Source organism: Vulpes lagopus, chromosome 16 (assembly GCF_018345385.1).
Source record: "Vulpes lagopus strain Blue_001 chromosome 16, ASM1834538v1, whole genome shotgun sequence".
NCBI lineage: Eukaryota > Metazoa > Chordata > Mammalia > Carnivora > Canidae > Vulpes > Vulpes lagopus.
The window spans coordinates 58228512-58300600 of NC_054839.1; the positions used below are offsets into that span (position 1 = coordinate 58228512).

The following is a 72089-nucleotide window of genomic DNA, read 5'->3' on the forward strand; positions in this document are numbered from 1 at the left end:
CTCAAGGAAGCAGGTGGAGTGGCACTGCTGGAAGTTAAATCATCTGGCACTGCAGCGACAATGTAAAACAGGATATCAATTTTTAGAGCTTCTCACTACCCTGAGCCACCAGCCATGACCCCTCTATAATCCATGGGGATCCCTGGGTGGCTCAGAGGTTTAGCGCCTGCCTTCGGCCCAGGGCACAATCCTGCAGTCCCGGGATCGAGTCCCATGTTGGGCTCCCGGTATGGAGCCTGCTTCTCCCTCTGCCTGTGTCTCTGCCTCTCTATCATGAATAAATAAATAAAATCTTAAAAAAAAAAAAAAAAAGACGGGGGACCAGGCCAAGTGCTGTACCATAAAAATGACATTTGTCTGCTGTGCCATCAATGCCCAGTCAAGCTACTGAGCTCAGTACACAGTACAGTTACACCGGAACAAGCATCGAGGGGAGACTCTAAACCATAGGGGTGAACAGCAAGAAAAGAGGCATAAGAGGCACCAAAGGTCGGGGATGCCGGGTTGGCCGGGAGAGGAGTCCGAGTCAGCTCCCTCTGTGTTCAACGGTCTCGAGGCTGAATGCTTCGTACTGACTTAGGGTATCGAACCCGTGAGAACCAACAGCCTGGGCGTGAATTCTACGCTTGTTAACAAGTTGGCTCATAATGAAAAGGCTCTCACCAGCTGAAAAAAATGGACCACGTCAGGGACACCTGGTGGCTCAGCAGTTGAGTGCCTGCCTTCGGCTCTGGTCATGGTCCTGGGGTCCTGGAATTGAGTCCCACATCGGGCTCCCTGTATGGAGGCCACTTCTCCCTCTGCCTGTATCTCCGCCTCTCACGAATAAATAAATAAAATCCTTAAAAAAAAAAAAAATGGACCATGGCAGCTGAGTCACACACTTCATAAGAAAGCCGTGACCCAATTTGTTGAAACTGCTCAGTGCTGGTTTTCACAAACTGACTCCCAAACACAGAGGGACAAGGAGAACCCGAAGAAAGGCCCCTCCAGACTGGTAGGTGGCCGTCCCCAGAAGCCAGGGAACTTACGAGGCTCGTCTTCGGCAGCCGAGACACAAGTAGATGTCCACGCCCGTCTGCCTGCAAGGACCTTGAGAGTTTGCACAGAGGCCTGCCCTGGGTTCAGTCCCAGCCTGCTGTTCGGGTGGTCTGAACCACACCTGGCTCTCTCAGGGCGGCCTCCTTGAAAATGGCTCCAGCTGTGAGAACGGTGGGCGGACAGAGGGTACCTTCCAAGGAGGGGATCAGGTGAGGAGCCTCTGATGGCCTGGCTCTAGAGGTCAGCCAGTGGTCACGTGCTCCCATCAGCCCCACCAGCAGTGAGAGGAAAGATCAGATAAAGAGACTCAGATCTTTGCCTTCTGAGTTCACAAGAGTTATGGTGTGCCGGACACGAAGTAAATCATCACTCTAACCAACATTCCCGTTTCTTCCCTATCGGCCCACACTGTCTTATACGCCTGACACCAAATATTATAATTTATTTTTCCTCTAGTAGAATCGGAATCAGCAGAAACAGGAAAATTTGGTTGTTTTTTTGTTTTGTTTTGTTTTTGTTTTCTTTTTCCCCCACTAAAACACAGGGATAAGTCGGATAGCAGCGCTTCACATGTTACACCCTCTGTTAGGGTGTCGGAGGTTTCCCGCCTCCTACTCCAGGTAAAGTTAAATGAAGAGTGTCCCTCTTCATTTCCATTTCTACCCAACAACGGACAAGACGTTGGTGTGTGATAGAGACGGCACTCCCAAACTGGTGGGGAATAGGGGAAATAGCAAGTAATGTTTGGGAAACGGGGCAGCCATTGACAGAGAACAAAACTCTGCATTCGTAACTCAAGCTCAGAACTCATGCCAAAATGAAGCCCTTCAAAGTGTATCATGGAAACCAGATCATATTAAAAATTATGTGTGTGAAGGATAAGTACTTGATGATTCCACTTACAGGAAGCATCTCACAGAAGCAAAGCCATAGAGACAGAGGTTAGGATGGTGGTTGCCGGCGCCTGGGGGAGGGGAAAATGAGGAGTTGCTATTCCACGGGTGTAAAGTCTCAGTGAGGCAAGGTGGGTAGGTTCTAGCCATCGCCGTAGCGGGCCGTGCCTATCGTAAACGATACGGTACGTGCACTTCAAAATGTGTGAAGAGGCTAGACCTCATGTCAAGTGAAAACTTACAATTTTTTTAAGAAAACATATGATAAAATACACAACATGTAATAGATAAATGGCTGATCTCAAATATGCGAAAAGGTCTTCAATATCAATAGGATTGAAGTCAACAGAAAAACAGTCCAAAAGAACGTTGAAACGGAAGTGACACACACGCACTCCTCGGCAAATGACCAGCAAACAGGTGAAAGCCTCATCAGCGCAGCACTAACCAGGGGAGATAGAGGCCTTCTGCCCGTTGGAATTAGCAACGCGCTGTTGTCAAGGGCGTGGAAGAACTGTTACCCGCTGTGAGTGGGAGACTCACCAGGACAGACTTGCTGCCAAGCGGTTCAGTGACTGCCATGAAAATGCTTAGTAGGCGTCCACACAGCTAATCCACTGCAGGTTTTTATCCGGAGGAGAATTTAGGCACCGGGGCGCCCACCCCTTTTGTTTAGAGTGTTTAAATGTAGGAAGCAAATGTCAATAATGTAAGACCAGGTACGTAAAACAGTGTACATACATACATTCGCTTGTGTGCACAGGTGTTAGAAATGAGGCAGACCTCTACTGGACACGATGGAGAGATGCCTGAGGGCTTAGAAGAAAAGCACGTTATCTGGAATTTGACCTTATTTATGTAAAAGCCTGTTCATATATCTGTGCCCATCTGCTCACATGTAGAGAAGACCAGAAGAATATTTACCAAACTGTTAACAGCTGTTATCTCTGGGTTCTGGGGCTGCCACTGAGTCTTCCTTGTCTCTGTACTTCCTGTACCAAGGAGGTTTTTATGTTTTTACAACGGGTATGTATCATTTTCCTTGAAACAAAGGTCTCTTTTTCTAAAAACGAGGCTAGTTTCATCAGACACATATATCAGAAACAGAATAAAAAGATGCTTTTCTGCTTTTAGGACTGACCATAGGACTAATCCTGAACCACTCAAGGTTTGCCGTTCGTTTCCTTATTATGAAATATCTGTCCTGTCACCTGGAACGGCAGGACTGCAAGGTCTCGACCAGTCTCGGTCGTCAACTCCTACCAAAGACACTGACGACGTTAGTGTGCAGATTAGCAGCATACAAACGAGACGTGAGGCTCAGGCCACCCCCGGCCCTCTCCCTTCATACCCCAATTTGCTCAACTGATTTTCTGTGTTAGCACCCGCTGGAGTCCGGGGCACACAGCAGTCTGTGGCTTTTCTGCGTGATGGCGATTGCTTCACAAATTTACCAAGCTGTGAGGACCATCGTATTGACCCACAAACTATTCAATGCCGAGCCTCCCTGCACTAGATGTTTGTTTACATCCTACTTCCAATTTGTAGTGTTTGCATCCTCCCAACTGGACGTGACAGAGCTTTCCTCGGTCCCACTCAAAGTATAATCTGTGGACTGATGCTGATCTGATCGACAAACAGCTCACAAATCTGCAAGAGATGAGCAGGTATTTAAGAGTAAGCATTTCAAAACTTGGATAGCAATCTGAAGTTCTATGCTGTTAAATAAAAATAAATAAAAGCATCGAGGGGCTCCTCTTTTATGTGCTTTTCTTTAAAAAACAAAATTTCATTTCTTGTTATTGTTTTGATTGCATTTTCTAAAAGAATCAGTCCATGACAGATTAGAAAATTTTAAATTTCTAAGAAACAGCCCTTCGCCTCAGTTTGAGAGAAATTGACTTTTATGACTAATATACAAAAGCAAGGATACGTTAGTATGGTAAGTTTCCTGTTGCTGCTAGAGCAAATTACCACCAACTTAGCAGCCGAGAACAACACAAGTATTATCTCACAGTTCTGTAGATGAGAAGTCCAGATAGGCTTGCCTGGTTTCTCGGCTCAGGGTCTCACAAAACCAAAATCAAGGTGTCAGCCGGCTATGCTGTCATAAGGAGGCTCCGCAAAGGAGCCACTTATAAATGCATCCAATTGTAGCAAAATCCAGTTCCTTCTGGCTGTAGGACTGAGATCTCCGTTTCCTTGTTGCTGGTCAGCTGAGGGCTGCCCCCAGTTACAGGCTTCTCTGTGGTCCTTGCACACAGACTTCTCTACATCTCAGAAGCAGCAATGGGATATCGAATTCTCATGTTGAAATCTCTCAGCCTCCCCTTTGGCCACCTCTCTCTCACCTCCAGCCAGAGAACGTTCTCTTCTTTTAACGATTCATGTGATTAGATTGGGCCTTGCTATAGGCTGAATATTGGTCCCTTCAAAACTCCTACATTGAAACCTAATGCCCATATAGATAATGTCAGGAGGTGGGGCCTTTGGGAGACGCTTAGATCAAGAGGGGGGAGCCCTCACAAAGGGAATTAGTGCTCTTCTAGGAGACCCCATAAAGCACCGTAGCTCCTCCAACCATGTGAGGACACAGAACACATCGCAGGCTCTCACCATACACTGAACCTGCCAGTGCCTTAAGATCTTAGGCGTTCCCAGCCTCCAGAACCGTGAGAAACAAATTTCTGTTGCTCATAAGCCACCCAGCCTGTGGTATTTTGTTGTAGAAGCCCAAACAGACCAAAACAGGCCTATGGGCATAACCCAGGATAATCTCCCTGTTTTACGGTTCACAGAGCCTTAACCACATCTGCAAAGCCCCTTAGCCACATAATGTGACATGTGCACAGTGTCCAAGGAGTAGGTGTGGATATCTGGAAGGAGCCACCATCCTGCCTAACGGACAGGGTCAGGTGAGTCCTCACACATTTGCTGGTTCACGTAGGAAACCTAAAGGCAAACACCAAAGGAATGAAAACACGTAATGACGGAACCACAGAGGAGGTGATGCGGAGGGTAAATCAAACTCCTTTAGGAAGTAACTAACTGGATCCTGGTAGGGTCGTCCCTTCCAGTGTCATGTTCCAGGATGGCTGCTGACTGACAAATTTGCTGCTGTGACCGCACAGCCAATGAGAATGTCAGGCGAAGGAAGGCAAAGTGGGGGTGGCACGCGTGGCCGGGCTCCCTCCTCACTAACCATGAAGGGAAGCCAATACACGGGAAAACAACAGCGTACACACAAGATTGGAGGAAATCAAAGACAGAAAGAAGCTGCTTACTTGGAGAGAAGCAAATGTTGTTCATAGTCTGACCACCTTGTGAGGTCAGGCCACGAATTACAAAGGAGCTCCCGTTTCCCCAACGTGGACAGAGAAGCTGACAGAGCTACGTTTTTGAAAAAGAGAACGAAGACCACCATAGCGTCAATCCCGAGGCCAGACAGGGGACAAAATCCTGGCCCCCGAGGACACCGCGGCTTTACAATCCCGAGCCCCTCTGCGTTGGCACAGCCCTCCCTCCTCGGGCCTCCCTCCAGCTGCCACTTTGGATGCCAGCTTTTAAATAATTATTATTTTATCCCTTCACTTTCACCTCTTCATTTTAAATCACGCTTTAGACGATAACTGATTTGCCAACCTTTTGCCTTTCCTCACTTTATAGTGCAAACCTCTAAATCTTATTTCGACTTTTTTACTACCACGCAATAAATCACACGAATCTGAAAATTGATTTTTTCCACCGGTCTTATCTCACCCCCTTACGTTTCAAGAGGACCAAAGAGCATGACTGTAATTAGAGCACCTGCACCACAGCCTAACATTTATGCCCATAATCTTAAAATTTCTTTTTTAAAAAATTGTATTTATTTGAGAGAGTGAACGAGAGAGAGAGAGAGCACACAAGCCAGGGAAAAGGCAGAGGCAGAGGGAGAAGCAGATTCCCCACTGAGCCTGATGCGGGGCAGCTCCCTCCCAGGACCCAGGATCATGACCTGAGCCGAAGGCAGACACTTAACCAACTGAGCCACCCAGGCACCCCTTAAAATTTCTTTAAATAGAATTCTTTGCCAGACAGAAACAGCTCACCAAGATATTTTTAAAATATTAAAAGATTCAATGTCTTGCTGGGTTGCTGTGGCTACACAACCTGTCCCCCTGCCTTCCTTTCTTCCTTTTTTCTTTTCTTTCTTTCTCTCTTCCCTCCCTTTGTTTTGTTTTTACATCTTCCCCTTAGCGTGTGGGTTTCTAAAATCCCACCTACTACAAAGTATGAATATCAGGGTTGGTGTCCTGGGCTCTACGAGCTGATATCATAGCCGAAATTGGTTATATTCTATGCTGAACGTGGAGTCGTTCAGATGGATTTACTCAACTGTAGAATTCAAATGTGAAAGTAGGTTTTTTCACAGGAAGCAGGTAGGGCTGTCAGGACAGAAGTATCAAGCCTGCAAAAAAAGAATACTCAAGGGGTTGCAAGATGACAGGAGAGTAGGGGACCTCGTTTCATCTTCTCCCTTGAATTTAGCTAGACAACTATCAAATCATTCTGAACACCCATGAGTTCAACCTGAGATGTAAGAAAAGAGTATCTGGAACTCTACAAGTGGAAAAGCAACCACTTTTTGCAAAGTAGGAGGTGTGGAAAGTGATTCTGGGGGGATATATCTACAGACAAATGGCAGGGGGTGGGGGGAAACCTTCCGTAAGCCGGCACTGGAACGTGATAGAGCCCTGGAGGGCAAAATCAGAACCCTTAGAAATCTGCTCCAGTGACAGATACCCCTGCCTATAAGGTGCTCAGGTGGTGACATGGAGCAGAATTCTAGGTGGGACAGTGTGGTCTCAGCAACCCTGCAGTTACAGACAGAACGGGGGTGCCTGAGCCAGTAGAGTCTCCAAGCACTGGAGCAGGGAAATTGGTTATGGTCACCAGCCCAAGAGGGGGCGCTCAGGTCATTTGGCCATAAAGAGTGAGCCAAGTGCCCGTCAAGTGACTGCTCTCCATGTGGGGACCCTGCAGTGGACGGGAACGCAGGGTCCCTTCACCTTCCCCTGGGAGGGCAGAGCAGGTGTGCCCATGGCCAGACAACAGCCCTCAGTGCCAGAGCCCTGCAAAAGAAAGGAAAGCAGTGATCCTCACCTTCCCCTGGAAGGGCAGAGTGGGGGTGTCCATGGTGAGGCCACCAACCTCAGAGCCAGGACCCTACAAAGTGCAGGAGCACGGGCCCCTCCGCCATCCCCCAGGAAGTTAGGTGTGGGCGCACACCACAGGAGTCTACGTTTGGCACACTCAGAGTGACGACCATTTATCCCTGAAGGTTTGCTGAAGAAAGGGGACTGTGATCTTTCGGCTCTGGGGCTGGAGATCCCGGCAGGGCCACCTTTATTTTGATCCTCTAAAGAGGTGCACAAAATGTTCAGGGAACAAAAGCCACACAGAGCAACCAAAGTAAGCCCGTCCCTGGTGAGTGGTGGTGCAACCCCACCCAGGCACAGACGCCTAAGAATCTGCACAGCAGTCCCCTGCCCCAGAAGACCAACTAGAACAGGTGCACGGCAAGGTTAGGACCAGGTAAGACTGTAAAACTCCAGGGCTAGGGGAAAATAGTATACAGAATTCTAAGGTTTTTTTCATGATTCATTTATCTTTGTTTAAAATTTTCCATTTCCTTTTTTTCTTCTTTCCCTTTTCAACTAGTTTGTTATTTTATCAACTCTTTAAGTCTTCTTTTAACTTTCATTTTTACATTTACATTTTATAGATATATTCTTAATTTTTGGCTTCCTTTCACTCTATTCAATTTTATTTTTGTATATATACATAAGTTTTGCTTTTTTTTTAGTTTTGGGATTTAGTGTCTTCTAACACACATACCAAAATACACTCAGGACCAAGTGGATAGCCCTGTTTTATATATCCTGTGAAATCATATTCTCTCCTTTTATTCTTTTATTTCTCTCCCCCCTTTTTTTCTTTCCATATTTTTTGCTTTTTCTTTTCTCTTTCTTTTCTTTTCCTTCCTCGGTTTCTGACCTCTTCAAATATATCTAATGTGTATTTTGCTTGGGTTGTGGTTCATATTTTTGATAATGTACACTAATTCATCCATTCTTCTCTGGGCAAAATGACTGTAGAAGGAGGAATTCAGAACAAAACAAAGAACCAGAGGTAATAATCTCTGCCACAGATCTAATTGCTATGGGTATAAAGAAAATATTGAAGATGGAAATCAGGATAACAAATTATCAAGTTACTAGCTGGGCTTGAAAAAATCATAGAAGACACAAGAGAATCTCTTAGGGGAGAAATGAGATCTAATCAGGTCGAAATTAAAAATGCTCTGAGATGCAGTCTAACCTGGATGCTGTAACAACTAGGGTAAATTAAGCAGAAGAGAGAGTAAATGACATAGAAGACAAGTTGATGGAATGGAAGGAAGCTGAGGAAAGGAGAGAAAAACAACTAATGGACCATAAAGGAAGCTTCAAGAAATCAGTGATGCCATAAAATGAAATTATATCAGAATCATTGGGGTCCCCGAGAGAGAGGGGAGCCCAGAAAGCATATTTGAGCAAATTATAATTGATAACTTCCCTTATCTGGGGAAAAAAACAGGCATTCATGTCCAAGAGGTAGAGAGGACCCCCCTCAAAATCAATAAAATAGATCAACATAAAAGAGTGAAGGTTGCAAATTTCAGAGATAAAGAGAAAATCCTGAAAGCAGCTCCAGACAAGAGGTTCTTAACCTGTAAGAGTAGAATGTTTGACTGGCATCAGACTGCTCCAGAGAGACCTGGCAGGCCAGAAATGGCCGGCATGATATACTCAGGGTACAAAATGATAAAAACATGCAGCCAAGAACATTTTATCCAGCAAGGCTGTCATTCAGAATGGAAGGAGAGATAAAGAGGTTCCAGGAAACAAAAACTGAAAGAATACATGACCACTAAACCACCTCTGCAAGAAATATTAAGGTGGATCTTATAAGCAAAGAAAGGCCCAGAAGAAACAGAGACCATCTACAAAAACAGGAACTTTACAGGTAATTCAATGGCACTAAAGTCATATCTTTCAATATTTACTCTGAATGTAAATGGGCTAAATTCTCTAATCAAAAGACACAGAGAGTATCAGGTTGGATAAAAAAGCAAGACCCATCCATATGCTGTCCAAAAGAGAGTCATTTTAGACCTAAAGACACCTCCAAACTGAAGGTGAGGGGATGGAGAATGATTTATCATGCTAATGGACCTCAAAAGAAAGCTGGGGTAGCAATCCCCGTATCAGACAAATTGGATTTTAAATCAAAGACTGTAGTAAGAGATGAAGAGGGACACTATATCCTACCTAAAGGGTCTATCCAACAAGAAAATCTAACAATTATAAATATTTATGCTCCTAATTTGGGAGCAGCCAATTATATCAATCAATTAATAACAAAATTAAAGGAACACATTGATAATAATACAATAATAGTAGGGGACGCCAACAACCCACTTACAGCAATGGACAGATCATCAAAGTAGAAGATGAACAAGGAAAGAAGGGCTTTGAATAACACAATGGACCAGATGGACTTCATATATTCACATTCTATCCTAAAGCAATAGAATACACATTCTTCTCGAGTGCACATGGAATTTTCTCCAGAATAGATCACATACTGGGACACAAATCAGGTCTCAATCCATACTAAAAGGTTGGGATTATTTCCTGCATATTTTCAGACCACCTGCTTTGAAACTTGATCTCAATCACAAGAGGAAATTTGGAAGGACCTCAAACATTTGGAGGATAAAGAGTATCCTACTAAAGAATGAATAGGTCAACTGGGAAATTAAAGAATAAAAAAAAATCCATGGAAACAAATGAAAATGGTAACACAGCTGTTCAAAACATTGGGTATACAGCAAAGGCAGTCCTAAGAGGGAGATACACTGCAGTACAAGTCTCCCTCAAAAACTTAGGAAAAACTCAAATACAAAAGCTAACCTTACACCTAAACGATCCAGAGAAAGAACAGCAAATAAAGCCTAAACCCAGTAGGAGAAGAAAAATTTTTTAAAATTAGAGCAGAAATCAATGAAATAGAGACCAGATCGGAACACATTAACAAAACTATAAGCTGGGTCTTTGAATGAATTAATAAGATCAATAAACCCCTAGTCAGACTTATCAAAAAGAAGAAAGGACCCAAATTAGTAAAATTATGAATGATTTCAACCCCAAGTTGCAAGAATCATCAGCAACTGGTAACATGGCAAGATATAAAATCAATGCACAGAAGTCTATTACATTTCTATAGACTAACAATGAGGCAGAAGAAAGAGAAATTAAGGAATCGATCCCATTTACAACTACACCAAATACCAGAAGATACCTAGAAATAAACCTAACCAAAGAGGTAAAGATCCATAATATAAAAACTACAGAACACTTATGAAAGAAATTAAGGAAGATGCATAAGGATGGAAAAAGACATGCTCATGGCCTGGAAGAATAAATATTATTCAAATGTCTATGCGGCCACCCAGGGCAATTTACACATTCAATGCAACTCCTATCAAAATACCAACATTTTTCACAGAGCTGGAACAAATAATCCTAAAATTTGTATGGAACCAGAAAAGACCCTGAATAGTCAAAGGAATGTTGAAAAAGAAAACCAAAGCTGGTGGAATCACAATGCCAGACTTCAAGCTGTATTACAAAGCTGTGATCAAGACAGTATTGGCACAAAAATAGACAAACAGATCAATGGAACAGAATAGAGAACCCAGAAATGGGTCCTCAACTCTATGGTCAACTCATCTTCAACAAAGCAGGAAAGAATATCAAATGGAAAAAAGACAGTCTCTTCAATAAATGGTGCTGGGGAAATGGAGCAGCCACATGCAGAATGAAACTGGACCTTTTTCTTATACCATACACAAAGTTGAACTCAAAATGGATGAAAGACCTAAATGTAAGGAATCCATCAAAATCCTAGAGAAGAACACATGCAACAACCTCTTCAACCTCGGCCACAGGAACTTCTTATTAGACATGTCTCCAAAGGCAAGGGAAACCAAAGCAATAATAAACTATTGGGACTTCATCAAGACAAAAAGCTTCTGCACAGCAAAGGAAACAGTTAACAAAACTAAAAGGCAGCCTATGGAATGGGAGATGATATTTGCAAATGATACAGCAGAAAAAGGGCTAGTGTCCAAGATACATAAAGAACCTACAAGCTCAACATCCAAAAAACAAAGAATCCAGGCAAGAAATAGCCAGAAGACATGAACAGACATTTCTCCAAAGAAGACATACACATGGCCAACAAGCACATGAAAAAATGCTCCGCATCACTTGCCATCAGGGAAATACACATCAAAACCACAATGAGATACCACCTCACACCAGTGAGAATGGGGAAAATTAAGACAGGACACAAATGTTGGTGATGATGCAGAGAAAGGGGAACCCTCTTGCACTGTTGGTGGGAATGCAAGCTGGTGCAGCCACTGTGGAAAACAGTATGGAAGTTCCTCAAGAAGTTAAAAAGAGAGCTACCCTATAACCCAGCCATTGCACTACTGGGGATTTACCCCAAAGATACAGATGTAGTGATCTGAAGGGGCACCTGTCCCGCAATGTTCATAGCAGCAACGACCACAATAGACAACCTGGGGAAAAAGCCGAGATGTCTATTGACAGATGAATGGATAAAGAAGATGTGGTCCATATATACAATGGAATATTAGCTATCAGGAAGGAGGAATACTTACCATTTACATTGATGTGGACAGAACTGGAGAGTACTATGCTGAGCGAAATAAGTTAAACAGAGAAAGACAATTATACGATCTCATTCACATGTGGACTATAAGAAACAATGCAGAAAATCGTAGGAGAGGGAGGGAAAACTGCAGGGGAAGCAATCAGAAAGGGAGACAAACCATGAGAGACTCTTAACTCTAGGAAACAAACTGAGGGCTCTGAGAGGGGAGGTGGGTAGGACAACTCGGTGATCAGCATTAAGGAGGGCATGTGATGTGATGAGCACTGGGTGTTAAACACCACTGATAAATTACTGAACACTACATCTGAAACTAAATGATGTACTATATGTTGGCTAATTGAATTTAAATCAAAAGTTTAAAAAAAGAATACTCAAGGGTGAATGGATGCTTAGGGGCTGCAGTGGGAGGGTGTCTAAGCAGCTACTAGGCGGTTGTTTCCACTCTATATTCTCTACAGAACTCCCACTTCCTCCCCATGGCTACACCACCATCACACTTACCAAGTTGTTACATCATTTCAATTCCACTAAATATTTCTTGGTCCATATGTTTCTTGACTTCTTAGCTGTGTTTGACACCACTGATCACTCTATCCTTGAAACATTCTTTCCTTGCCTTCACTGATAAATGTTCCTGTAGTTTTCCTGGGCCCACGGCTGAAGCCATAGCACTCACCTTCTCAGGGCTGCAGGCATCAGAAGTCTTCCCAGCTCCCACTCTCCCTACTACCTCAGTCTTAGCAGTTAACTAATCTCTGAGTTAATTCAGCATCCAGTTTGCTCTTTCAGCTTCCCAACATGTGTTGTGATAGTTTGAAAATATGTCAACAAATTCTTTGATACTTCTCCCTTTGAGAATGGAGCTGAATTCCCTTCCTCTTGTGGCCTGGACTTGGTGACTCATGTCTAACACAGAGTGTGGCAGAAAGGACAAAGAACAAAGAAATGAGAACACAAAAGGCAATGTCGCTTTGCTCTTGTCCCCTTGGATCACTGGCTCTGGGGGAAGCCAGCTACCATGTCACAAGGATATTCAAGCAGCCCTGCTGACAGGCCCACATCAAGAGAAACTGAGGCGCTTGGCCAACAGCCATGTGAGAAAGGCATCTTGGAAGTAGGTCCTCTAGCCCTAATCAAGTCATCAAATAACTGCAGTACCAAAACCACCATCTACCTAAACTGCTTCCAAATTTCTGACCCACAGAAACTATGAGATAACAAATGTTGTTTGAAAAGCACCTAGTTTTAGGGTATTCTATTACGCAAGAACAGGTAACTGAAACACTAGTATTACCAACAGCCTTTATCATATCCTCTCCCAAATACCAAGCATTATTTTAAATTCCTGAGTAGACCCCAACTAATACAAAATGCCAGTCTTTTCTGAGTTCATCATTGGCTGACATTCTTTAGAATTTTTATTATTAATTGAAAGCCAAAGGCTTGGACAATTTTCAATGATTTAATGGCTCTAATTTAGTCTTTTAATATACAAACAGGAAGGGCAGACTGACAGATAATGATATATGTATAGTTGGTTTAAATATATATTGTATATATTCTCTTTATATGATGTCTCTTCCTCTTTCTCCCTCCCCCTCCACCACCTGCTGTCCTATGTCTCTATCTCCCTTTCCCCACCAAATAATTCTAGTCAGGATGAGAAAGGAGCTAAAGAAACTGAGATACAATGAAATTTAAAAACTGGTCTAAATTCATATAAGTAGTGGAGCCAAGATTCAAACCAGACAACTTTCAAATTCTGTGCTCATCACTATGCTATCCGATGTCTCCTAGAATATATATCTGAACACATGTTAAAAACATCAAAACAGGTAAAAGTTCTCATATTAGCCATTACGGTTACATAGTCTACCATGTGGCTGGTATTTCTTTCCATGATATTAACACTGTTAACAGTTAAATATCAACTGTTCTAAGCAGTGAAAGAAAGATTAATACACACACACACACACACACACACAAAGGGACACAAAGGAAAACATCTTTTTAAAGAAGGTACCAGATGGTACACAGATAAATATCAGAATTCAAAGGAAATATCCGTAGGTAGTTCCACAGTATGTAATGTCATGCCCCAATACATGATCTACAACTCAGGTCCTTGAAGATATTTAGCGCAAAGATGGACACATCACCATCTACTGTGCTTACTTAGAAAAGAAAAAAAGAAAAAACATTAATCCAAGTCACATTGGGAGATTTTTATTAACTTAAATTGACATCGTTAATTTTGTCTGCCAAGTCCTTAGTGAATATACCTTTATTTGATACAAACCTACTGGTTCTTATCAACACCACAGGATCATGAAGACTTACAGTAATCAGTGTTTTATAATGATTAAAACAATGTTCAAATAACAAGTTACTTCACTGACATACTTAAAAGAATATTCTGGGGAGTGTTTGAAAGCTCTGTTTATAAATAGTAATTGATATACTTAGGTATTTGGTGTTGAAGATAAACACTTCTTATATAAAACATTGTTTTAATACATTGCTCTACTAATGAGCCTAGTTATTAGATATAATATATTTCTAACACTAAAGAATAAAGCTTTATCTTCATATTTATTTTATTCATAGGACTCTTATCAATGAAGAATGTTGAAACTAACAGTAAACTGGCATATTGCAAATGACATTCTATAGAAGTGAAAAAGAAAGCTGCAACAAAACAAACTAGATCACTGCATTACACATTCTTTATACAAACAGCCCACTCTGAACAGTAGAATTAAATGCAGACCAAATGCTTTTAAGTTTTTGTGCCTAGCTGGCAATTACAATCTCCACACACTAAAGAGAAAAGGAACAATAATAATAAAGAACACAGTATTTTTAACGATTATAGCACATTTAACACCTCCAGCCATCCATTGGGTTCTCAGATCAGATTGGCAACTGAAATTTCACATCCACCTGGGCTTGCTTGGCTAAGTTCACTATTTCAGAGAGCTTTACAACCTGAAAGGAAAAAACAAAGCAGCTTTCTCTCTTATTTCCACAAAACCATAAAATCAGAACTACTAGTAAATGTGAAATTAATGCATGTTCAATCTTTTTCACTTAAAACATCTGGGCTAGTCTTACATGGTTATATTCCACTTCACACTCTCATAAGCATGTCCCACTCTTGAAGGATAGTCAAATCTGACATACTTCATAACTCATGCCCCAGTTCAACACCTTCTGATTTCGTATATATCGAAATATATATATATACATATATATACACACATATGTATATACCTCTTTTTTTATTGCCTAAATTTTATCTATTTTAAAGGCAGAAACAGTGTCTTAGTTGGACATCACATAATACAAAGCACATCTAATTAAAAGTGTTCAAATAATACGTATACAATCTTAACTTGCAATATCGGGATAGGAGCTTAGGTCCAGGAGTTAGTATTTCGCTTTCTGTCAAGCTGAATTCCAATGCTGTCTCTACAGTCTGTCTGAGAATAGCCAGCTGGTACCATACAAAATATCAAAATTAAACATGTCTAAAACCAAACACAGATTCAGCCTCCCTCCTGCTGAAGAGAGCAGCAGAGGGTTTCAGTTAGGCCCCCTGGGTTCAAATCCCACTCTGATGTTTATGACATATGACCTTGATGAATAAGTTCATTTATTCAGCCTCTGTTTCCACATCTATAAAAACAGAAATTATATAACCAAATTCATAACAAGATAAAACCAGAAAAAAAAGCTTAGCATTGCATGCACAATAAATAAGTGGCAGCAGTTGCTACTATCATTATCACACTATTAATACTGTCATAACTTCCATAATCTCATAATCAGTAGAAAAACACTGCAGTCACAACTTAAACCAACTGTTCACTTTTATCTTTCATGGTCTGTTTGATCAAGATTTGATTGATTCTTCTACTTTTTTCCCCATGTCCACAAAGCTCTCTGAAACACTTTTGCTTTAGCGTTCCCTTGCTCAAAATTTTAAACTCAGGATTGAGTATAAATCTCTCTAATACTAAAGTGTAGTTTTTATTTACTAGTAAATACTTTCCCAAAGTATGTCCCAAAGAAGGACGTTAGGACCCCATTATTTTTACGAAATGACTTCACGCTAACTCAGCAAGTCTCAAAAGCTTATTGCTGATTAAACCATATAGCCCCAGAGTATTCCATGAAATGTCTATAAACAAAGGTAGGAAAGAATCAAAAGTTCTCATTTAAAAATACCTGTATGTCTACTATGGTGTGTGGTCCAAGACAGATTATTAAGTAAAAGCAATGAGATAAAATATCTTACCATCATACAATGTGAGAAAGCAGAGCTATAATATAGATGTATACACATACATTAAATATTTCCTTATCATTTTTAAAAAGTAGAAGGATAGACTAAAAACTTCTTTAAAAAGCTGGTCATGTGTGGAAGAAATCGGAATAAGTAGAAAAGTTAGTTTCTCTGCATATACCTTGCTTTAGTTTTGACTTTGGAACCATGTAATATTTATATAAAACAAAACTTCCTTTAAAAATAAATAAATAAGGGGTGCCTTGGTTAAGCGTCTGCATTCAGCAAGGTCCTGATCTCAGGGTTCTGGGGATGAGCCTCACGTCAGGCTCCATGCTCATCAGGGAATCTGCATGCCCTTCTGTTACTCCCCACTCATGCTCGCTCTCTCTCAATAAAATCTTCTTAAAAAATAAAAATAAATAAATGAAACTAACTTAGATTCTAAAATGAATCAGCTAATATTGCTAATACTGAGTATTTCTACTAAATATTAGGAGCACTGAGCACCTTATACTTGTATCTCCATCTTACACACTTTGCAAATTTGTGTCCTTAGATTAACATAGCCTTTTTACCATTTTAGCAGCTTCATCCAAGTCATCACAAGCAAGAATTTTAAGTCCACTGTCTGTTATCAGTGCCTTGGCATCATCAACTCTTGTACCTGGAAATGATTTAGGCAAATATAAAGATGTTTTAAATATATACACAAAATCATTTAAAATGTTGGTCACAGTGTGAAATTTCAACATAGAAGTAACTTCCCATTATTTAATATAAATGTTTCTAAAACCAAAGAAAGTACTGTAGAAGTCTGGAATTACCTCATGAAATATCTTGCCTTACCATGTCACTGGTAACTCAGGCAGGTCAGAATTCAAGACAAAGCACAACAAATAAATAACATACTAAATTATACCACGCAAAATGATAAACAATTTTGCCCCAACGTGAGAAAATTTTTGTGAACTCACACTTTAAAAATTTCTATTATATAACATTTTCATTTAAAAGATACAGCTATTTGAAAACTGTATTTTAAATGAACTAACTCCTTGGAATTATGAACTTTTAAACAATCAGAGTTCACAGACAAGTCCAAGACATCTTTTACACTCACCTTGTAACCGTACCACAATAGGTATTTTAATTTCCAAATCTTTTACTGCCATAACTATACCCTGTGCAATAACATCACACCGCATGATTCCTCCAAAAATGTTGACCAGAATAGCCAGTACCTGTGAATAAAATGGTTTTCGTAGATTAAAATTTAAAAGCAAGGAGTATATGACCTTCCTTCTCAAGAAAATACTAGTGTCTGTACTTTATGGTACAAGTTAATTCCATGGTACTATTTTCAGGCCTGACCATCACATCCTCTGCAGCTCTTTTAGAGAGACTTATTCTCTAAAATCAGAACTTATTCTCCCCAACTTGGGTGATTTCAACACCTGGCTCATAGTCTCTTCTCTCCTGTCCCATATGAACAGGATTCCCTGGGGATTCCATTTACGTGTTTCCTATGAAACATCGCCGTTCACCAACATGACTGCCCCAGATCATGATAAAAGATAACATCACATGCAAGATCTCCAATTTAATGTTCTTCTTCATTTATCCCCATCAGCTCAACCAAATCCTCACACAAAGCAGAACCTCAGAATCACTCAGCTTCTCTTGAATACCCACTCCTAGCTTCACTTGACATCTAAACTTCAGGCCTGTTTGGATCAGCATTCTTACATCACTGATAGTCTGAATCACCGTCCTTCTATCACTTACACCCCCCAAAAAGTGTCTTAGTTTACTCACCTACAACAGAGCTTCCAACTAGTGAAATACAAATGGGTTACAGACATACCAAGATACTGTTCCCCTCTACTCTTAGGGCAGCTAGGAAGGTTCTGGGACAGCTAGCACCTCTGCACCACTGGCCTCCGACTACAGGCAACCTTCTCCATCTACCTTCATCTACTGGCCTCCGACTACAGGCAACCTTCTCCATCTATCTACTCTTCTACCTTTTCTGTGAATGATCTGACATTAAAAAGGTTGAAACACACCAAACTATACTATTCATTCCTTATTCTTACAAATATTATTTCTAGATCTTTAAAAAAATTAAGAAATAGACTAGATCTCATAGTGACCTTGACACCTTCCTCTCTTCTTCCCTCCCACTGCATTCCGGATAGCTTCAATATGTACCACAGACATCATCTAACACTCCAGCCTTAAAATTACTGGATCACTACCATGTTACTTTTACTTCCAGTTCATTTCAAATAATGACACCAAGGCTAAATCCTTGATGACCACAATGAAGGTTTCTAGAATACTGAGTGTATAAATCCCACTCTCTGCTTAACCTCCTCTCCTTTTGTCTGTAACACCTCTCACTTTTAACTCCATCAAACCCAGTCTTTTCCTCTTAAAAGCCTCTAGTCTCTCAACCTTGTTCTAATCTCCAAGACTCTCAGCTCTCAGCAGATCTGGCTTTCTTCACTACAGGGCCTGGAACCTGTGGCTGAGCACAAGGATACTGCTACCTGCATGCTTAATTTCCCCATATCCATTCCTCTCAAGACCAGTCTGCCTCTGCCATTCCTTCAAATAATGCACACTTGGATGATGCCAGCCGATCAGTTTACTCATCCAAGGAAAACAATCCTTCCTTTAACGATCTGCCTCATACCTCTCACTTTCTTCATAAGACTCCTATCTGACTTCAAGCTCTAATTTTTAGCATGAGATCGATCTTCCTTTCTCCTATGATACCTCAAGGAAGGAGTTAACCTCCTCTCTAAAACTAATCTCACCACCTCATTACTGTATTGTATCTCCTCCAAGTCTTCACTCCTAAAATCCCTTCTCTCTCCAACTACAAACAGCTCATATTCTTGGTCTTCTAAACAAACAAGCAAGGAAATACACACTAAACAGCTCTCCTCAACCCTACCTCCATTCAACTGCTAATTCTAGGTCCTCCTGTGCCTTCAGAAAAAGTACCCTAGGGGCACCCGGGTGGCTCAGTTACCTGCCTCTGGCTCAGGTCAAGATCCCTGGGTCCTGGGATTTAGCCAAGCATCAGGCTCCACACTCCAGAGAATCTGCTTCTCCCTCTCCCTCTGCCCCTCCTCCCTGCTCATGCTCTCTTCTCTCTCTCATATTAATAAATAAAACTGAAAAGAAGAAGAAGAAAGAAGAAAAGAAAAGAAAAGAAAAGAAAAGAAAAGAAAAGAAAGAAAAGAAAGAAAAGAGAAAGAAAAGAAAAGAAAAGAAAAGAAAAGAGAAAGAAAAGAAAAGAAAAGAAAAGAAAAGAAAAGAAAAGAAAAGAAAAGAAAAGAACCCTGAAAGGGTAATCCCTCCTGGATGTCTCCACTGCCTCAATTCCTGATGACAGTTCAAGCCACTACAAGCTGGTCTCTGCCCCCTTCTTCCCTACTCTTGGTAGGGTTCCCAATCATTATTTCAGTCCTTACTCTACATGATCACTCCTATAGATGGACACTGCTGCCCATCCCTTACTTCTCAAAACTCTCCACCTTGGCCTTAGATGTCATCGCTCTCTCTGGATCTGCACCTGTCAATTTGTTCTTTTATTGTGTCTTCCTCCTCTATTCAATCCTTCAGAAACCCATTCTTGGTTTTCTCATCTCACTCACATGGATCATCTTACCAACTCCTAACACTTCAACTTTTCTCAAAGCACCAAGGACTCTCATATATATACAACTATTATAGGAAGTACAGTAACCTTATAATCGCCTGCTAGATACAGTCACCACAATCAAACTTAACACATTCATTCAGAAATATCCATTTCTCTACTTTCCCTCTGACTGTACAAAAAGCATCACCACCCAATGATTCTCCCCAACCAAAAGTCCTAATGTTAATCTAACAAACCCTTCTCCATGGCCCTCCAACAAAAAAGGGAAAAAATGAATTTAATGATTCTGTCTCAGAAATGCCTCTAAATTAGGGTTCTTTGCTTTTTTCTTACTGACACTACTTTTGTCAGACCTCTTCATATTTTTTAATAAGCAGGTGTAATAACCAAATTATCTCTCCTGGCAGTGTCTCCCTACTCTCCATTGCATCCTCTACTAGCAGAGTTACCTTCTCTTAAAAAATGTAAAAGAATAAACAAAAAAGTAGGGGACATATTTACATATATGCCATGTATGGACTAGGGTAAGGGAGTTAAAATCCAAATGTCCTAACTACAGATACAGAGATCTTTACAATGTGGTCTCCATTTGACAACATTAATCATTCATTCCAATAATGCTGTATTCTCACACATAAGCATCTTACTATTCCATAAACATAATCGTCTTTTTTGAACTCTATATGCCTTTGTATATTTTCTTCCTCTTGCTTAATTTATTCAATTTCTCAAGACAACTCAAGGGATCATTCATGCAGTGAAGGGCTGCCTGATTCTACTAGTTACCAGCTCTGACTTCTGTTCTTCCACAGCACTATACTCAGTTTATCACCCCAGTCAGACTATAAATGCCTTGAGCAAAGTAACCATGTATTCTCAAATCCAAGTACAGTGTCCAACACACGGAGACATAATAAGTATACAGCTACTTCAATGCTATCCACATTGTCTCCCTGGATTCCGGGCCTGTTTCCAATTCTAATGCCCTTCCTGTCAGTCCACAATACTGGAACTCTTCATTGCTATTCTCCACTCTTGTACCTAGACTTAAAAGTCATACTTAAAAAAATAATTAGAATTCTAGTTCCTTAGTAAGTACTCAACAGTTAAATAATTAGTAATTATTTATATAAATATATATAAGTATGAAAAAACTCTTTTATACTCTTTTAGAGTTTATGCCAAAAGAAGCTATAAAAATATAATTCCAATAAGACTTATTTTTGAATGGTTATTAAAAAAGGAAAATAAAGCACTTTTATTTCTCATTTCAGTTCAATGCTTTGTGTAAAGTAAATATGGCAAATGATTCTAGGGTCTAGAGATAATTCTCTAGGTGCAGAGAGTGGTAAAATAGATTTTTTTTTTTAAGATTTTATTTATTTATTCATGAGAGACACAGAGAGAGAGGCAGAGACACAGGCAGGGAGAAGCAGGCTCCCTGTGGGAAGCCCCATGCAAGACTCAATCCCAGAACCCCAGGATCACGACCTGAGCCAAAGGCAGAGACTCAACCGCTGAGCTACCCGGGCATCCCTAAAATAGATTTTTTAAAAACAATTCTAGAGTCTAACACCATAAGTAAAAATGTACATTGTCAGCATCATCAATGGTAAATACTTATTAATGACCTCTGCATGCACTGAATACTATGCCAGCCATGGGAAGAGGCAAAAGAAAGGAAAAGAAGAAAAGAAAAGAAAAGAAAGAAAAGAAAAGAAAAGAAAAGAAAAGAAAGAAAAGAAAAGAAAAGAAAAGAAAAGAAAAGAAAAGAAAGAAAGGAAAGGAAAGGAAAGGAAAGGAAAGGAAAGGAAAGGAAAGGAAAGGAAAGGAAAGGAAAAGGAAAAGGAAAAGGAAAAGGAAAAGGAAAAGGAAAAGAAAAGAAAAGAAAAGAAAAGAAAAGAAAAGAAAAAGAAAAGAAAAAGAAAACAAAAGAAAGAACAGAAAGAAACGATCTTTACCAATGAGCAATTCTCAGTTCTAAATTCAGTAAAACTGGTTCCACAGAAGCCACTATCCTTTTTTTCCTTAAGTCTTACAAAACCCACAATGGCCACATAGTAGATACACTTCTTTAAAAAAATGATTGAAAAAATAAATAAAAATAAAAATAAAAAATGATTAATAATCTGTATATCTTTTGGATCATGATGTTTCAAATCCCTTGTATTCTGATAATTACATATAAAATCATAGTTCTAATTTATGGCCTATCAATATGTGAAAGATTTATGCAAACATTAAAATGAGTGTTTTAGAAGAACACCTCAGTGAATGCAAAAAGTGTTTCAAGATATGCTAGCCAAAAAACTCAAAATATGTGATTCTGAAAGATTAAATATTTATGGATGGGAATTGTATCTTATGCCATATCTTTATGGCATGTGAATTATATCTTAATAAGTTTGTTTCTATAAAGATATATATGCAAACAGAAGGAGAGAGAGAAAGACAGGGAATGTGTGTATGAATGTGTGTGTGTGTGTGTGTGAAATATACAAGCATTAATAAGTTAAAAAAAATGATCAATAGTAACAAAAATTCTCTCTGGATAGACTTAAAGGTAATTTTAATTCTCTTCCTTGTAGCTTTATAGATTTTCCAGATTTCTGGGCTCTTGTGATCAAGTAACATCTCCAGCAGTTTTCCACAGGAATGGCTCCCATTCCTGATCACTACCATTTACAGTATTACCTAATACCATCTAATATATTTTCATCTTGTTTTCTAAATTACTGTGAGAAATTTTATCCTTTTTTCTAGTTAATTTTTATTGCATTGATTTCAGCAACTTTTTCCAAACTAATTAGGTCTTTTGAATTTTAATGCTCTACTACTGTAATGACCACATCTACTAATCAAGTAAGTTGCTTCTCATCATTCAAATTCTAAAACATAAGCTCTGCCCTTACCTTTTTATCTGAAGTGATAAGTTTAAATGCTTCTGTTACTTGATGGACTGTGGCACCACCACCAACATCAAGAAAGTTTGCTGGAGTCCCTCCATGAAGCTTTATTATATCCATTGTGGCCATAGCCAAACCAGCACCATTTACTGTCAAGAGGGAAAATGATTTATATAAACAACAAACACGAAGAAAATAAATTAAGCTCAGCCAATCCAAATTTAATATAACAACACAGGGTACCTAGACAGCCTATATTTCCATCAAGGCCAATGTAGTTGAGATTTGCCTTAGCTGCACCTTTCTCCCTTTCATCTTCTTGGGTCCAGTCCTGTAAGTCAAAGATTTTCTTCTGGCGATAAGCTGAATTAGAATCAAAATTGATCTTTGCATCCATGCACAGCACTTTGAAGGAAAAAAAAGAAAGTGATCTTAATTTCAAAACAGACACAATAAACAATCCAATAATCAAATGTTCTTAATTTAGGGGAAAAAGGTTTTGTTACTTATTGAAAGTATTTCAATTTATGCTCACAAATTTTTATGTATCCAAATTGTTATTAAAAAAAATATTTAGGAATTAAAACTGTTCCATCAAAGCTACTAGTTCTACGTCCATCCTAGGCAGATAACAGATAAAAGAGGGGAAAAAAAAAAAAACTTCAAAAACACTTCAAATTTGTTTTAAAATTACCAAAAAATAACCAGCCATGCACCTAGCTAACCCCTTCACTTGCACCCTGGACCCCACTGCCTCTTCTTACCTACTTAACGACATTGTTCCAACAATTCTATCTTTTCTGCATTATCAACTGGCCCCTTTTCTATTGGCTAAATCCCAACAATTTGCCAAAATGCTGTTATTTCTCTCATCTTAAAAAAGAAAGAAAAAAATATTTTGCCACTTCTTCCCCCTTACTCTTCTCTTCATATACAGCAAAAATTCCTGAATGAATGGTCCATTTAAACCAGGGGCCGGGATCCCTGGGTGGCGCAGCGGTTTGGCGCCTGCCTTTGGCCCAGGGCGTGATCCTGGAGACCCGGGATCGAATCCCACATCAGGCTCCCGGTGCATGGAGCCTGCTTCTCCCTCCGCCTGTGTCTCTGCCTCTCTCTCTCTCTCTCTCTCTCTGTGACTATCATAAATAAAAAAATAAAATAAAATAAAATAAACCAGGGGCCAGATTCAGCCTATGCCTTTTTTGTATTGCCTGTGAGCTAAGAACAGGTTTCACATTTTTATGTATTTTGAGTGGGTCGTGAAGAAGAAAGAAGGGAAAAAGTAGGAAGAGAAGAACAGGGATATGAAGAAAAGAAGCAGGAACTAAGACCATATGTAGCCCACAAAACCTAAAATATTTATATATGCCAACTTCTTTGCCTAAACTCATTGTACAAATTTTTTCTCCCACTATCCCCCCTAAATCCACTCTCATCAGGTTTTAACCCCAGCATTCTACCTAAATGGCTAATATGAAGGTCATCTCTCCCAACTTCATCTTTCAGAGCATTATCTCTTCTTCATTCCAATATAACTGCAACATTCTCCTTGCTGTCCCTGATAAAAGGCTGAAAGAACTGAGCAATTTCCGCCTCAACACAAGCTGCTCAACACAAGAGACAGAATTTGAAGTCCAGTTAACTACTAATAACAAAAATCAACACTCTTTCTGAGAAACACAATTCCATCTCTCCCCAAATATCCAGTGCACAACTAAAAAATCACTAGATGGGTGAAAGAAAAACAGGAAAATATGACCACCCATATAGAGAAAAAGCATCAAGAAAAACCAAACCCAACACAACCCAGATTTGGAACCAGAGGACTCTGAAAGTTGTTTTAGGGCAGCCTCGGTGGCGCAGCGGTTTAGCACCGCCTGCAACCCGGGGTGTGATCCTGGAGACCCGGGATCGAGTTCCACGTCAGGCTTCCTGCATGGAGCCTGTTTCTCCCTGCCTGTGTCTCTGCCTCTCTCTCTCTGTGTCTCATGAATAAATAAACAAAATCTTAAAAAAAATCTATTTTACCACTCTCTGAATAGAGAATTATCTCTAGACCCTAGAACCATTTGCCATATTTATTTTACACAAAGCATTGAACTGAAATGAAGAAATAAATAAATAAATCTTTAAAAAAAATGAAAGTTGTTTTAAATATATTTAAGAATTTAAATATATTTAAGGATTTAAATATATTTAAGGAAAATATGGCCATAATAAAAGACAAAATAGGTAACTTTGAGGAAATAAAACTATGAAAGGAGCCAAATGGAAAATCTAGAACTAAAAGGTATAATACGTAAAGTGAAAAATTCAATAGATATGCTTATGCTTAACAACATATTTGCTGGAGATGGATCAATGAATCAATGAATCAATGAATCTGGAAGCTACCCAATCTGAAAAAAACAGTGACCTGTTAGACAGCATGAAGTTATCTAACATGTGACAGTGGAAAGAGAATGGGCCAGGAGAAAATATTTTAAGTGATGAGAAAAGATATGCCAAGCTAGACTTCTGTGTCCAATAAAAATATTCTTCAAATCATGTAAACAAATTTTCAAACAATAAAGACTTTATCAAATTAGTAAGAAAAACTATCCATGTTTCCTTTGAGTACTATAATAGGCTGAATAACAGCCACCCAAAGATACACAGATCCTAACACATAAGAACCTGTGAATGTTACCTTAAAATGTTCAGAGATGTAATTAAAATAAAGATCTTGGAAGGAGATTATCCTGGGTTATCTCAAAGGGCCCTAAGTTACATCACAAGTATCTTTATAAAAGACAAGCAGAGGGTGATTAGATACACACAGAAGAGAAAGAGGCAATGTGACCAGAGAGGCAGAGACTAGAATGAGATGGCCACAGATCACAAAATGCTGCAAGAAGTTACAAAAGGCAAGGAATGAAGGCTCCTTAGAACCTCTAGAGGGAGCACCTTGAACCTGTGTGACACTCATTTTGGATTTCTGGCTTCTAAAGCTCTGAGAGTAAGTATCTGTTATTTTAAGCCACCTAGTTTGTAGTAATTTGTTACAGAAACCACAGGAAACTAACACGGTTACCAAAGGACATCAACAGAAAATGTGCAGTCTATGGAGGAAAATGTCTGCCCAATAAATGTGAAAATTTCACATCACAAATAATCAAAGAGGGCAGCCTGGGTGGCTCAGTGGTTTAGCACTGCCTTCGGCCTGGGCCATGATCCTGGGGACCTGGGATCAAGTCCCATGTCAGGCTCCCTGCATGGAGCCTGTTTCTCCCTCTGCCTGTGTCTCTGCCTCTCTGTCTCTGTCTCTCATGAATAAATAAATAAAATCTTTAAAAATAATAATAATAATAATCAAAGAATTGAAAAAATAAGACACCATTTCCTGGTTATCACTGAAAGAGTTTAAACCCAATATAAAACTCACTTCTAACACAAGTAGGCAATAAAATGGACACTCTGTATGTTAGAACAAATTTTCCAGACAACAATCTGGCAAAATACATCTCAAAATGTTATTATCTGACCCAATAATCAAACATATGTTACAATATTATTCCTCTTTGACCCAAAAATTCTACCTCTAAGAATCTACATGAAAGATAATCAAGACTTCAGAGATTTACATACAAATAATATGCAGGCTTCTAAAAATTGAAAAATATTTAACATCAAAAGATTCTATTATGTAGTTTTAAATTTAAAAAGGGAAAAATACAAACTGAATAGACAATATGATCTCAATTACAGAACTGACTGAAATGAACTACTAAAATATTACAATGGTGTTAGGTAATGAGGTTATAGGAGTTTTTTCCAACCTACCTATAGTTCTTGGTGCAAATTTCTAAAATAAATATACAATGCCGTTAATTAGAAACAAAAAATCCTTCTAATATATAGAAATGCGGGACGCCTGGGTGGCTCATCGGTTGAGCCTCTGCCCTCAGCTCAGGGCGTGATCCCGGGATCTTAGGATTGAGTCCCACATCAGGCTCTTTGCGTGGAGCCTGCTTCTCCCTCTGCCTATGTCTCTGCCTCGCACTCTGTGTCTCTCATGAATAAATAAAATACTTTTAAAATGTATACATATAGAAATGCCTACAAAGAAAAGAGAAACTAAATATAAAGGGAAAAAATGGTTTTTAAGAAAATAAAGACATTCTCTTAGCAAGAGAATATAGCTGCAGGATTTCACAGAGGAAAATAATTCAGGAATCTTGCTTTCAATGTTAGCATTACATAAGGGGGAAAAAAGAAATACCTGTTTTATACAAATAATTCTTCCTCACTGAACACTGCATTCTTAAAATATGTCTTTACTCTTTCTAAAAATTTTAATTTTTCAGTTTTATAAACTACCCATATGATCACAAGAGTACTCATTCGTTATATAACCATATAAATGACCAACCAAAAATCAATTTCTATAATAAAGAATATAACTAATCAGAAGTATAAAAATGAAAGGTGATCTACAAATGCTTAAGAGTAAAATGTCCAAAGGGACTTGAAACCAAATCCAATAAATTACAGTAATAAAAGTAGTTAATACAAGTTATCAAGAAAAATCTAGGCTGCAATAATGCAACTTAGATTTTTAAAATAACTGTGCATGGAAGGTGTGATAATTAAGAATCTTTAAACACATGCAAAAGAAAAGAAAAGCTAATCTTACCTCTCCAGTGGATAAAAATATAAAAGGACTCAACTATCAGAGTCAACCTTTTACATAATAAAGATTCATGATGACTTTAAAGTCTGAAACTTGTGAGACACTCAGATGGCTAATTCCCAAAACTATAGCCATTTACTCACTACCACACTGGATACTCTCTAATCAGCGCTGCCCAAAAGAATCTCTGCAATGATGGCAATATTCTATATGTGTGCTGTCTAATGTGGTAACTGCATGCAGCTACTGAGCAGTTGAAATGTAACTAGTTCGACTGCAGAATATTTTAATCACATATCATTTTAACTAATTTTAATTGCTCCATGGGGCTATAGCCCCTATATTCTACAGTGAAGCTTTTATCACCCTATGTGTATAAAAATATATATTTAATGTGTCTGTTTTAATAGGCATCTTTAATACTTGTTCACATTCATTCTACTTATAGTAAATAAGTTTCTACATTGGAATGAGCTCACTCCCTTATGAATTCAACTTCCTTAGTGAAACATATGATTGACAGATAAATACATCATCAATATTTGATTTAAAAAGATACCTTACCAGTTCCATCTGAATCTTCTACCATTGGATTTATTTCTACCATAGTTGCATCATATTTCAGGAAAAGGTTGTAAAGCTTGACCATATTTTCTGCTGCAGAGTCCACAATATTAGATGGAAATCCCATCTTCTGTGCAAGCTGAAATCAATTTGTCTCTTTATTGTAGGTATGTTACATATAACCAATCAACACTAAATACTTGTAAATATAAAAACTTACAGTTTATCATTAAAATGATAAGCATGAATCATTTGTAGTCAAACATGAATGACTGAAATAGCAACTACTATTACTAAACGGTTACACAGAACTTTTCCTAAAGATGTTCTATTTAAGAGAGCACGTGCACACGTGTGCACAAGTGGAGGGGAGGGGCAGAGGCAGAGGAAGAAGCAGATTTGCTGGTAAGCAGGGAGCCTGACGTGGGGCTCAATCTCGGAACCCCGAGATCAGGACCAGAGACAAACCAAACTCAACCAACTGGGCCATTCAAGTGCCCCTACGCAAAACTTTTTATTCAAAATTCTCACATGGTAAGTAGTATGCCCATTTTACAAATGAGAGGTCAAGTGACCCGCCATTTGCCTAGATTCCAGTTCCAATGCTTATTCCATACTGCCTCTAGCCTTATGGCAATCTAAGGCTAAGAAGAGGCTTATATTTTATTAAAACAACGTATAAAAGGTGGACTGATAATCACCATGGTCCAAATGATAGCAAAATTACTAAGTCACCCAATTTTGTGTTTTATGTAATTTATGAAGAGTATCTACCAAGCAGTGAGGACCGGTATAACTGCATTAATTCAAAAACCTACTGAATACCTAATACAAGCAAAGACCAAAAGATATATATACTTAAGCTTCCAATCTAATAGAAGCGTTTAGTCTTGAGCAGATTCCTAGCTAGATATACTTGAAGAGATCTTTTTTTTAATTACATATCCCAAGGTCCCAACACAGCAGTTCTAGTTCACGAAGTTCTACAGTGGAACAAGCCAAGCCATCCATAATTTTTGAAGTTGCATAAGCAATTCTGAACCACGGGTACGAGAAGCTACATGTCTATATGTTTATTCTAACTGCTGTCACTGCTCAAAAACCCTATGGAGGAGGTTTTACTCTTTTCCAACTGCTCTATCTAAGGCTGCAATACATTTGAATTTCAATTACAGAAAATCATAAATTCTTTAAGGGTGAATATGATTTTTATAAAAAGTCAAATACCGCCAATAAAAACCTAAGAAATATCATTTTCAGTTAAGACTTATTTCAAATAAAGAGTAAGAAATAAATGAGAAATTATAAATAATATATTATTTCATTAAGAAAGATTTTCACTAGGTCATAATCCACCATTTAGATCTAAACATGTGAGAATTACAATAGAATGCTGATCAACCCAAAATGACATTAATTTGTTGAATGCTGTGCTAGGTAACTATTTCTATTCATCACTCAAAAATCTTAGGGGCACGTGGGTGCCTCAGTGGTTGAGTGTCTGCCTTTGCTCAGGGCATGATCCCAGGGTCCCAGGACCAAGTCCCACATCAGGCTCCCCACAGGGAGCCTGCTTTGCTTCTCCCTCTGTGTCTCTATCATGAATAAATAAATTTAAAAAAAAAAAAGCTATAACCTTAGTAGATTATGTCTTCAAGTATTCTTGTAAATCAAGTATTCTTTCTTATCTAAATTTAACTATCCAGTCATCATTCTTACATAATTACCTAATGAATCAAATCTCTGTCCCCTTTAAAGATTTATACCATTCTCTTGCCTAAATGACATTACCAAAGTAATTTCTCTATCTCCTTTAAACCTCTGTGCCGGTCAAAAATTCCTGCTCTACTGTACTTCAATATCCTAAGTTTATTTTGACATAGTTTCCACTAATAGATGCTAATTTCTTTCAAACTTTAATATTGAAACTTTTCTTTTAAAATTGGTCACTTATTTTTCATATCCAAACTAAACAACTTAATTCAATAGCAGTTTTACCAACCTTCCCAAACAACTCTCACAGGCCATGATATTAAACTTTACGGTTGTTTTTTAATTTTTTTGGGGGGGGGAGAGTAGGGTGGGTGGATAGAGAAAGGAGGAAGAAGCACACAGAAAACTAGTTAAATTGTGGGCAAAATTTATTGTGTATGTGCAGACACTAAAGTCCATAAACCGCCCCCAAAAATAAAATCACTGATCTGTCACAGGGATGTATAAGACAGTGTCCCTACCATTCCATACAATTTACAGGAAATAAAGGAGAGGCTGGAACATATTAAATGCTACCATGGGCATGTAAAATTCAGACTATGATAAATAATAAAGTATAATCATCCCAGTGTCTTCAAGAAATGAAAGAGGAAGGACAAAGAGAGTAAGGGAAAGAAAACCTATAAATTAGAAAAAGACCTATGAGAAAATAACCACAAACAATGAAAGACCTTATATGGATCCCAACTCAAACAAATTATAAAAGAAAAAAAATGAAAAACTTGAGAAGGGAATGTGAATAACTGGGTAAGTAAAGATATTAAGGAGTTATTATCAATTTTACTAGGTGTAACAATGGTATAGTGGCCATTTTAAAAGAATCCTTACCTTTTAAAGACAAATACTGAAATATTTATGGAAAGGAAAAAGAAAATATTGTAGCTACTTCTAAAAGTTTCAATTTCAAACAAAATATTAACATGCCTTGACACTCAAAAATTTTTTAAAAAGTTTCATCAATCACTTCACTTATTCAGAGTTAATTCTCTTTCTTTTTTTTAAAGTATTACAATTATGCAATAAAGCTAGATAAAAATTTTTCAGCATATAACATACCCGGACAGCTTGTTCTTTCTTGATGCCTTCTACAATATCAATAGGTTCTTTAACTATGGCCTCAGGAGTCTCAGCAGCAACATCTTCAATGTTGACTCCACCTTGAGAACTTCCTATTAATACAGGACCCTAGGAAGATAAATACAGGATCCATCGATAAAATGTTAAAACCTACTTATGCACAGTATCAGACTATCATTCCCCACTCCTATTTTTAAATTTCCTCAAGATTTTCTCCTTATACTCCTGCATACTCCCTCTACGTAAGTGTTCATTTGAAATAATGGAAAAGGGGGACACCTGGCTCAGTGGCTGAGTGTCTGCCTTTGGCCCGGGGCAGGATCCTGGAGTCCCGGGATGGAGTTCTATATGGGGCTCCCCGCAGGGAGCCTGCTTCTCCCTCTGCCTGTGTCTCTGCCTCTCTCTCTCTCTCTCTCTCTCTCTCTCTCTCTCTGTCTCTCATGAATAAATATATAAAATCTTTAAAAAAAAAAAAAAAAAGAAAGAATGGAAAAGAAATAAAAACATAGAGGAAGACAGTATCTTACCTGTGAGGGGTAAAACATTAAAAATATATATAAAACTTATATCAAATAAGTTAATATAAATACATATATATAAAAAATATAACCTGTGTGTTTTTCTTAAGAACTGAAGGGCAATTAAAGTATTATTTAAAGAATGCTTTTAGGGCACCTGGGTGGTTCAGATGGTTAAGCATCTGCCTTCAGCTCAGGTCATGATTCCAGGGTCCTGGAATTGAGTCCTGCATTAGACTCCCTCCTCAGCAGAGTCTGCTTCTCCCTCCCTCTCTGCCCCTCCTCCTCCCCTGCTCACGCACTTGTGTGTGTGTGCTCTCTCTCTCCCTAATGAATAAATTAAAAAAATAGAAAATAATGTTTTTAAAAATCATAAAAGATTGATATTTAAAAAGAAAGTCTAATGAATTAAAGTTGAAGATTTTATAAGCTCTAGCCCTACTGCAAGTTAGTAAAAAAAGAAAGCTACTGACCTTAAAATAGTCCTAGCTAAAAAAAAAAAAAAAGAAAAAAAATAGTCCTAGCTATTATCATGACCAATATAAGAAGGTAAAATAAAAATACTAAATAATTAACTTTTAAGTCCTCTAAAAATAAACTAAGAAAAAACCTTAAAGCAAAATAATCTAATGGATTTGTTTATTTATTGCACAAAACTGGAAATAATCCTAACATGCAAAAGCAAAGAAATGGTAAAATCATATTAATGAAGATTATTTAATGATACAGAAGAATGATCTCAATAGTGTTATGTGGGAAAAAAAATGATATAAAACTCTAGATTCTATTCTCAATCATGTGGGTTTTTTCAACATAAAGTATGTTTAAATGTGCAGCTACTAATCACCCAAACTGAAAAAAAGGTGGGAAAACGTTAAATAAGATTTTTATTATTTTATGTTACCATTCCACCCACAGACACAATTTTTTTTACAGTGAACATAGTATTCTTAATCCGGGCGAGCGGTGAAAGTGTGACTTTCATGGGAAAAAAGCAAGAACAAAAAACGACTATTTCCACTTTTCTATCCCAGCAACTAGTGTGTTTCAGTAACAAACTCATTTTAAGACATAATGCAAAGGAATAGTATTGTATTCATTATTGTTTAGAAAACAAAATAAAAAAAATAAAAAAAAAGAAAACAAAATAATACTTCAATTCCTCAAAATAAGGCAATAGCGAGAGGAAAAACATAACCTATTACTTTTTTAAGAGAATTAACTGTTACTTAGATGAAAAAAATGACTTAAAAAATAGTACTAACTTCCATGGAGAAAAACTGAGTGGCTGAGAAAACAGGTGTGGGTGGGAGATTTATATTTCCTTGTACATCTTCAAACACTTCAAATTTTATATTAAGTGATTAGATTCAATATGTATGTATAAAGAACTTGGCAGGCCTTTGTCCCCAGCGTCTGGAAAGCAACCTTTAAACCTACTATGGGAGCACCCGAGTGGCTCAGTTGGTTAAAACGTCTGCCTTCGGTGCAGGTCATGATCCCAAGGTCCTGGGATTGAGCCTCGCATTGGGCTTCTTGCTTATTTAGCAGGGAGCTTGCTTATTTAGCAAGGAGCCTGCTTCTCCCTCTCCCTCTGCTTGTGCTCTGTCAAATAAATAAGTAAAATCTTAAGGAAAAAAAAAAAAAACCCTTCCACTAACACTGACAGTTTATGCTACTGAAGTGACTCATGGTGGGCCTCTAGTTAATACAAAGGAAATGACTCAGGTAGGCCACAGGCCAGGACAGAAAGACAAACACTTTGATTAGAGGTTTGCAGCTTTGAGCCACATTGTTATCAGCCTACCCTTCTGGGAGGAAAGGGGGCCTGGAGATTAAGCTCAACTAAGTGGCCAATGATATAATCAAACATGTCTACTTAATAAAGCACCCCCCAAAAAACTGGATTTTGGCATCAGCAAGATGGTAGTATGGGAAGTCCTAGACCTAATTCTCCCACAGAAACACTAACTTAACAATATGTGATCTGAATTTTTATTCCCTTCTATGAGAATAAATCTCTTTATGAGAATGTCAGAAACCAGTTAGGAAATTGTAGTTACTGAAGTTCAACTGCAATGAAACAGGTAAGAAAAGCAATTTCATTTCATCCAAGTCAGCGCCTCCCCTAGGCTTACACAGCTAAAGATCAAAAGAAATAGCCCAATGCCCTGCTTCCTCCTTGGGAGGAAAGGGGAGAGCAGATCCCACAACCAACATTCCTGCATTTCAGGGGGCTACAAAGCAACTGGTTTCTGTCTCACCTGACTTGGAGGACCAGCTGGGAAAAGCATACTCTAACTGCCTTTGGGAGTGGGAGGGATACAACAGAATAAAAAAGAGCTCAGCAGCTTGGGACAGCACTACTTGTAACTTGTAATACTGCAGAAAGCAGCCAACATAGCTCCCAGAAACTGGATAGCCTAAAAGAAATGGATAAATTCCTAGAAACATATAATCAACCAAAAATGAGTCCTGAAAGAAAAAAAAAAATCTGAATAGACATATTACAAGGAGATCAAATCAGTAGTCAAAAACCTCCCAACAAAGAAAAGCCAGGACCAAAGGACATCACTGAAGAATTCCACCAAGTATTTAAAGAAAAGCAATGTTTCTCAAACTTTCCAAAAAACTGAGGAGCGGGAACACTTCCAAACTCATTCAGTGAGACCATTATTGACACCAAAATCAGACAAAGATATTATAAGAAAACTACTAACCAATATCCTTGATGAATATTGATACAAAAACTCTCAACAAAACACTAGCAATCAATTTCAGTAACACACTAAAAGGATTATACATCATAAATAAATGGGATTTATTTCTGAAATGCAAGGATGGTTCAACATACCAAAAACAAAGTAATTCACCACATTAACAGAAAGAATCAAGACCAAAAACCACATGATCGTCTCAATTGATGCAGAGTAAGCATCGGAAAAAAATTCAATATCCTTTTATAAAAACACTGTACAAACTAGGAATTGAAAGAATTACCTCAACATAATAAAGGCCGTATATTAAAAAAAAAAAAAAAAAACCCACAACCAACATACTCAATGGCAAACAATTGAAAGCTACCTTCTAAGATCAGGAAAAGGGCAAAAATGCACTCTTGCTACTTTATTCAACGTAGTATTTAGGAGTTAGGGTTTCAACATGTGAATCGAGGTGGGAGATAAACCTCAGTCCATTGCAATATACAAGTGGCCAACAAGTGTAAGAATAGGTGTGCATGGGATCCCTGGGTGGCGCAGTGGTTTGGCGCCTGCCTTTGGCCCAGGGCGCGATCCTGGAGACCCGGGATCGAATCCCATGTCGGGCTCCCGGTGCGTGGAGCCTGCTTCTCCCTCTGCCTATGTCTCTGCCTCTCTCTCTCTCTCTGTGTGACTATCATAAATAAATAAAAAAAACTAAAAAAAAAAAAAAGAATAGGTGTGCATTATTATTAATTAATCATTAGAGGAATACAAATCAAAATCACAGAAAGATATTACCTCACACCATAAAGGATTATGTCAAAATAAAAAAAAAAAGCACTGGTGGAAATGGAGAAATTGGAACTCCTAAACTCTGTTGGTAGAAATGTAAAATAGTGGAGCTACTGTAGAAAACAGTGCTCAGAAAATTAAATACCATATCATCGTATGATCCAGCAACCCCATTTATCTAGGTATACATCCAAAATAACTGAAAACAGTATCTCAAGTAGGTACCTGCATACCCATGTTAACTGCAACATTATTGAAAATAGCCAAGAGAAAGAAACCTGAAAGTTCATCAACAGACAAAAAATAAATTTAAAAAGCTGTACATACATATAACTGAATATATTCAGACTTTTAAAAAAAAGAAATCTTGACACATGCTACAAAATGAATCTTGAAGACATAACACTAACTAAAATGAACCAGTCACAAAAAAAGATAAATACTGCATGATTCCACGTATCTAGTCCACGAGGTTTGACTGTATCTAAAACAAACTCTTAAAAACAGAAAGTAGAATGGGGATTGCCAGGAGCTAAAAAACAGGGGTAGAGGGGAAATTGCTCAATGGATATAGTTTCAGTTTTGCAAAATGAAAAAGTTCTAGGGATCTGCTATACAACAACAGGCATAAAGTTAACGCTATTGTACTGCATACTTAAAAATTTTAAATAGTAAATTTTATTATATATTTTTGACCACAATTTTTTAAAAAGAAAAAGCAACTCTAGACTAGAACTTGATGAGAGTATTCTTGGCAGTATTCTTTCTGTACACTGTCATATATCAATATCCCAGGAGAGTGACATGTACCTGAAGAAAATGGAAACTCTCCCAGACCTTGCCCTATATGTCTTTATTTGGCTGGTTCTGATTTATGTCCTTTGGATATAGTAAAACAGTAATCACTAAGTACACCACTCTCCTAAGTTCTGTGATTCATTCTAGCAAATTATGAAACCTGACAGGGCAGTAGGAACCCCCAAATTTGTAGCCAGCTGTTAAGTATAAGGGTTACCCAAGAAACCCCAAACTTTAAAAAAAAAAAAAAAAAAAGAATCCCCAAACTTGAGGCTGGTGTCTGAAGTGAACAAAGGGCATGTGGAAGACTGTACCCTTAACCTGTGACATTTGGCCCAATTCTGGGTACGTGGTAGCAGAACTCACTGTAACATACATAAACAAAACAACTCACTATAACATAAATAGACAAAAGAATTCACCGTGCCTTCTAAGACTAAAAAACAAGAAAACAGCAAGAGTAAAGCAAGAGTAAAAAACAGCAAAAGAGTAAAGAGAAATGTTTGAAATTATAGTCTAATTTTTAGTTCCTCTATAAATTTCAAATGAAAAGGTATTCTTAAATTTCCTCTCTAGCAAAGCAGTTCATAATTATAAGCTTTTATAAAGATCTAAAGGGGGGAGATCTCAAATTTAAGAAGACCCTGTTCAACTAGCATCATGATACTGAAGTAGAATACAGGTTAATTAATCTATAGATAAGCCCAAAATATAATTTTATCCAACAAAAGAGGTAGAAACCATCAAACTTTTATGCCTCTCTCTCTCTCTCTCTCTCTCTCTCTCTCTGTGTGACTATCATAAATAAAAAAATAATAAAAAAATAAAAAATAAAATAAAGTATTTGAACATTTTATTTTAGTTTTACTTTTTCAAAACTATCTGTTGATAATGAGATAAAGAACCACATAGAAGGCAGCACTACAGGAGGGGAGAAGATAATATTAAATTCTCACTGAAGTAATGATTAGGTCTCCAAGAGTTAGCTCTTAGCTAGACAAAAAAAAGAAAAAAAAATACATATGAAATAATAAATATAAAAGAAAGTGAATAGCCTTTCTCTGTACTAATTCCCTAACCAACTAGAAAAAAAAAAAAAACAAAATTGTAGGCAGCTGGTCAGAAGAAAGATTACATGGGTAAATATAAATCAGTTAAATGACTATAGTTCTGCATTTGGTCATGACTGCTGAATGCATGCTGCTTCTGTTTAAACAATTTGGTTTTAACTTTAAATTTTAGTAATAAGCTTCCAGAACAATTTAAGTTCATCAAATAGTTGCAATTTCAAATAAATTAATAATGCTATTTTCTCCTCCTTAACCTAAATTCCTCTTCTCTTTGGTCCTGCAAAAAAATTTTGCCTTAAAATAGATCTGAATTTTAAATACAACAAATAAGCCACTTAATAAAGATCTCTTTCAAAAATAATAAAAGTTGAGTGCCTGAGTGTCACAAGTGGTTAAGCATCTCACTCTTGGTTTCAGTGCAGGTCGTGATCTCAGGGTCATAAGTTGGGCTCAAGCCTACTTAAGACTTTCTCTCCCTCTCCCTTGCCTCTGCCCCCAACACTCTCTCTCTCAAATAAATAAATCTTTAAAAAAAAAAAAAACTAAAGTATGGAAAAAAAATTGGAATTCTTGTGGCACATACGTCTATTCCAGACAAAGTAAAAAACTTGATATAGTTAAATGCACCAGTCATTTATAGCAGATTGCAATGTTTTACTAGATACCAAATGTAATTTGTTAAATTAGATTCGTGTGAGCCCAAAAGTACTCAATAGGTACTGGGCAAATGTTAAGAAATCTAATTTAAAAAAAAAAAATCTAATTTTTAAAAAGTGCTGAAACAGAGAAGGTACTTAAATTGATTTTTTGGTATGCCAACCCTATGTAAGTATCTACCCAAGCTTCCTAATATAACATACTAAAGAAGACCAGCAAAGCCTATCATATACTCCTAAAAACAGAAAAGGAACAAAAGCAATTTTTAATGATCAGCTGACTTCTATACACTTTAATTCAACCAAAAATGTTCTTCTATTTTTAGTTTAAATAGCTGATTATTTTCTTATTAATAGAGTCCCAAAAAATGGTTGCCATACCCCAAAAGGTAACACCAACCAACTCTACATTGGCGTGATATGACAACATCAAAGAACATCTGCCAAATGGTTTTACTGGTACTATAAAGTTTTTTTTTTTTTATTTAAAGATTTTCTTATTTGAAAGAGAGAGCACAAGCTGGGGTGAGGGACAGAAGGAGAAGGAGAGGGAAAAGCAGACTCCTGGTTGAGCACAGAGCCCAACATGGGGCTCCATCCTAGGACCCCGAGATCATGACCTGAACCAAGCAAAGTCAGATGCTTAACTGACTGAGCCATCCAGGCTCCCTAGTGGTACTATCAAATTTTTACTCTGAATTATTACAACTATGCAATGTGAAATAAAAACATTTTTTTCTCAAAAGAGACTCAAAGAGTTCTCTAAAAATTCAAGTCCTTAAATTGAACTCCATTCTGACCCTTTTCCCTAATGTATTTGGTCATGACTCTTCTCTCGTTGGTCATTTTATTTTTAATAAGATATTCATTGTGTTATATCCATATCTTTAATAACATAGTTCAGTTTGCTGTATTTACTCCAATCAAAATGAGGTACTCTGTGTAGTATTATAGGACTCTCTATAACAAAAAATAAAAACACAATAACAAAATGAAAGATGCTGATATGCAACCTCAATGCAAAGTATAAGGAAAATAAGTGAATTTGTAAAAATATAGTTTTTGTAAATATATGTAATATATAAGGTTTTTGTCATGAGATTTCTTTTTTTTTTTAAGATTTTATTTATTTATTCAGGAGAGACAGAGGGAGAGAGAGAGGCAGAGACACAGGCAGAGGGAGAAGCAGGCTCCCAGCAAGGAGCTCAATATGGGACTTAATCCGCTTCCCGGGATCCGGCCCTGAGCCGAAGGCAGACGCTCAACCGCTGAGCCACCCAGGCATCCCTGTCACAAGATTTCTAAAGTAACTTATAAAACTAAATTCTACCACAAAGAGAAGCCTATAATGGTAAAGGCATCGCTTATAAATAAAACAATGTCTTTTATCCTACATCCTAAGTGGGTTTTTACTACCATCTAGTGTTAAACTTTAAGAAATACTTTCTTATAAAAATTAAGTTCCAAAAGACACTTTATAATATCCCTCAAACATTACTAGAAATGTAATTAACTGCAGGGGGAAAAAATCACAATATAGATATTAACATTTTTTGAAAAAGCTGTTCTATATAAGAAATCTATTTTCATTACCTTAAAATTTTTGTTGTATTACTAATTGTGTAATTGTTTAATTTACATCAAATCCTTACTAGGACTTCCAAATACACAGTCAAGTTGCCTCAAAAATCAAAGTAGATACCACAAAGATTCAGCCCATTAAATTAACCAACGCACTCAAAAAGCAAGATAATTGTGTTAAGCGTCAGCCTTTAGCTCAGGTCAAGATCTGAGAGTCCTGGGATGGAACCTATCTGGCTCTCTGCTCAACAGGGAGCCTGCTTCTCCCTCTCCTTCTCCCCCTGCTTATGTTCTCTCTCTCTGCCACATAAACAAAATCTTTAAAAAACAAAACAAAAAGCCAGATAATTATAGTATAAAGTGATTATCAATGCTGTCTCCATGCCAAGAGGTTTATGAAAGGACTTCCTCTTCATCTGATACATTAAATGCTAGCTAGCATTTTAGGTTCCATAAAGAGAGGAAAGCAGAGGTAGGGTTATGCTTCTTAAAATCATACTGTCTGCTACTGAATGTCATCCTTCAACTTGCCAAATACCAAATCATACAATAGAATAAACCCCAAACTAAAAAAATAAACAAAAAAACAAAACACCAAGAGGTTGAAAAAGAAGACAATGAAGCCATGGAAACACATTCTTTTAATGGGTTCAGAAACTCTGTTAGATTTTACTCTGCTAGAAATTATTTTCTCTAGTCAATGGAATCTAGAGATGAATCCAAAGGATTTAAGCTCTTAGTAAATTAAAAATTTTAGAAGTCCTATGGATTCTATCTCAGCAAGGTTTTGCCTACAGCTTTATTTACAGTATTATATATTAAATGTTGTATCATTAACTATGCTGGGTTTTTTTTTTTTTAAATAGCACAAAAATACTGTGCTCATGATATACACAAATAAGATTATGGATCATACCTTTTAAATCCTTCCCAAATAGAAAAAAACAACTTTTGAAATTGAATGTAATAAAATCATCCTAAAGGTATCATGCCTACAATTACTCACTTGAAATGACCTTTCCATTGTTATTGCAAAGTAGTATTCTCTCCGGGGGTATCTTCGCTCACAAACCAACACTTGATTGCATATTCTCCCCTTTTCTCCCGTTTGCTTCGTAAACAACTTTTTCCCAATCATTTGTGAGGAAACAGCTTTTGCTTCTTCTGGACTGAAATAACAAAAAGAACTCATTCTTTCTCCAACTCAGAAAAACAAAAGCACATGACAGCCAAAATTTTATCTTTTTTTAATTTTTTTTTTAAAAGACTTATTTATTCTGAGACAGAGAGAACACACCAGTGCGGGGAGAGGCAAAAGGAGAGAAACTCAGACTCTGTGCTGAGTGCAGAGCCCAACACGGGGCTTGAGCCCAGGACCTTGAGATCATGACCGGAGTCAAAATCAAGAGTTGGACACTCAACCAACTGAGCCACCCAGGCACCCCTCGCATTTAATATTTAAATCTCAGTATTTTCATCAATTCAATAATAAGGAGTAATTTTTACAACATATTTTTTCTTTAATAATAATGATTTTTCTTTTCAAAGCAGGACTTACGAGAAAACTATCTTCACTCCTCCTTTGAGGCCACTCTCAAATGTTCCTTTTCCTCTACCACCAGCTAAAACCTGTGCCTTTATCACAACATCTTTTGAACCTAAAAGAAAAACACTTGTTAGATCCCCAGCATGGAACAGCATGCAAGACATTATTTTGTTATTAAGGATACATATTAAGTGATGTTATTAATTTACCCACAATTTCAAATCTCATTTACCCACAATGTCAAAAAAATGAAGTATTCCATAGTTTTTCTAGATTAGAACATTAAAACACATTCACCATCTAAAGATCCATAAGTTTAAAAAATGAGCCATTCATTCGTATGAAATCATTTCTTAAAGTACACTGAAAATAATTTTACTTTAACACTTTAAATCTCTAGTGCTTTGGAAGGTATGAAAAGTACAAAACTGAAACTCAAATGTCTTCCCAATATTTCCCTCCCTTTCTATTCACATGTAAATTGCCATCCTGTGAACAGTGGAGTCAAAAATGCTACCCTGAGTAGAAATACATCACGACTTAAGGGGAAAGCGCTAGTAGTGATACCAACGGACATTGTTCCACTAACAGAAAGACCTGTGATATAAATTCTTGAGCTATAGTGTTATGAGGGGTATTATCAGGAGGTAAGCTATATTTATCAGAAGATTCAGGGATGTTATGTATGTAAGTCTTAAGTTTTTGATTTTTTATAAAACTTTTTAACATTTTTTAATGAAACTGTTTAAATAAATACTGAGTTTTTCTTCTTCAATAGGTAGACTGATCTCCCTCTTCTGTCTTCCTCTTTCAAATGTGCTGAAGAAAATCAGCAAACCAGCTGTTTAGCCTAGGTACCACTCATCACTCATGATCCGGGGCTAGGCCTCTTAGAGGGGCGTTTTCCGTCTCCTCAGACAGCAGAATTTTAGCATCCCCTCATTTTGCCTACACTAGCAGTGCAATACTAATATTACATGATGGCAAAAGAATAACCTTGGAGATTAGGATTAAGGACACGGTCTCATTCTTATCAGTTACAAGCCCAAGGCAGACTCTGGGATATAACCACCGATCCATGTTCACACCATGCAGAATGCAGGGACTCGCACCTCATCAGATAAGCCAACCAAATCAAAGAGGTAACAAACGCAGCTTGTGATAAAACCAGTAAGAAATGACCTAAAGTTTACCCTTAAAAAATTACTACCAAAGAACGTTCAGAAAATGATGTAAATGAATCTACATTTAGAAGTTAGAAGCTGACCTGTGAGTCAGTCAAGGTAATGCTAAAAAAAAAAAAAAAAAAAAAAAACACCTCTTTCTCACACCCCATATCCATTCAGTTGGGAGGTTATATGATTCTATCTTTAAAATTTATCCAGAATCTTGACCTACTCATCACCTCCTTTGGACCCTGGTCCCAGCCACCATTCTATCTCACCTAAATTACCCTTGTCCCTAAGAGCATTCTCAAAGCAGCGAAGTGAGCACTTCACTCCCCTACTTAAAACCTTACAGTGAATGCCCTTTTTACTTGGAGCAAAAGTCACACTCCTTACAATGACCTACAAGGCCCTATATAATCCCCCAGCACCTTTATTACTTGTATTTCCTATGACCTCCTCATTGCTCACTCCACTCCAGCCACACTAGTCTCCATTGTTCCCAGGCATGCTTCTGCCTTCAGGACTTACTTAGCTCTAATGCTCCCTCCACCTGAAATACTCTTCATCCAAATACAGGAATTCTCTGCTTTTCAAAAGTTTGCATTGTGTCACTTCTCTTTTACAAAAGACCTACATCATTTACCCGTTTTCACTTACCAAAAGAAATCGGAAAGTGATTTTCACTTTTGCAAAAATAGCATTGTGTTGATTTTGCAGAAAGCCATTACAGAGGCAGCATGCACTCCAAGCATCGAGTGGCCCTGCTAACCTTTTTACCCAAGATGCTTCTTGCAGCATCTCGGCATCAAGCCACCAAAGCTTTGAACTGTGCCTGTGAGCATCTGTACTTTATCTTGACTTATTTTGTGTATCACTGTTACCAAGATGTGCTCTAAGGTATCAGAAAAGCCTCACTGGGTCTGGGAATACTTGAAAATCCTTCTATATAAGTTACCGCTAACTGCTTTTTCTTTATGCCATTCTGGGTAACAAAAGGTTTCACAAGAATGTTCTACTTTCAGATACCAGAAGATACCTGTATCCATTTGAGAAAGGTCCTGATTCTCTTCAAGTTTTTCTTCTTACATCTCATTATCCATAAGGCTTACCCTGATCATCCTACTTAATATTACAACCTGTCCAGTTGGGACCAATCTTCCTTACCCTGCCCATTTCTTTTCCATAGAATTCATCACCTTCAAACATAATGTATAATTTTCTCATGTCTACCATTTATTGGTTTGCTCCCCCACTAAAATACAGGCTCCAGAAGGGCAGAAGCTTCATTGTGTTCACTATGTTCTCAAGCTCCTGGGAGGGTTCCTAGCATATATTTTCTGAATGTTGAATAAAAGAACATTTAAAGATGGAAAGAGTTCTTACAAATCTAGATTTTTCACTGCTGTTTTAAAAACTCAAAACTGAGGACTCCTGGGTGGCTCAGCAGTTAAGCGCCTGCTTTCTGGCCCAGGGCATGATCCTGGAGACCCAGGATTGAGTCCTGCTTCTCCCTCTGCCTGTGTCTCTGCCTCTCCCAGCCCGCGCCCCCGTGTCTCTCGTGAATAAATACATATTTCTTAAAAAAAAAAAAAAAACTGAAAACTGGAAATACTGGGCCCTGCAACTAAAGCTGATTAGAAGTGCCTTGTTTACACAAGATAAAGTCTTTTCAATCTGCCACAGTCCCCATCATACCCAGGTAAAAATAACTAATAAGAAATTTCCTTAAAACAAATAATTTTCTTATTGGAAAGAAAACAGGTAGCTTCAGGGACAATGGCAAATTACAGAGTTCATGCCCAAAATGAAAGGGAATAGTCACTAGTCATTTTACCTGTTTCTGGTTACCTTCCAAGTAATGGTTTTCCAGTACTTGAGAAACATTCATTTATATCCAAAGAGGATACATATAATTCCAACAGCATAAAGATAATGTAAAAATGGTCAATAGTTAAACTCGTGCTTTGCTGGGCTAAATTCAAACATTCTTAACATTAAACTGAGAACTTAAAAAATTGACCTGTTAGAGTAATAAAGTTCTAGTTTTTCAAAAACATTTTACAAGAAGGAAGTCTCTTCCCCCAAAGTGTCGATTTCCTTTCTTTAGGAATACAAGTTTCTTTAGGGCAGAAGCAATTTCACAAAAGTTCCTTCTAAAAAAGCCCTTCACAACAAAAGAAAAGCCAAAAAATATATAATGAATATAGTCTCATCAACTATCAAGACAAGAAGAATTACAAGAGAAATCTGAGGACAACTGATTGAAACAAAGATTTTATTCAATTCCATTAATTCATTCAACAATTACATCTATATACCAGTTACTTGCTAGAGCCACAGATACACCATTGAGCTGAAGGAGACCTACCCTGCCCTTAGAGAGCTTACAGTCTTATTAGACTTATTGGACCTTTGCTTTAGTCAGACAAGATCTTTTATGGATTCAAAGACTGTCTTTAAAATATAGTCACTATCCCTTCTAGCCTTCATTATTCACAAACACCTTAAGCATTCTTTATACGTAGTCATCTAATAAAACACTGGGAAGAAAAAAGAAGGCAAAGTCCTATTGTATGCCATTAAAAATCTCCCTCCAGGGTGGCATTCATTAATTGGCAACCTTTGCACATGTTTATTCAACCAGACAAAAATTCGACCTTAATTATACTAGAATCCTAAACATTAGGAATGGCTGAATAAATAAAAAAACAAGGCTAATCTATGCTGCCTATAAGAGACTCTTTAGATGTAAGGACATAAACAGACTGAAAGTGAAAGGATGAATAAAGATATTCCATGCAAACAGAAACCAAAAGAAAGCTGAGGAAGCTATACTTATATCAGAAAAAAATAACTTTATAACAAAGACAGTCTTGCAAAAGAAGAAAAAAGCTGGGTTACATAAAGATAAAGGGGCCAATCTAACAAGAAGATGTATCATTTATAAATATCTATGCATCCAACATAAGAGCACCTAAATATATAAAGCAAATAGTAATAGACATAAAGAAGAAAACAGCAACACAATTAATAGCTGGGGACTTTAATGCCAATTACATCAATCAACAGATCATCCAGGCAGAAAATCAATAAGCAAACACAGGTCTTAAACTTAACACGTTCGACCATGGTCTAGACACACACACACACACACATACATACAATATTCTGTCCAAAAGCAACAATACATATTCTTCTCAAGTATGGAGAAGGACTCCAAGTATGGAGAAGTATACTCCAGGACAGATCACCTGCTAAACCACAAAACAAGTCTTAATAAATTTAAGAGGACTGAAATCACATCAAGCATCTTTTCCAACCACAATGGTATGAAACTAGAAATCAATTAAAGGAAGAAAACTGGAAAATTCACAAATATCTGAAGATTAAACATGATACCAATGGGTCAAAGAAAAATCAAAAAAGAAATTAATACATTCAGACAAACAAAATAAGACAATACCAAAATTTACAGGCTCAGCAAAAGCAGTCTAAGAATTCACAGTAATAAATGCCCATCTCAAGAAACAAGAAAAGTCTCAAACAAATTAATTTTTGCACCTCAAGGAACTAAGAAACAACAAATGAAGCCCCAAAGTTAGTAGAAGGAAGGAAACAACAAAGGTAAGAACATAAATAAAATAGAAACTAAAAAGACAATGAAAAGATCGATGAAAGTTAAGAGCTGCTTCTTCAAAAAGATGAATATGGACAAACCTTCAGCTAGATTCACGAAGAAAAAAAAGGGTGGACTCTAAAATAAAGTCAGACACAAAAGATGAGCTATTACAACTGAAAACTCAATACAAAGGATAAGAGACTACTATGATCAATTACATGACAACAAACTGGACAACCAAGAAGAGATAAATTCCTAGATACAATCTACCAAGACTGGATCATGAAGAAATAGAAAATCTGAACAGACTACTCGTAAGGAGACTGAATCAGTAATCAAAATCCTTCCAACAAATGAAAGCCCAAGACCAGGGAGCTTTATTGGTGAATTCTATCAACATTTAAAAAAGAATTAATATCAATCCTCCTCAAACTGTTCCAAAAAAATAAAAGAGGTGGAAAACTTGCAATTCATTTTACAAGGCCAGAATTACCCAGATACCAAAACCAGACAAGGATGCCACAAGGGAGAAAATTACAGGCCAATATCCCTCATGAACACAGATGCAAAAATCCTCAACAACATATTAGTAAACTGAATACAACAATACATTAAAAGAATTGTATAGCATCATCAACTGGGATTTATCCCAGGAATAAAAGGTTGGTTCAACACCCACAAGTCAGTCAATGTGATACACTATATTAATAAAATGAAGGATAAAAAAACATACGATCATCTCAACAGATGCAAAAAAAAAAAGGTCATTTGGCAAGATTTAATACCCATTTATGTAAAAATCTCAACAAAGCAGGTATAGGGGGAACATAGCTCAACACAATAAAAGCCATATAAGACAAGCCCACAGCTAATATCCAACTCAACAGTGAAAAGTTGAAAGTTTGGCCTCTAAAATCAGCAACAAGGGCAGCCCAGGTGGCTCAGCGGCTTAGCGCCGCCTTCAGCCCAGGAGCAGATCCTGGAGTCCTGGGATCGAGTCCCACGTCGGGCTCCTTGCATGGAGCCTGCTTCTCCCACTGCCTATGTCTCTGCCTCTCTCTCTCTCTCTCTCATTCTGTGTCTCTCATGAATAAATAAATAATCTAAAAAATAATAATAAAATTAAATTAAATTAAATAAATAAAATAAAATAAAATAAAATAAAATAAAATAAAATAAATCAGCAACAAGACAAGGTGCGCTCTTACCACTTCAATTTAACATAGTATTGGAAGTCCTATCTACAGAAATTAGGCAAGAAAAAGAAATAAAAGGCATCCAAATTGGAAAGGAAGAAGTTAAACTGTCACTATTTCATTATGCAAGGTATTTTAAGTAGAAAAACCTAAAGACCCCACTGAAAAACTATTAGAATAAATGAATTCACAATACTGCAGAACACAAAATCAATACACAAAAGTCGATGACATTTCTATACATTAATCATGAACTATCAGAGAAATTAAAAAAAAAAAAAACAATCTCACCTGCAACTGCATCAAAAAGAATAAAATACCCTAGAATAAATTTAACCATGGAGGTAAAAAAAAAAAAAAAAAAAAAAAATCTGATACTGAACTATAAGGCATTGATTAAAGAAATTGAAAGATATTCCGTACTCATGGGTTGGAATAATACAGTTAAAATGTCCATACTACCCAAAGCAATCTACAGATTCAATGCACTCCCCATCAAAATTCCAAAGGCATTTTTCACAGAAATAGTATAAGCAATTCTAAAATTAGTATGGAACCACAAGTAGCCAAAGCAATCTTACAAAAGAAAAAAGCGGGAGATATCACACTCCTGGATTTTAAATTATATTGCAAAGCTACAATAATCAAAACAGTACAGTATTGACATAACAAAACAAAATAGAGAGCCCAGAAACATATCCATGTATACATGGTCAATTAATTTTTCAAAAAAGAGTCAAGAATATACAACGGAGAAAGAACAATCTCTTCAGTAAATGGTGTTGGGATGGGGCACGTGGGTGGCTCAGGCAGTTAAGCATCTGACTCTTGATTTCGGCTCAGGTCATGATCTCAGGATCCTGGGATAGAGCCCTGTGTTGGGCTCTGCACTTAGCAGGGAGTCTGCTCGGGATTCTCCCTCGCCCTCTCCTTCTGCCTCATCACCCTCCATGCTTGCTCGCTTGCTCTAAAAATAAATAAATCTAAAAAGTTTTTAAATGAATAAATAAAATAAATGTCATTGGGAAAACTAGACAGCCATGTGCAAAAGCATGAAACTCAACTATTATCTTACACCATACACAAAAATTGACTTGAAGTGCTTTAAAGACTTGAATATAAGACCCAAAATACCATAAAACTCTAGAAAACATAGATGGCAAGCCCTCTGACACAGGTCTTGTGGTGATTTTTTTAATCTGACACTAAAAGTAAAAGTAACAAAAGCAAAAATAAATAAATGGGACTATGTCAAATTAAAACACATCTGCATAGCAAAGGAAATCAACAACAGAATAAAAAGCCAACCTACTGAATGGGAGAAAATATTTGCAAATCATTTATCCAACAAGGAGTTAATATCCAAAACATATAAAGAGCTCATATAATTGTGGAAAAAAAATGTAATTAAACAGGCAGAAGATGTGAACAGACATTTTTCCAAAGACATACAGATGGCCAACAGACACACAAAAAAATACTCAAAATCACTATTCACCAGGGAAATGCAAATCAAAACAAAATGAGTTATTATTTCACACCTGTTAGAATGGTTATTATCAAAATGACAGGGAATAAAAGTGTTGGTGAGGATGCAAAGAAAAGGGTACACTCATGCACTGTTGATGGGAAATATAAATTGGTGCAGCCACTATGGAAAACAGTATAGACATTCCTCAAAAAAATTAAAAAGAGAACTACTATATGATCCAGCAATTCCACTTCTGGTTATTTATCTGAAGAAAATATTAACTTGAAAAAAATATATGTACCCCTAGTTCATCACAGCACTATTCACAATAGCCAAGATATGGAAACAACCTAAGTATCCATCAATGGATGAATGAGTAAAGAAATTATGGGATGTGTGTGTGTGTATATATATTCAGCCACAAAAAAGAATGATATTTTGGCACTTGTAACAACATGGATAGACCTAGAGGGCTAAGTGAAGTATACCAGAGAAAGACATATTCCACATGAATGGAATCTTATATATGGAACTGGAAAACAAAACAAAACAACTAAGCTCATAGATACAGAGAACAGATTGCTGGCTGCCAGAGGCAGAGGGTGGGGCATCAGAAAAATGGATGAAGCGGGTCAAAATTAAAGGAAAATTAAAAAAAAGAAAAAGATGGGACTTAACACCCATTTCAAACTTCTAACCTATAAAATGTGAGAATAAATTTATGTTTTAAGCAATTGAAACACATTTAGCAGATATAAGTACTACTGTTAATGAAATTTAGAATTTGGCAATTAAAGTCTCCTCAAAAAAAAAAAAGGGTGAACAAAATATGTACTAAACACAAACTAGTCAGGAAACACAAATTTCACTAGGGCTAAACAATTTTCAAGCAGCAAAATGATTACATTGTGTGTGATTTCAAACATGGAAATCCAATACAGATGCAATTCTATTTAGGGTAATGGGGGAACTAAGATGTATTTGTATCTGAGCTACGTACTAGGGTTTCCCTATAAAAATTCTATGAAGCACAGTTTTTACAGTTCCTCAGAAAAGTAGAACAAAAATGGCAGAACCTTCCCAAGCCTAAAAGATATTATTCTTACTAAAGATCTACCATTAAAAACAGATTATGAGAAGGGGCGCCTGGGTGGCTCCGTCGGTCGGATGTCTGACTCTTGATTTTAACTCAGGTCATGATCTCAGGGCCCTAGGATCAGGCCGTGTCAGGCTCCCAGCTCAGTAGGGACTCTGCTTGAGATTCTCCCTCTCTCACACCCTCTGCCCCTACCCAACGCACTCTCTCTTTCCCTCTCTCAAAATAAATTAAATCATTTTAAAAATGGATATGAGAAAACCAGTCTATTTAAAAATAGGGAGGGGGCCACCTGGGTGGCTCAGTCGGTTATGTGTCTGCCTCCAGGCTTAGGTCATGACCCTGGGTTTATGGGATCCAGTCCTACCTCGGGCTCCTTGCTCAGCAGGGAGCCTGCTTCTCCCTCTGCTATCTCTGTCACTATCTCTGTCTCTCTCAAATAAAATTAAATAAAATAAAATTTTTTAAAAAAGGAAAAGAAACCAAAATTAGATTTCTTTCCAACCATCCTTCCATCCCTAACTTCAATTATTCACAACAAGCAAAACTAGCCTCTAGGGATCCCTGGGTGGCGCAGCGGTTTGGCGCCTGCCTTTGGCCCAGGGCGCGATCCTGGAGACCCGGGATCGAATCCCACATCAGGCTCCCGGTGCATGGAGCCTGCTTCTCCCTCCGCCTGTGTCTCTGCCTCTCTCTCTCTCTGTGACTATCATAAATAAATTAAAAAACAAAAAATTAAAAAAAAAAACAACTAGCCTCTAGAATAGCGTTTCCAACTTTTTCACATCATGATACACACAGAAAATTACAGAATTTGTAGGGAATACTGGGGAAAGAGGCCAGAGCTATTTCAGGAGTCACCAGCTGTAAGGCTCAGTGGCCCCAGTCCCAATGCTGACTCAGCTTCTCCTGCCACCCACAAAACTTAGGGGAAGCAAGTTTGGCCCAAGCTTGCATTTATATCTCATAGTATCAGTTGGTGATGTAAGACTTTTTAATAAATGGGAATTAATGCTTTGTAAGTTTTTCAGTAACTCAAGAAGCAAGGTAGCCACAATCAGCATTGGGGACTGCTAGCTAGATTGACAGAACCAGGTGTATTTCTAAGGCGCTTTATACCACACCTTATGCAATTAGATCCCATAATCAGTATCTTCTAACATTAATGAATCCCAACAAAAGACAAAACTGTCCTCAACACCTTCATAGTAGTTACTAAACATATCTTTAAAAAGAGCATTTCTGATTCTCTAAATTTAAAAGATCTCCTTAGTCACTAATCCCACTTTCATACTATAAACCTCATCAGCAGTGTTATTTGACAAAAACACACTTTCTAGATGAACAAGACACCTTCTGTTCCAAAGGGGTTCAAGATCAGAGCTGCCTACCACCTGTTCCTTACTTGAAATAAGTCCTGGTCCCAGAGACCTTCCCAGAAATACTCATAATTAAATTAAAATTAAATTATATCCTGTAAATGCTAACTATTCTTTCTTCCTTTAATCACTTAAGCATCATTAAAGTTTATAAGGAGTAAAGAAATCAAGAAATTGGCATCCAAATAAATCCTATTTGTTTTATGAAAAAGTTGCTATACAATTTTTTTTTTGACAAACAATGAACTTTGACTAAGTGAGCAAATATATGGAAAATACAGAAAAATCAATTAGAATTTGGAAATAGAAAAAAACAGTTTTTACTGGTTTCATTATATATAAATCAGGACTTACTAAGACTGGCATGAAAAGTATTTTATGCTTCAGCATTATTACAAAGGAAACAATTGGTAAACAAAAAAAAAAAATCACTCAAAAGATTAGACTAACAAAAATAAAAGAACAAAGTCAAGGGTCTAAATTTCATTCTTAAGGACAGAACGGCCGAATAAGAAAATCTTACACTTTCTCCATTGCATTTCCAAATTTTTCCTCCTACTTAGCTGACTTTTCTTTAGAAATTAAAGTTTAGGTCATATAGATAAGATCAATCCCAAGGGAATAGTTATTAAAAAGTAGCCTTTGCAAGAATTACAATCACGAGTTTTCTTTAAACTTGACCTTTCAGAACCTCTAATGTACAGTGTTTTGAAGGTAAAAATGAGGCACATCTTTTATCATGCACAAGCTCAAACTATAGGTCACCATTAATTAACAAAAATTTCACCAAAATTAATATCAATGTACATAAGGTTTTCAATTAATAAAGAGAAGTTTTCTTATAATCTGAATAAAAAGGATTTTTTGATTAATAAAAAATTATCAATGAAAACTCATGCTTCCAAGTCAACATCTCATTCAAAAACAGCTAAGAATATATGACATTTCTGAACTTGTACATGCCCTTACTTTTGGAAGAAAAACTCATTCTACACACAAGTACAGAATGAGAGTAAAACTTTAAAATTTTTCAACATTTTTAAATGCCCCATAGGCTTCCTAAAATACTAATAAAATCAAAGTCTTCACCAAAGCACATTCAAAGTCATGTTAATCAAGTATAAATCCAGCAGAGATTGTGCTAATCTACATTAAATTGGTGGGACTTTAAATATTGTTAAAAATAAAATGCAGTGTATAGTTAGCACATTACTCACTATTACGGCTTCATATTAAATCATTAAAAATGTAAAGTGAAAAATATCTTCTAGAGTCAATATTATTAAGAGATTAATATAAATCCACAAAATTCAAGGTAACAAAAGCTTTTTAGATTTGTTATCAATAAAAGAATTTACTAATAAACATAGACAAGTACTTAATTCATTTAACAAATACCAATAGTTATTGATTATCTAAGTGCCAGGTACTCTTCTAAGAGTTTAGGATGTATCACTGGACAAGATAAGACAAAGAAACCCTGCTCTCATGGAGCTTACAGTCTAGCTTCTTCCCCACCCCCACCTTGGTTCCATAATTTTCCCATCAAAAAAAAAAGTGGAGGGGAGGAATATTAGACCTCTTAACAGCCACATAAACAGCTAAGATTTTCTTCAGTATTCCTTTTAAAATCATCACAAACATCAGTCTTTTAAGCTTCAGAATATTAAACAGAACTTCCTTCCCCATAATTATATTCCAACTAAAAAGAGGACTTTAAAGGCTTCCTAAAGCCAATATAACTGGTTCTTAAGTTACTAGCTCATAATAATCTCATAATAATTTTAGAATGTCAACAATCACTAAGTTCTACCTTCTAAGTAAATAAAATTTTTTAAAAATTAAAACCTATAAGTTGCTATAAACCAAAAGTGAAGTTCACATCTTAACTGAGCGCCCATGTCAAATGGCATTTTTCCTTAAGTTAGTACCTAATTTTTTGGCAACTGCATAAGCTTCATCTGGTGATTTTGCCACATGTCCTTTGGGAATGGAGACACCAGCTTCTTGCAACAATTCCATACTCATGTATTCATGTAGTGAGAGATTCCTTTGTTGCTGCTGTTGTATTTGGAGTCCATGGTTGTTAAAAAATCCAGAACTTCCCAGAACCTAGAGAAATCGGGGACACATTACTATGACAGTGATTTGGAATTTAATAAAAACAACTTCTCAAAATACTTTTTTAATATACAGTACCTGGTTCTTCATAACCATAATAAAACCATTACATTAAATCATCAAAGTATAATATTCAGAGTACCAAAATGATAACCTGAGAGCCAACCTCCAGCCAAATATCAAATGTAATTCTTATAATTTTAACTATTTTCTCATCAAATGTCTAGTCCTTATGTTCTGAGCTCTACTACTGTATCTCTAATGACTTACAGAGCATTTCTATTTCAATGACAAATTCAGCAGATCTAAAACCAACCTCATCCTTTCCAACAAACCAAAAATCCTTCCCAACTTCCTTCTCTCCATCATTCTTCCAGCACCTAACAAATCGCTTGGCACTACAAATGTGGCAGTTGAGTGATTACTCTTTCATACACACAAGACTCAAAAAAACTGTGGTCTCATCTGCAGTGGTCACTGTGGTGTGCTACTCAGATTCCTCTTTCACAGCCCAACTGCCGGAAGCGCTGGCTGCTGACAGCCCTCAGCTGAGTCCTCTCGTTGGCGCATCCTTGTCCAATGTCACATCTTCCCTGGTCAGCATGCATCCAATGACTGGTGGTTAAGATAAGGATATAAAGTCCTAGCACCTCACCCCAATTTAGGATAATTCTGAAGGAAAGGTTCCAGATTTCCCACAGGAAAGGCAAAGGTTCCTACTGCAACCGTACCACGGTTCTACTTCTCCTTCTACTCATTCCTCCTTCGTTCCCTCACAGCTGTTGATCCAGGTATCACTTTCCAGTTGACTTCCTCTATGAAACTGACTTCACAGCCTGCAAATATCATCCAAACTCCTCAATCCTATCAACTTTATATGACAATATGTTGAATAAATTAAGTGCTATGAAAGCCCTGAAATTAGACTTTTTAAGTATTATCCATACATTTCTATTCTCTATACAAAGAATGCAGGACACTGAAATTAGGTTCATATGAAACACACAATATTGTAAGAACTGAATTTAAAAGGATCGTATGTACAGGCTATTTCTTTTTTTTTTTTAATATAAAATACTGGAAACTATGGATAGTCCATGTTATAGATAGTTTAGAGGATTAAAATGTATAGTTCTGGGCTATCTCCTATTGCTTTATTAAACAGTCTATTTTCTTTTTTTTTTTTTTAAACAGTCTATTTCCTGAAGGGATTTCATAAAACAATTGCATCAAAATTACCTGGGATGTATCTAAAAATGCAGATTCTGGGGCCCCACTCTCATCTACAAAATCAGAATCTCTGGAATAGGCCTCAGGAAATCTGCATTCGTTAACAAGTAGTTCATCTGATTCTTAAGTACCCTACAGTTTGAGAACCACAGTCTAAGAACAACACATCTAGTTACAACTTATTTGATTCATCTGATAAGCTAAAATCCTGAATAATATTTCACCAGAGTAGCTCATTCCCTGATTTAGTGACACTTCAATATTAAAAACTGGCAACATCCCAAACTGTTCAGCACACATCTACTTTCTGAAATTCCACTCTGGTTATATACCCAACAGAAGAGAGTGGTTAGTCTACCAAAAGGCACCTATGATAAGAATGTCCATAGCGGGATCCCTGGGTGGCTCAGACGTTTAGCGCCTGCTTTCGGCCCAGGGCATGATCCTGGAGACCTGGGATCGAGTCCCACATTGGGCTCACTGTGTGGAGCCTGCTTCTCCCTCTGCCCGTGTCTCTGCCTCCCTCTCTCTCTCTCTCTCTGTCTTTCATGAATAAAATCTTAAAAAAAAAAAAATGTGCATAGCAAGCTTATTCAAAATAAATAAAAAATGAAAATGACCTAATCACCCATCAACAGAATAAAATATGGCATATTCATATACTAGGATACCACAGAGCACTTTTTTTTAAATACCCATCACTCACAAAACAATGAATTAATCTCAACATAATTTTGAGGAAATGAAGCCACACACAAAAATACATACTTGTATTTTTTTATATAGTTCAAAACCAATCAAAATTAGTGATAGGAGTGTGTCAGAAGGAGTGGTCACCTTCTGCTGTAGTACTGATGAGGAGAGAGGACATGGGTGCTTTTGAGGGCTGAAAATATTACATACCTTGATCTGAATGGTAAAGACATAGCTGGATACCTACAGAAAAATTAATCTAGCTTCCCACTCAAGTTATACACTCTATATAAATTATACTTTAAAATAACAAAAATAAGAGGGAAAGGGGAGTACCCAGCACAGCTTGGTAAAAAGAGTTCTACATTCAAACAGTTATTGAATGCATATATACCAGACACTGTACTAGGGATGCTAAAAGAATAAAACCAACTTGGTCACAATCACAGAATTCATCTAATGTAAATGAGCATGCAAATGAACACCTACAACACATATAAGAGCATCTGCAGAGTCATTAGGTAGCACTGTCCACTAATTAGCTGGATAGACTAGAAAAAAATAGTAGAGAGCTGATCCCAGTTTGAAAAAAAAAAAAAAGTGGGGCACCTGGGTGGCTCAGTCAGTTAAGCATCCAACTCTTGGTTACAGCTCAAGTCATGATTTCCTGGTCATGACATGGAGCCTCCAGCAGGCTCCATGCTCAACAGCAAGTCAACCTCCCCTTTCCTTCTCCCCTCGACCTCCCCGCACTGATGCACACATGCTCTCTCTCTCAAATAAATGAAATCTCTTCAAAAAATCAATAAATCCATAAAAATAAAAAACTAGTATCTGTAAAGGACACTTGAGAACTGAGGAAACCTAAATCTAAATTTCTAAGTAGGATAACTATAAATTTCCTAAATATAATTGTGGTTATTAGAATATCCTTATGTTTAAAAGGCCATGTGCTAAAATATCTAGGGACAAAGTGCCATGGTTGAGCAAATATAATGATACCTGCTGCTTAGTCTCAAATGGTTGAGCAAATATAAATAAATGTCATTTTATACATACATATAAAAATGCACATATGCACATGAATGTAATTTTTTTAAAGATAAAGCAAATGTGGCAAAATGTTAAATTTAGATGAAAACAATATATGTGCTCACTGAAATGTTGCTGGAACATTCTACCAGTTTCAAACTTTTCAAAAAATAGTTCAAGGTAAACCAATGACACAAAGCTCTATTTTTACAGTTTCTTTCAAATATCTATACTCACAAAGAATCAGTAGTACTCGTAGGGTAATGCTGGTAACATTTATACCCCTTAGAGGTTTTTGAATATCTGAAGTATTGATAATCCTTTCCTTGTACCACTATAAGTTATGACTTGAAATACGACTTTTGAATTATGTTGGTAATAAATATTCCTGCATAATCACAAGGATTCCCACATTTAAGTCTTTGTCTTTCTCCACATTATCACTTAGCATATTCCTACTGCCAAAAGGCCACCAATTCCTGGCCAAATCCCTATACCACCACCTATTTAATCATTCACCTAGTTTAAATCGTATTTATTAAAATGTGGGGAAAGGTTGTTACTGGGGGATGTGTGTTCAGGACAACTGAAAAAATATTTTAAATTAGTTCATCTGCTCATAACCGGAACTATGTTACCAGATATATACTGGACAAAAGATACAGAGAAACTAGAAGGGGATCAAAGAATTAAACAAAATGTTTAAGAATGGGATCCCTGGGGGGCTCAGCAGTGGAGTGTCTGCCTTTGGTGCAGGCCGTGACCCCAGGGTCCTTGGATTGAGTCCTGTATTGGGTTCCCCACAGAGAGCCTGCTTCTCTATCATGAATAAATAAATAAAATCTTTAAAAAAAAATGTTTAAGAATATTTGCTAAAAAAAAAAAAAAAAAGTATTTGCTAAACTCAATGTGCGACCTTGAATAAGTTTCCTAGGATCCTGAACCTCTGTGTCCTCAGGTACAGAAGGGGTTAGTCTTCAAAATTCTAAAGCTGTATCATTTAACATGTGGGTGGGAAAGAAGAGATGTTGCAAGACAACATACTAGGCACTTCCCTACAGAAAGACAAGAGGTTTTTAATAGAATATCCAAAAGGATAGATAAAAACATAGTTGTTCATCAAATCTTCATTTTCTAAAACTCATGAGAAGGAAGTTCAAGGCCAAAAAAAAAAAAATCACTTCGCCTATTAAGAATCTTACTCGTGTAATTCACTGCCTCCAGGTTTAGACTATGAACAGCTTTAAAAAAAAAAATCTAGATCAATTCATCTTTGTCATGTCTAAGGAGTTCATTTCAGAACATAACGTAAAACTCTGGAATTGACTTGGAAGCCAATCAGGCCCTTTTACAAGTTTCTTGGTGACAACGTTGAAAAAAACAAGCCAAGGCTTCCTGGAAAAAAAAAAAAAAAACTGAAGAGCAGATTGAAGTGCACAGGCTGTGGGGCCAGACACTTCTGGAATTACGCCTTAGCTCTGACTTCACCTGCTTTATGGCTGAGCCCCAATTACTAGTTCTCTAAGCCACAGTTTCTCCATCAACGATGAGAATATTGACAGCCCTTAGAGCGGAGCTGAAAAGCCTCCCTACAAGTAAGGGGCACCTCAGGGGTTGAGCATCTGCCTCTGGCCTAGGGTGTGACCCAGGGGGTCCCGGGATCCAGTCCTGCATCAGGTCCGCAGGGAGCTGCTTCTCCCTCTGCCTGTGTCTCTGCCTCTCTCTCTGGATCTCTCATGAATAAATAAATAAAATCTTAAAAAAGAAAGGAAAGAAAGCACAAGTAAAATGCCTAGCCCGGCACCTGGCCCAGCTCAGCAGGTGTGGGGTACAGCATGGGGGGGTGGGGGGCTGGCCTGCGTGGTCACTGTCTGCCCGACAGGAGCTCAGGTTCAGGGGCAGTAGAGGGATGGGATCACACGCCCACAACCTGTGCGCCGCACACACCCCGGAACGAGAAAACCCAAACCAACCAACCAGGACTTGGGGCCGTTGGGCTGCGCTCGACCCAGGAATGAAGCGGCCCAGAGGAGCGCGGTCCCACCTCCCAGCTGGGTAAGCTGACGGTAAACAGCATCTTGTCCCCACTGTTCACAAACACAGGAGGAAACCGCCACGCGGGGCAGGTGGGAAACTTCCCCGGCCTCGACCCCCCAGAAGGCCCGTCAGCAAGCGGGTCCAGCCTATGACCGCTCCCAAGGGACCGAGTCCCCCTGCAGGGCATCTCCCCCCACCCCCCGCCCCAAGCAGGGCCGCGGGGCGAACTACCTGCCTCTCCCCCCTCCCCACCTGCACGCAGAGGCGCCCCTCCCCCCGCACCTGCACGCAGAGGCGCCCCCAGCCCTCCCGCATCTGCCCGCAGAGGCGCCCCCAGCCCCCCGCACCTGCACGCAGAGGCGCCCCCAGCCCCCCGCACCTGCACGCAGAGGCGCCCCCAGACCCCCGCATCTGCACCAGAGGCGCCCCCAGCCCCCCGCACCTGCACGCAGAGGCGCCCCCAGCCCCCCGCATCTGCACCAGAGGCGCCCCCAGCCCCCCGCACCTGCACCAGAGGCGCCCCTCCCCCCCGCACCTGCACGCAGAGGCGCCCCCGAGCGCCCCTCCCCCCGCACCTGCACGCAGAGGCGCCCCCAGCCCTCCCGCATCTGCACCAGAGGCGCCCCCAGCCCCCCGCATCTGCACCGGAGGCGCCGCCCGCCCCCCGCACCTGCACCAGAGGCGCCGCCCGCCCCCCACACCTGCACGCCCCTCCTCCCCGCCGCACCTGCACGCAGAGGCGCCCCCCGCCCTCTCCCCTCCCCCTCTCCCCCTCCTCTCCCCTCCTTCCCTCCCCCTCCCCCCCTCCTCTCCCCCCGCCGCCCCCCAGAAGCCCAGGGAGCCGCCGCCGCCGCCGCCGCTGGGGCCGGGCCCCCCCGGGCAGAGGACGAGCGCGGAGACGCGCGGTCGGGGCGGGAGCCCTCCAGGACACGGCGCCCGTCGGCCCGGCCCGGCGCCCCCGTGTCACCCAATGTCACCTACTGCGAAATGACCCCGAGCCGGGCCCGCCCGCAGGAGCCAGGTCTCCCACCTCGCCCCTTCTCCTGCCCGCCCTCTGGAAGCGAGAGCCGGCGGGGCCGCAATACCTGGGCGGCGGCCCGCAGCGCCGGCCGGGACCCGCGGCTGCGGAGGGCGGCGGCGGCCAATCGCCGGCTGTAGAACACGGAGGCCGCCATTGCTGAGCCCGACCCCGTCCCCTCGCGGCGTGCGCAGGCGCAGTAGGCGCGGCGGCCGGCGGCCCAGACGCTCGGGCCGCGCTCCGGCCCCGCCCGCCCCTCCCCCTCCTCGTCCCTCCTCCCCCGCGGCGGGCGGGCGGGCGCCTGGTTCCCTGCACCGGGCGGGAGGGGGCGCGGGTTCCCTGCGCGGGGCCCCGGAGCCCGCCGCGCCCCCCCGGCCCGCGGGCCTCGCCCCGTGGAGCTCCGCGCCGCAGCCCAGGAGCCCCCCGCGGCCGCCGGGCCACCTGCAGGCCCCCCGGTGCGACGACGCCACCCGAGGGAGGGGCCGGGGCTGCTCGGACCGGGCGGCCGCACCTGCGGGGCGGGGGCGTTCGCGTTCTCAGCGTCTGCGCGGTGCCAGGTGCGTGCCCGCGGCGGTGAGTAACCCGGAGCTGCCCCGTCTTCCAGAAGAAAAGAAGAAAAGAAGAAAGGAAAGAGAAAAGAAAAAAAGAAGAGAAGAAATCAGCCACGAGTTACCAATCCAGATGGCTCACGATCACCTAGGACGCTTCCGAAAAATTCCCTTCCCCAGACGCATCCTCCGAGGAGTGGAGTCAGGACCTCTCAAGGGGAATGAGATGCGCACCTTGAGCCCTGAAAACCCTGGGCTGGGGACGCCTGGGAGGCTCAGGGTAGGATCCTGGGGTCCTGGGATCAGGCGCTTCTCTCTCTGCCTCTGTCTCTGTCTCATGAATAAATAAATGAAATCTTAAAAAAAAAAATTTTTTTTTGTTTAAATAAGCAGGCCCACTTAAAAAGAAAGAAAGAAAGAAAGAAAGAAAGAAAGAAAGAAAGAAAGAAAGAAAGAAAGAAAGAAAGAAAAGAAAGAAGAAAAAGAAAAAGAAACAGAAAGAAGAAAGAAAAGAAAGAAAGAAGAAAGAAAGAAAAGAAGAAAGAAAAAGAAAGAAAGAAAGAAGAAAGAAAAGAAAGAAAGAAGAAAGAAAAAGAAAAAAAAGAAGAAAAAGAAAAAGAAAGAAGAAAGAAAAGAAAGAAAGAAAAAGAAAAGAAAGAAAGAAAAGAAAAAGAAAGAGAAAGAAAAAGAAAGAAGAAAGAAAAGAAAGAAAGAAGAAAGAAAGAAAAAGAAAGAAGAAAGAAAAAGAAAGAAGAAAGAAAAGAAAGAAAGAAGAAAGAAAGAAAGAAAGAAAGAAAGAAAGAAAGAAAGAAAGAAAGAAAAAAGAGAAGGCCTAGATGACAGGTGCCCCATCCAGACCTGGCCACTGGGCAGGCGCCGAGGCCCCCCAGGACGGCTGGCTTTAAAATGTGCCCAAGAGTTTTCAGTGTACGAGATGCTAACCCAGGAACAGATAGATGGGAGTGGCGGACAAGTGTTGCACAGGCTGCGGCACCTGCTTCTGAAGCCCAGTGGCCCGATGCACAGAACAGCAATGTATAAAGAAAAGAATGAATCTAAAACAAGCAGCGTGTCCGCTTAGGGAACGGAGAGGGGCTTTTTGCAGCCCCCCAAATCTCTGGCTTCTTAAAGGCAAGACTTTGTCAAGGACTTTTTAATTTCATTGGCACTCACCGAGGACCGTCCTCAAGGCTCCTTTCATCACTAAGAGGTGTTATGTGCGGTTAGAAACAGAGGAGGGAAACAGACATTGGTGTTCAAGTGCCTCTGGCGTCTCCTGCCTATCACTGCCAATCAAATAAGATCTGGATAATCCGTCCAAAAAAAAAAAATCTGTCCAAAAAGCTGGGGCTCAGACCTTCCAGTTTCTATTAGGAACACATATCCCATCAGACTAAGACATACTTATCTTCAAGTCTTTTTTTTTTTTTAATTGCTAATAAACACGTTGTTGCGTTACCAGGTACAACAAACCGACTGAGTCCAAGGACAGTTATTTAAAGGGCACATGGGTAAACTCAGGGTGTGATCCTGGAATCCTGGGATAGAGTCCCGCATCAGGCTCCCTGCATGGAGCCTGCTTCTCCCTCGGCCTGTGTCTGTGCCTCTCTCTCTCTTTCTCTGTCTCTCATGAATAAATAAATAAAATCTTTAAAAAAAAAAAAAAGAAGTCAATGTACTAATAATGTACATTCAAGTCTAGGTCACGGGTGATCCATTAAACACCTCTCCTGGCATGTCTTCGATACTCTCTTAACAGGAAAAGCAACAGCAGAAATACGGACTAAGCCAAGGAGTGAGGAGAATGTGCAGATCTTGTGGGGCTGACTCCTTTGGAAGCCCAAGCGAGGGGCAGAGGTGCACTCCTGCCTCAGCACTTCTTGATTGTGCTCAGAGCTCTGTGAGTCTTGATAAAATAATTCAGTGAGGTAAAATGATGGGACTCCTACCTGCTAACCTTGCTTCACCATTAGGCAACTCAGACTTTTAAAAAAATGAAATAGTCTCCCACTTTGTCTCTGCCTTCTACTTGCAGATTAACGGTGCAGGTGGTATGCAGGAAAAGGGGAAAGAAATTTCCTGGGGGAAAGACTTTAATTTTTTTTCACAATCCCTTAAAATGATTAAACTTTTTATGCCCTCCACATTTTATTGTCCAGAGCGAAGCCTTATGAAAACTGTCCAGTTGGTTAGGTGATGGGGATTAAGGAGCACACTTGCTGTGATGAGCACTGGGTGATATATGGAAGTGTTAAATCACTATATTGGATGCCTAAAACTAATATAACACTCTATGTTAACAACTGGAATTAAAATAATTTATTTAATCTTTTGCCTCACTTTACAAATAACTTTGAAGTATTTGAATCAAATGTAAATGGAGTCATAGAAGAGAACTTGGAAATGTTAGCACTGCCCATCCATGTTAACCCCATCTAGACTCAAGAGACTCTAGATACACAGCCAGTTAGCGACTGCAAACTTGTCGACACAGATGAGAAAAGTGACTATCTTGTACGACTTTGAAAATGCAATGGATGAAATGCTGGAGACGGATTCAAACTTAGAAACAAGTATTACAACCCAACCAAGGCACAGGGGGGAAAAAATACACTTGGTTTGAACTTTAAGTCATACAAGAAGGAGGCGAGTTTGAAATGCAGTTCAAATTACTCTTGCGAAATTTTTTTACAGTGAAATGAAGCCCTTGAAATCCTAAAAATAAATAAATAAATAAATTGTACTCTTGTCAACTATAGAATTAACAGAATTACAAAGTGCTGTAGAAACAACTTTCAATATATCTGCTTACCCTGAACTTCTAATGATGGCTGAGTGAATAATGGTTATTTACTGAACACCTGGTTTTTGGCATCAGATCCTTATATACATTTTCCCCCCTATCCTTTATTTTGCCAGAAAAACTTTTCATAATTCCCTGGTTTTCATCTTATTCCATTTTACCCATCCAATCCCCTGCCAGAGAAAGAAACAGTTGCCAGATTTACCCATCCAATCCCCTGCCAGAGAAAGAAACAGTTGCCAGATTTATATAGGCACTTGAACTAAAGTTTAGGGGTGAAGGAAGATGTGTAACACAGGATAGACACCTGTAGGTTTACACAACGTTGCTTTTTGTTCTCTTAAAACCTCAGAAATAATAGTAGGAACACTTATCTAGACGACCCTAGAATGGCAAGGGCAAAGGACAAAGAGATACACATCTTCTTAGTAATCCTCACAATCTTGCATCTTACAGAAGGGAAAATGAAGTCTCAGAAACCAAGTAAATTGCCCACAGTCACAGCGTTTACTTGATTGTTCCAGCACAACATCTGAACCCAATTCTGTACGTCAAGATGAGAATTTGAGATAACAAGATTCGTATCATCTTATCATTTTCTTTAACCTTTTACCTTTCACTCCACTTAGTTAACAGTATTCACCGCCTAAAGGAAAGAATGATGGTGCAGAGCAGTGGAGGACACGCTGTAAGATGCAAATGCAAGGATTTGGGATTGGCAGGAGACTGGACTTCAAGTTTCAGAAGCCAGGACCGAGAAGGACTCGAGGAAAGTTTATCCCTCGGAAACAAAATTGGAATTACCTCACCCCTAGAGAAGATGGAGCGGAGAAAGTGGGAGGAAAGCCAGATACCCTGGTGGTTCCGAGGAGGCCCCTGTGTCGTATACTCTCCAAGCCCACTGTGTCCAAGATGGAGGGTTTTTCCATCCCCCAAATAATTTGGAAATCTAAAATAGGGAATATTGGAAGGAGACACAAAATCCCCTGAGCCCAGTGGTGGCAGAGGAGGAGTGGGAACCTCCGGCAGGCTGGTGTACACCTGCAGATGGAGTCGAATCGTATTCCCAGGATTTGTACCCACTGCACCAAAGCTGGGTAAGCCTGCAGGGGCTTCCAGAACCCTTGACAGCTCTGTAGACAAGCATGGAGAGACAGCAGGTGGAAACATGGAAGGTTAGACTGTGAAGAACAATGACGCAGAGCATATGGGAAGCGGACTGTGACAATAAATGTCAGCTTAGTTAGCTAACAGTGCCAAAGGCTAGATGGCCCCTGCTCATCTGTCACTGCATTTACCTCCTGGATCTAAGGAGGAGGAGGGTGGGAGATAGATCTTGATGCACCAGAGGCGAAGTTCCTAGCACTCAATGTAATAAGGTTAATAATAGAATTAAACTTCAGATGTACAAAAATAGCCATATGTCTCCTACATAAGAAATATGGAATGAACTTGGCATCACTGCTCCACTGGGAACAATGATGAAGGCAGATCTGTCTTGCCCCAGCCTCGTCACGCTAACATTTTGAGGCCCTGGAAGGAGGTTGCCTTGAAGAATCTCCTGAACCAGGCTCCGCTTGGTAACATGGGATAGTCAGACGGAGGGGGGCTTTCTGCCACTCTTGGTTATTCTGGGAGGACTCCAGATTTCTTACCTGCCTGGTCCCTGGGCACATGGTAAGTCCACATGGATTCAAGGAAACTGTCTTCCAAAAGTGTTACAATATGTCACAAGTCACACACAGGACTTCATACATTTGGATATCTTAAGTGAAAAATGAGGAGAAAGATAACTGAGAGGCCAGGTGTTTAAACCAAGAGACACTCGGGACGCCCAGGGGGCTCAGCAGTTGAGCATCTGCCTTTGGTTCAGGGCGTGACCCCGGGGTCCTGGGATGGAGTCTTACATGGGGCTCCCCACAAGAAGCTGCTTCTCCCTCTGCCTGTGTCTCTGCCTCTCTCTCGGTCTCTCAGGAATAAATAAATAAAAGCTTTTTAAAAATGAAAAATTAAATAAATAAATAAATAAGAAAGAAAGAAAACAAGAGAGACAGTGATTTAAGGGGTCTGACTAAATTATTAAACTGGACTGTTTTGAACCAGATTGAATATTTAATGAATTTTCTACAGAGCCAAATGCCAACTAGGGACAAAGGATTTGGGGAGAAAAATGAAAGGAAGGAAGGAAGGGAAGGAGAAAGAGAAAGAAAGCCATTATTTTTGTACATCTGAGTTGTGATGTGAGTTAAATTTATTAACTTCAAATTTTGCCACCATGCGGACAATACCATACTAAAACCGTAAGGTGGATGCTTGAGTTATATACAGCTTTGGATATCAAACACTGGACAGACTGGGAGGAGAACAGTGCTCTCCCCGTAAAGTGCTGGAACTGGGCAAGGGAGGGGCTCTTGTGCCTGGTACCTTCACCTGGGAACCTGGATAAACTAGGAAGGCGATGTGGCAATAAGAAGCCTGTTAGGGGCCGCCCGGTGGCTCAGCGGTTGAGCATCCTTCTTTGGCTCAGGGTACTGAGCCGGGGTACTGGGGTCGAGTCCCACAAGGAGCCTGCTTCTCCCTCTGCATGTGTCTCTCATGAATAAATAAATAAAATCTTGAGAGAGAGAGAGAGAGAGAGAGAGAGAGAGAGAGAGAGAGAGAGGAGCCCTGTTAGCTTCTAATGCTGCAGTAACTACTGGTATACCTCGTTCAACTAGTTGGGAACCCCGCCGAAGGGAATTGTGGTACGTGGATTCTCTAGAATAGAGTAAGTGACAACAAAATGGGTTGATTCACACTTGTCTTATATGATTCAAGAACATCAGCTTGGTGTCTTTTTCCCTTCATAACTATTTGTATTTCATGTGAATCATGCCACCTTTTTACATATGCATAAATATTTCAGGAAAAACGTCATTTTCTGATTTGCTTAAATGCATTGATATTAGTTTGCTACACTGGTAATTAATAGGAAATGTTGGGGTTTGGGAGCGAACGGTCAAGAAAGAATTCTTGATACATCTTTGGTGCAAAAAGGGTGGTTTTATTAAAGCACAGGGACAGGACCCCTGAGCAGAAAGAGCTGCCCTGGGGTTATGAGGAGAGGCTGATGACATGCTCTCAAGTTAGGAGAGGATTAGGGATAGCGTGAGTCTCTAAGGAATTTGGAAGCAAGGTTTCTAGGACCTTGAAAAGCTAGCTGCTGTTGGGAAGGTGATTACTACTATCTGGTAAAGCCCTAATCATGAGACTTTTCAGATGTGTATCAGTGGGGGATTGCTAACATAGATCTTGGGGAGGAGGGCAGGTAGAGATAAAGGGAGTTTCCAGAGGGATTTTCACATGTTTAAGTAGACTCACAGGATCCTGGAGGTCAGCCTGATGTCAAGCTAAGGTTGCCTTTTGCCTTTAGCAAAGTATGAACATTGAGGCACTTGAGTTCCTGGGGGAAGGTCACACTGCCTGTCCCAGACACTTGTCAACGGGCTGTAAGTTATCAGGAAGTTTAATTTCTTTTCTTGTGCCTTCATTCTCCACATCAATAAGGAGGAGAGAAGCTTCTGTTCCAGTGTTCATCTGTAGGGCACTTCCATTTCAGTCACTACTCCCAAGTCCCCAGGAAACTGAGATTAAAGATATTCTCCTTGACCTCAGCACTTCTCTGGCCTGATGCTGTTCTTTTTTCACATCTTTATACAACTCTTCAAAGCATAGGTAAGACCAGGCTGTAACAGGTAACCAGACTTTATTGAAGGCTTCAGGATAGTAAAACGGAATTATAAACCCAATAAAGGAAAACTTTAACCTGGCTACTAAATGTGACTCCTGAATGTCACAGGCTGTCCTCACCCACCACTCCTTTTATTTTTTTTTCAAAGATTTATTTACTTGAGAGAGAGTATAAGCAGGTGGAGGGACAGTGAAAGAGGGAGAGAATCTCAAGCCAACTCTGCGCCATGCATGGGGCTCAGTCTCACAACCCTGAGATCATGACCTGAGCTGAAACCAACAGTTGGACGCTTCACTTAGTGAGCCACCCAGGTGCCCCCCCACCCAACCATCGCTCCCTTTAGCCCCTGACTCCCTACTAAGCGTAGGGAGTAGCCCACCCTCCTTAACAGGATGCTTGTGACCTTGAACATATCCCCCCAACACCCTCCCCCTCCCGCCCCAGTTCAGGCTCCAGCCCAAGGCTAGCTCCCAGGAAACACAATAATCTCCAAAGGACAACTCCACAAACGAGAATGAAAACTCTTAACTTTGGTAAAATAGAGCAGTTTAGCTCTGGGCTGCCCTGAAGCTCTCTACCGCTGAATTGCCAATCCACCTTTTCTTTCTGCAGGTCCACATTGCATCTTTTCTTTTTTGCCGGTTTTAAAAGTCAGATTATTGAGGTACAATATACATACAGTAAAATTCACCCATGTTAGTGGAGGGTTCAATGAGTTTTGACAAACACATGCTGTGTTATCCCTGCCACAATCAAGATGTAGAACAGCTCCTTCACCCACGGCTCGTGCCCTTTGAGCCCTCCTCACATGCTCAGCCCCAGGCAAAATTGACCTTTTGCCTATGACTATAGTTTTGCCTGTTCCAGAATGTCATATAAATGAAATCATAAAAAATAAAAAATAAATAATAAATAAATAAATGAAATCATACACATGGTAGCTTTTTACATCTCATTTCTTTCACTTACTATAATGTAAGTTTATCCATGTTAAATGTATCAGGAGTTTGTTCCTTTATATTGCTGAATAGTTTTTTATTGTATGAATTTACCACACCGTATGACTGTTCTACAGCTGATTAATCCCTTCACCAGCTGGAGACCCTTTCAGTTATTTACTTTTTTTTTTTAAGATTTATTTATGTATTTATTCATGAAACACAGAGAGAGAGAGACAGAGGCAGAGACACAGGCAGAGGGAGAAGCAGGCTCCATGCGGGGAGCCCGACGTGGGACTCGATCCTGGGTCTCCAGCATCACACCCTGGGCTGAAGGCGGCGCTAAACCGCTGAGCCCCCCGGGCTGCCCTTTTGATAATTATAAATAAAACCACTAAAGTATTTGCATCCAGGTCCTGAATAAGCCTAAGTTTTCATTTCTTCTGGGTAAATATCTAAGACTGGGATTGCTGAGTTGTATGATAAACCTATTCTTAACATTATACAAAATGGTAAATTGCTTGCCAAAGTGGCCGTACCATTTTGCATACCCAAGAATGTGCGAGAGTTCTAACTGGACTCCCAAGACTTGTTATTATCAGTCCTGTGGTTAAGAAATATATATATATAAATACATATATAATATTATATATTATTATAATACATGTATACAGGTATGCCTCTGTGTAGCTTAAATTTTTAATGACTCACCATGTTGAACACATGCATGTGTTTATTTGCCACCCATACCTCTTTTTGGTGAAATCTCAGTTCAGTAATTTTGCCCATTTATTTACTGGGTTGACCACTTTATTGTTGGGTTTTGAGGATTCCTTACGTATTCTAGATCCAAGTCCTTTATCAGAAATGTGCTTTGCACATTTTTCTCCTAAGTTTGTAGCTTGTCTTTCCATTTTGAAAAATAGTTTATAACTTGCTTTGTTCAGGTTTCTATAATAAAATACCAGATATGCCAGACATTTGTTTCTCAGTTCTGGAGGCTGGGAATACCAAGATGAAGGTGCCAACAGATTTGATTCCTTGTGAGAGCCCTCTTTCTGGTGTGCAGACAGCTACCTTCTCAAATTCTCCTCACATGTTGGAGAAAGAAAGATCAAGCTCTCTGGTCTCTTGTAAGGGCACTAGTCCCATTATGAGGACCCTACATTTATGACCTCATCTAGGTCTAATTACCTCCCAAAGTCCTCATAATAAAAAATATTTGAGGAGAGAGGACTTCATCGTATGAATTTGGGGAGGAGTGAAATACAATGCAGTCCCTAATGGTGTCTCTCAACAAGAATAATTTCTAGGTTTTGTTGAAGTCCACATTATCAGTTGTTTTAACAAATCATGCCTTTGGTGTCATATAGAGGAAATCTATGCCTAACCTAGATCACAAAGATATTGTCTTACATTTTCTTAGAGAAAATGTATACTTTTTAGGTATTTTTATTGAGGAACAGTCCATTTTGATGAACTGTTATATGTGGTGCCAAGTATAAATGATATGTTGTTGTTGATGATGTTCTAGCACCATGTGTTAAAAAAGGTCTATCTCTGGTTTCTCCATTCTGTTCCATTGATCTATGTGCCTATGCTTTAATAAATATACCACAGTCTGCAGGTGCCTGGGTGGCTCAGTTGGCATCTGACTCTAGGTGTTGGCTCAGGTCATGATCTCAGGGCCCTGGGTTCAAGTCCCACATCATGCTTCATGCTAGGCATGAACCCTGCTTAGGACTCTCTCTCTCTCCCTCTTCCTTGCCCTTCCCCCCAGTGCTTGTTCTCTTTCTTAAATAAATAAATCAACAAATACCACACTCTCTTGATTAGTGTGGCATTATCCTGGGTCTTTTTTTTTTTTTTCCAAGATATTATTTATTCAGGAGAGACACAGAAAGGGAGGCAGAGACACAGGCAGAGGGAGAAGCAGGCTCCATGCAGGGAGCCTGATGTGGGACTTGATTCCAGGACCCCGGGATCACACCCTGAGCTGAAGGCAGATGCTCAACCACGGAGCCACCCAGGTGTCCCCATCCTGGGTCTTGAAATCAGGTAATATGAATCCTCTAAGTTTTTCCTTTTTAAAAGTTGTTTTAACTATTCAATTCCTTTTCATCGCTATATAAATTTTAAAATTAGACTGTCAATTTTTACTGGGAAAAAAAAAAGCCTTCTGGCATTTTTGTTGGAATATCATTGAATCCATGTAAATCAATTTGAAGAGATTTGACAGGGGTGCCTGGATAGCTCAGTCGGTTAATCGTCTCCTGTCAGCCCAGGTCATGATCCTGGGATCCTGGGATGGAGCCTCACATTGGGCTCTCTGCTCAGCAGGGCATCTGCTTCTCCCTCTCCCTCTGCCCCTCCCTACTGCCATGTGCTCTCTCTCTCTCTCACACATGTCCTTTCTCTCTTACATAAATAAATAAATAAAATCTAAAAAAAATAAAATTTAATTGAAAAAAATGAAGAGGGGGGCATCTGGGTGGCTCAGCAGTTGAGCAACTGCCTTCAGCTCAGGGTATGATCCCAGGACCCTGGGATCGAGTCCCACACCAGGCTCCCTGCATGGGACCTGCTTCTCCCCCTGCCTGTGTCTCTGCCTTTCTCTCTGTGTCTCTCACAAATACATAAATAAAATCTTTTAAAAAATGAAGAGATTTGACAACTTAACTATATGGAGTCTTCTGATCCAAAATCATGGTATTTCTCTCCTTTTAGTTAATTTCCATCAGGAATGTCTAATAGTTTTCATTGTACAGATTTTACACATCTTTTGCTAAATTTATCCCTTAATATTTTATATTTTCCACGATGCTGCTTTTTAGATTCATTTTCTGAATTTATTAAATATTATTTACTATTACTTTATAATAAAGCATTGAATATCTCATATAATTTTTTGAATACTCCACTGGACATGAAAAATTGAATGGTTGTAAAAGTACAGGGAGCTGTATCTCACTGCCCCTGGACAGCAACACAAGAGAGTACCACATTGCATATCGCTACCCTGGGAAAACATAAAAATTCAAAATTCAAATGATGGTTTCTACAGAATGTGTGCTGATCTCACCCTACCATAAAGTCAAAAAACTATAAATAGAACCTCATAATTTGGGCATTATCTGTATATGGAAATATAATTGATTTTGTATATTGACCTTGAATTCTATGAACTTGCTAAACTTATTTGTTTTAGTAGCTTTTTGTGAATTCCTTAGGATTGTCTGTGAATAAAGACACTTACTTCTCCCTTTCCAATGTAACTTTCACTGATATTTCTTGATTTTATTGGTTGCACTAACTAGAACCTCCAGCGATGTGATGACTTAAAGTGATATCCTTGCTTCTCTTAAATCTTAATCTTTCACCATTGCATTGGTCTGCTAGGGCTGCCATAAGGAAGTACCAGACTAAGTGATTTAAATAGCATTTATTCTCATGTAATTCTGGAGTCTAGAAGTCTAAGATCAAGGTGTCGGTGGGGTTGGCTTTTTGAGGCCTCTCTCCTTAGCTTGCAGATGGCTATCTTCTCCCTGTGTTTTTACATGGATTTTTCCTCTGTGTTTGCTTTAATCTTCCCTTCTTTAAGGACATCGTTCATATTGGATTAGGATTCATCCTAATGACTCCATTTTAACTTAATTACCTCTATGAAGTTCCTATCTCTACAGTGGTTACATTCTGAAGTATCAGGGGGTTAGGATTTCAACACACAAATTTGAGGAAGGGGGTGTAACTCAGTCCATAACAACCATTAATTATGATGTTGGTTGTAGGTCTTTGTAAATGTCCTAAATCAAGTTGTTAAAATTACTTTATTTCTAGTTTGCTCTAGTTTGCTTAACTTTCTAAAATCATTAATAAGTGCTGAATTTTCTCAAGTTTTTTTCTACATCTATTAAGATGATTATATGTGTTCCTTTTTTCTTTTTTAATATACTAAATTCCATTGATTGATTTCTCAAATATTAAGCCCACTTTGTAGTTCTGTAATAACTTCATTCAGTCATGATGTATTATCCTTTCTTATATCTTGCCAATTTTTATTTGGGAAAATATCATAGAACATCTTTGGTGTGCATAACCTATTAAAGGATGTATTTGTCAGTGGAAGGAGAGATGATGCACAAATGTTTAGTCATTTATCAGAACATGAAGAATTAAAAAAAAAGAACATGAAGAATAAACATATTACTTTGAAATATGTAGGCAAATATCAGAAATAACAGTTCAAAGAGCTAAAAGTGAATGAAAGCAAGACTGGTGCATAAAGTCATCCCTATTTGTCCTTGTTTTTCAATGTTTTTAGATTATATGCACATTACTTTGGTAGAAGTCAAATTTAATTTATATTAATGGAAAAAAGTAAATTTTCCCCATCCAGAGACTAGCCATTTGTTTGTTTTTAGTTTGTTTTCATTACAACTCTGATTCAGCTGGGACTTTTTTTTTTTTTTTTTTTTTTTTTGGTGGTGCTTAGTGTGAACAACTCAAACAGGTTCTCTTTCCTCCCAGATACCTAGTAGCTCCTCCCAGCACAATGTATTGATTGTCTTTAACTTTTTTCCATGTTCTGTTAATAGTCTGAATTATTTATACCAGGTTGTTTTATATCATTTGTCCTTGCCCTGGTACCACACTGACTTGAGCTGTAGCTACAATGAATTTCCTGTGGTGGAGGAATTCATCCAAACAAACAAACAAACAAAAAAAGAAATAGGATGCACAAGGCACAGAAGATTATAAAAGCAAGTGGCTGATAAATGCAGGGTTTGGAGGAATCTGAGAGTAGATATTAATAATGGAAATTGTTGGGGTTTGGAGCAAATGGTTAAGAAAGATTTCTTGAGACATCTTTGCTGCAAAAAAAGGTGGTTTTATTAAAGCATGGGGACAGGACCTGCGGGCAGAAAGAGCTGCACTGGGGTTGTGACGGGTGACTGATCACATGCTTTCTTTTTGTTTCATTTCTTTACATTCAATTTGCCAACATATAGTACATTATTCTTTTCCGATGTAGATTTCAATAATTAGTCAGTTGCTCTAACACCCAGGGCTCCTCACATCACCCAGTTATCCCATCCCCCTACCCACCTCCCCTTCAGCAACCCTGTTTGTTTCCCAGAGTTAAGATTATTATATCCTTCCAAGTTGGGAGGAGGTTAGGGACAGTACAAGCCTCCAAGATATTTTAGAAACAAGGTTTCAGGATCCTGAGGGGCCTACCATTAGGGGAAAATAAGGTCATTTATTACTGTTTAATAAAAACTCAGGCACGAGACCCTTCGGATGTGTATCAGTGGGCCACAGGCTTGGGGGATGATTCCCAACATCTATCTTGGAGGACAGAGATAAGGGGAAATTTCCAAAGGAATTTTTACAAATTAAAGAAGGCTTACAGGGTCCTACCGGGGTCAGGCTCAGGTTGCCTGGAAAGGAAGGTATTAACCCGGAGGCGGCTGAGCTCCTAGAGGAAGGTCACTGTGCCCGTTGCCACGAGTCACCGATACACACAGTAAGGAAATTCACAATTTTGTTGCCCTCCTTGCGCACATCAGATACGGGCAACGCTGCAAGCGCGGCGGTAAGAGGCATCACTAGAGCCCCGACGGGCCGGCCTCGGGGGGTCACAGGCTCCCCCAGCCCCGC

General features: G+C 39.0%; 1 protein-coding gene across 1 annotated transcript; it reads right to left on the reverse strand.

Moving 5' to 3' along the window:
- Positions 1-13930: 13930 nt before the first annotated feature.
- On the reverse strand, positions 13931-58631 carry SUCLA2 (succinate-CoA ligase ADP-forming subunit beta). The gene is made up of 11 exons (XM_041731307.1): positions 58477-58631; positions 52210-52390; positions 40361-40460; positions 39809-39971; positions 30665-30793; positions 27836-27974; positions 22843-23004; positions 22606-22748; positions 17138-17258; positions 16593-16681; positions 13931-14714 (listed from the first exon to the last, which is right to left on the reverse strand). The coding sequence occupies exons 1-11, from the start codon at positions 58564-58566 to the stop codon at positions 14640-14642; spliced, it is 1392 nt and encodes a 463-aa protein (XP_041587241.1). The 5' UTR covers positions 58567-58631; the 3' UTR covers positions 13931-14639.
- Between the last annotated feature and the right edge of the window lie 13458 nt (positions 58632-72089).

Excerpts from the sequence above, each read along its gene's own strand:
- SUCLA2 (XM_041731307.1), bottom strand. The coding sequence starts at position 58,566 with ATGGCGGCCTCCGTGTTCTACAGCCGGCGATTGGCCGCCGCCGCCCTC. Across the intron at positions 23,005-27,835 it reads AGAAGATTCAGATGGAACTG|TGCTGTGCATGGATGCAAAG; the intron begins GTAAGGTATCTT and ends TTTCCTTCAAAG. Across the intron at positions 22,749-22,842 it reads TGGAAATATAGGCTGTCTAG|TAAATGGTGCTGGTTTGGCT; the intron begins GTACCCTGTGTT and ends CCCTCTTGACAG.